A 72,089-nucleotide genomic window follows, 5' to 3' on the forward strand; every position below is an offset into this window, starting at 1 on the left:
CCTCAAGGATTGAGCACGCAACCCTGGGTTTAGCAAGCTAATGCTAAAACCACTGAGCTACCCTCCCCTACAAGCACTCTAAATGTGGGGAAGTCAGTGGATGTGATATACCTTGACTTCAGCAAGGCTTTTGATACGGTCTCCTACAACATTCTTGTCCATATGTTAAGGAAATATGGATTGGATCCTTTGGCTATAAGATGGATGGAAAGCTGGCTTGATGGTCAGGCCCAACAGGTAGTGGTCTTTGGCTTGATATCTGGATGGTGGTTTGTTTCAAGCAGGGTGCCGCAAGGCTCGGTTCTGAGGCCAGTGTTATTCAACATCTTTATAAATGACCTGGATGAGGGAGTGGATTGCACCCTCAGCAAGTTGGTGGATGACACAAAACTAGGGGGAGAGGTAGATTCATTGGAGGATAGAGAGAGAATCCAGAGGGACCTGGATAAATTGGAGGACTGGGCCAAAAGAAATCAGATGTGGTTCAGTAAGGAGAAGTGCAGAGTCCTGCACCTGAGGCAGAAGAATCCCAAGCATTGTTACAGGCTGGGAACCGACTAGCTCAGCAGCAGTACGATGGAAAGGGAGCTAGGGGTTATGGTGGATGAAAGGCTGGGTATGAGTAAACAGTGTGCCCTTGTAGCCAAGAAGGCTAACAGAATACTAGGATGCATTAGGAGGAGCATTTCTAGCTGATCTAGAGAAGTAGTTATTCCTCTTTATTCAGCACTGGTGAGGCCACATCTGGAATATTGTGTCCAGTTTTGGGGCCACCAGTATAAAAATGATGTGGATTTGCTGGAGCAGGTTCAGTGAAAGGCAACAAAAATGATTAAGGGTCTGGAGCACAAGACCAACGAGGATAGGCTGAGAGATTTGGGCTTGTTTAGTTTACAGAATTGAAGACTTAGAGGTGATTTAATAGCAGCCTTCAGCTTCCTAAAGGGGAGCTCTAAAAAGGAGGGTGAGAAACTGTTCTCAGCGGTGTCAGATGGTGGACCAAGGAGTAATGGTCTGAAGCTGAAGAGGGAGAGGTGTAGGTTAGATATTAGGAAAAGCTACTTCACCAGGTGGGTGGTGAAAAATTGGAATCCGTTGCCTAGTAGGGTGCTGGTTTCTCTATCTCCATCCTTGAGGTTTTTAAGTGGCGGCTGGACAAGGTCCTGGCTGGGGTGACTTAGTGGGGGTTGATCCTGCTTGAAGCAAGGGCCTGGACTAGATGACCTCCTGAGGTCCCTTCCAGCCTTGTGATTCTGTGATTCTGTCCTGATGGTCTCTCTCTTTGCAAGGTTAGTAGACAAGTAAGAATTTCCATTCCAATATTAAACTCATCAAGCATCCGTTAACTGAGTTGCCACAAGATGTCAGAACATGATGGCATTGGAGCTGAGTCAGTACAACATTTATCACATTTACTTTATTCTATACGGGACCCAGATGCTGTGGTGCTGTCAGCTAAATGCCAAGTTATCTGGAAAATAAACCATCCTGGAGTTTTTAGGTCCTAAGTGTGACGAGCTCCCCTGGGGTCAGCCTGGGACAGTGGGACTCCGATGCTCCCCGCACTTCTTTCCAGCCTGGAATGTCTTTCACAACTGGTGGGGGGAGGGAGATGACGGAAGTGTCAGGCCCCTGCACTAGGTGTGGGGAACTGGCTCCATACTCCCACATACTCCAGGGACCTCAGACAGAAGGGGTGGGGATGGGGGAAGCACCCCCCCATCCATAGCCCCAGTGATACTAGCAGGACTCTCCCACACTCTCAAGCAGCCCTCAGAGGAGCCAGGGCATTGCTGCACACTCCCAGACAACATTCAAGGACGTCTGCAGTGCCTCAGCTGGGGCTCCAGCAACTAGCGAAAGGGCCCAGGACTTCGCCCATTGCTGCCGCCACAGTAGCAGTGGTGGTTTCAGGATCCACAGGCTCATTCAAATCACTCGGCCCCAGGACATCTGCCTCTTCCATGCCTGCTGTCGGTGGGCCTGCGCACAGAGCTCTGCTAGTGTCAGTGGCAAACTCCTCCAGACACTGCTCTCACCCAGCACAACTACCAGATCTCCACAGCCAGCTAAATGGTGTGAATGCTTCTGGAGCCTCACAAGACTCGCACACAGAGAGACACCAGGCAAACCCTCGGCCCAGCTCGCAGCCTTGCATCCCAGGAAGGTATTGTCCTGCACTGCTCAAGATCTGCAATACACATGTATTGTCTCGCTACGTCCTCAGCGGAAAGTGAGTTACACCAGCAGCCTTTGATCCTGAGCTGTTTAGCAGACACTGCAGGTGAACTCCCTGCTCAAGATAAATATGCGACCAAATGTATGGACAAGAAAAGATATATGCAAAGTGGTTGTACATAATGGGTGAAAGGTCTGAGTTAGCTCCTGTGATAATATTGGATTTTAAAATAAAGAGGAGAACCATTGTTGTAACCGTCGTCCTGTCGGCCCCAAATCGTATTCCAAGTGGGCCAAGTGAGGTGTCCAAGGAAAGCTGGTAACTCACTGAATCTGTTTATGCTGCTTATCTGTCTGGAACATTTTGGTATACAAAGTTACAAGATTGGCTCTGTACTTGTATTAGAAATGTAAAGTCCCAGAAAGTCACAATAAGGGGCATGGCAACCTCCTAGCCAGGTGCAGACAGACTTAAGAGAGAAAGGCTCTCATCAGACTCCCATCCACCCCTCAGGAATTTACCTGGAGCTTGTCATCTGAGCTCATGGCCAATGGCAGAATGCCCCAAGAAAGGAACCTGGATAGGTAAGCTGATCATGTGATTCTCCACTGTAAGCATGCTCCAAGAGAGGTGTAACTGTGGATTTCCCTCCACCTGGCAAGAATGTAAAGAGGACCCTGAGAATCTCCACTTTTCCCTGTGCCACCTTACAGACTAACAGATATTTTTGGGCATATGCTCCAAAATATCTGTTAGTCTATAGGGTGCCACAGGACTTCTTGTTGTTTTTGAAGATACAGACTCACTCAGCTGTCCCTCTAACACGCGTGCCTGCAATCTCCATCTTGCTTGCAGTTTGCAGGAACATCTCTGCTATCAACTGAGCCGGAGTGAACTGCTGACCCATACTACCAAAGGATGTATTCCAGAGACTATTAAAACAGCAGCATATTCCATCTGCTCTATGCCAGCACCAAGGAATTTAGAACTGATGTATGTAATTTGATTGCTTTAACAATTTCACTTTCACCCTATTCCTTCTTTCTCTTATTGATAAACATTTAGCTTTTAGAGGCTAAAGGATGGGTACAGGGTGCTGTTATGGGAAAGATCTCACCCGAGAATGTGGCTGGGAAAACCTGTGTAGATTTGGTGTTTTCATAAGCTCTCATCTGTGTAAGGAGGGGACTGGTTGCATCACAAGGGAAGCTGGGGGTGTTGAGAGATTTGCTTGTGAGACTTCTGGCTGGCCAGGGAGGCACAGAGGTGCTGTGTGTGACTGGTTTGGTGCCTTATAGTGGAGGAAACCCCAGCCATGGGCTGTACATAGCCTGGTTTTAGCAATTTGCCCTGATTTGGTTCTCTCCACTGTGAAACCTCCCCATAGTACAGCTAAAAAATTAAATAAAATATAACGACACAAGCTGAACTCTCTTTGCCCATCAGACTGGCCAACATGTATTTCATACGTTGTTTTTCTCACCACACTGGTCATTGCAGTCCTTAATATACAGAGTGAATTCCTTCTCATCCAGTGTTCATTAGACCAGAACTCTCAAATAACTGGAACCAGCCCCTGTTGACTCTACCCTTGGGTTTTCTCGACTGGAACTGCCACCTCTCAACTCCTGGGCTGCCAGGTTCTCAGTCTGCACCCACCCCACACCTCCTGCTCTCTGATTTGCTCACCTTGATAATATTTTTCTGAATTGTCAGGCTTGATTACTATTTTTGGTTCTCTGTGCCTTAAATATTCAGTCTGTTCTGGTCTGGCTATGGGCTAAAGAAGTGGGTCTGTCCCACCAAAGTTCATCACCTAATAAAGTATTTTGTTAGTCTTTAAAGTGCAACTGGACTGCTTTCTTGTTTTGATAGTATATAGACTAGGACAGCTATCTCTCTGTTACTTGTCTTGTTAGTTGAGGAACGTGAGAATGTGCCCGTGATTCTTTGAATAACCTGGTTAGGTCCAGTGATGATATCTCCAGAATGGATACATGGACAAAGTTGGCAACGGGCCTTGTTCCAAGAAAAAGTTGCAGGATTGGTATTCCTGTGGTATAGACTGTGGCCATTGGTGAAAATTCTTGTAAGGTTGGGAGGTTCTCTGTAGAAGAGGAGAGGCCTGTCACCTAGGGTCTTCTGGAGTGTGGCATCCTAATTAAGGATAGGCTGCAGGTCTTTAATAATGTGTTGCAGTGGTTTGAGTTGGAGGCTGTAGGTATTAACCAGTGGTGGTCTTTTCTTGGCTTTTTTGGGCCTATCTGGGAGTAGCTGGTCTCTGGGTATTCGTCTGGCCTTGTCGATTTGTTTTTTTATTTCTCCTGGTGGGTAATTCAGGTTGATGAATATTTGGTCAAGATCTTGTAGTTTTTGGTCTCTGAGCAGGATCAGAGCAAACGCAATTGTACTTAAGGGCTTGACTGTAAACAATGGATCTAGTTGTGTGTGTAGGATGGAAGCTAGAAGAGTGTAAGTAAGTGGTCAGTGGGTTTCTGGTAGAGTGTGGTGCTGATCAGGCCACCCTTCGTTTGTATTTTCATGTCCAGGAAATTTATCTCTTGTGTGGAGTAGCTGAGACATAAGTTGATGTTGAAAGCAAAGGGCAGAAAGAGTTACAAAGGTAGTTCACAGAACTGGGGGACAGGCCAAGACAATGGCAGAAAAAAATTAATGTTGAAAACTACACAGTTATGCATCTGGGAAAATATAATCCCAACCATACGTACAAAATGATGGGCTCCAAGTTAGCTGTTCCCACTCAAGACGTCTCAGAGGGGAGGTCACATTAGTCTGTAGCTTCACCAAGAAGCAAACAAAAAAAAAACATGAAAAAAAACAAGCCATCCTGTAGCACCTTTAAGACTCACAAATTTCTTGATTATGTGATGAGCTCTTGTGGGTAAGGCCCACTTCTTCAGATTTGGAGCAAAAAATAAGGATTCGGAGTTTCTACAACGGGGGCGGGCAGAGCAGGGGGAGAAGAAGCAGAAGAAGAAGAAGAAGAAGAAGGGCACACCGGTAGATACCTGCCCCCCCCGGCTCCTCCAGAATTTCATGACCCAGCAGTGTCTGGGGGCATTGACAGAGCCCCATGCTAAAGCAGTACCCAGGGCTGCCTGGCAAAGGCTCATCTCATGATCCCACTTCTAACTGAGTAACAAACCTTTTATTTGTCACCTGTCATGAATAGGACCAGCGGAAGACATGTTCTTCCTTCCGCCATCTTTATTTTCTCTTCTTTGTTCTTCCTCCCCTCCCCCCTATATAAATCCTTGGTTCTTATTTTTGCACCAAATCCAATGAAGCGGGTCTTACCCACAACAACTCGCAAAAGAAATCTAGGAGTCAGTGTGGATAGTGCTAATTAAACATCCGGTCGAGGTACAATGAAAATCAAAAACCAAACAGGATGTCGGTGATCATTTTGATATGGGATAGATAATAAGACAAAAATATCACATTACCTCTATGGAAACCCATGGTTTGACAACATATTCATCACTGCGTGCAGATATGGATTCTCCATCCATTGGATTTGAAAATGGCACAGAGAGGGGGCAACAGAAAATGACTCGGGATATGGAACCTTTTCCATATGAAGAGAGATTAAAAAGACTGGGACATTTCAGCTTCATTATGGTTCCAGTAAGAAGCAGATTATGCCAGATAGCCCTCATCAATGGCTATTATCTGAGCTGGACACATCCTTGTTCTCCATGTACCTGGCCTCTGTTTGACAGAAGCTGGGACACAACAACAGGGGATGGATCACTTCCAATTTCCCAGTTCTGTACAGCCCCCTGAAGTACATGTTCTTGGGCACCATTGGAAGACCGAATATCAGATTGCAATGGACCGTTGATCTTAGCCCGTATGGACATTTAGCTATTGTTATGCAGGCTCCATATGTGCCTGTGTTCATCTGTAACCCAGAAAGACCTGTATCCCTCCCAGCGATGAGGGAGAAACTAGAAGGCCTGACTAGGTCTCTATCTCTTTAGACTTACTAAAAAAAGTAAGAATGTACTTTTAAATTTTAAATCTAACCAGTATTCTGAAGATAGCAGGGCATGTTTATATCAGAGATCAATGGTAGGGTGACCACATTGCCCTATGGCAAAGGCAGGTGGCCTGCAGGGCTGGGGGGTGCTGCTCCATGTCAGGGCTCCCCGGTGACGGAGGCTGCTGCTCCTCAGGGAGGCACCAGGGATGGGGGCTCTGCACTCTCCTGAGGGGGGAAGTGGTGGATGGGGTCTCCACAACCTCCCAGCAGGGGTAAAAAGGGAAGTAAGAGGCTGCTCCATGGCAGACTCAGCAGAAGTGGGGGCTGCCTCTGTGGGGTGCCAGGGAATGTTTCAGTCACCCAGCGGAGGAGCTCCCTGGCAGTGGGGGCTGCTGCCTCAAGATATTTGTTGCCAGGGAATAGGAGCCCCACACAATAAGGCAAAATTAGCCCATTTTTTTAAAAAAAGTCAGGACACCTGTGAGACATCTTAAATAGGGGCCTGTCCCAGGGAAAACGCGATGGACGGCCACCCTACTCAATGGATTTACCATTTTTATTTGCTTTCTGTAATGTAATATTAGATGCACTGCCGCTGTCAGTTAATTACTAAGTTCTCTGCCAAAATAAAAACAAAAACTAAAACCCCAGTCAACATCTAGACTATTCAAAGGCCTAAATAACCCCTACAATGAGTGTTAACTTGTCTCCCTTCAAGTCTGGTGAGGGGGAGGTGAAGGTGACTGGATATCTCCCATGACTGGAGCACTGAGATGGAAGGGTGTACACTGTTCAGGAAGGACATGCAGGGGAGAAAAGATGGGGGAGTTACACCCAGAGAGTGATAGCGAAATGACTGGATTAAAGGATAGGGGCAAGGTAATGGTGAAAAGAGGAAGAATAGAGCAGTGCCTTGGCAGAATAGGTGGACAAGAGGTGAGACCTTAATGGTCCAGCTACAAACAATTACATTGGTGTCAAATCTACCACTCATGCTGAAACAGCAGTGTAAGGTCAGGAAAGGATTTAATATCTCTTTGACAATCCCGTTGGTGATTCAGAAAAGAGGGCCCTATGTCATCAGCCACCTCCAAAAGGAGCTCAGCCAGAGAGCCAGAGCACGAGGAGAAAACATTAGGTCTCTTTGTGAGTAAAGAGGTGGAGCACCCTGTTCCGAATCTGTCTGGTCCTCAGCCCATAGATGATGGGGTTTAGCGTGGGAGCCACCAGGAGGTACACGTTGGCAAGGAGAACATGGAAATACAGGGCCACATTCTGGCCAAATCGGTATGTGAGTAAGGAAAACAGACCTGGGATATAAAAGGCCAAAATGGCACAAAAGTGGGAGCCACAGGTCCCAAAAGCCTTGAGCTGGGCATCCTTTGTGGGGAGGCTAAAGATGACCCTGAGGATCTGGGTATAGGACACTGCAATAAAAAACACATCCGGACCAGTCACAAAGCATAACGAAAAGAGGCCATAGTAATTACTGATGTGGGTGTCAGCACAGGCCAGCTTCACCACAGCCATGTGCTCACAGTACGTGTGGGGGATGATGTTGGTTTGGCAGTATGGCCACTGCCGTGCCAGAAGGATAGTAGGTGGTGTGAGTATAACACCACGCAGCACGACAGCCAGGCCAATCTTGGCCACCAAGGGGTTTGTGAGGATGGTGGAATGTCTCAGGGGATGGCAGATGGCCACATAGCGATCAAAAGCCATGGCCACTAGTATCCCAGATTCTATCTTTGAAAAGCTGTGAACAAAGTACATCTGGGTGAAGCAGGCAAGGAAATCAATCTCTCTGGAATTGAACCAGAAGATGCTCAGCATTTTGGGCAGGATGGATGTGCACAGGACTAGGTCGGTGACAGACAGCATGCAGAGGAAATAGTACATGGGTTCTTGGAGGCTTTCCTCCATCTTCACAATGAACAGGATGGTGAAGTTCCCCAGGACGGCTGTGGCATACATGATGCAGAAGGGGAGGGAGATCCAGAGATGGTCTTCCTCCAGGCCAGGAATGCCCAGCAAGATGAAGGTGGAGGGGTTGGTGAAGTCAGTTCTGTTGGAATCTGACATGGAGTAGGAGAGCTGGTGTCCAACTCTGAGGCCGAACAGCAAATACTGCATGTACCTTATATTTTCCTGAATATTCGTATATGTCCCAGGTTCAGTGAAGAGATCACAGTACCAAATCCTGTAAGGGGAGACAGTGTTAATATGAGGAACTACATGTAGCACTGGGATGAAGAATATTGGTCAATGTAACCAACCAGGCTTGGGTTCCCCAGAAATGAGGCTGCACCCAGAAGGTGAGTGCTATATTTGGTTTACTGAAAGCATGACACCCACGATGGGAGCCCTGGAAATGCCGCAGTCACCAATGGGGAAAAACCCTACGCTTCGGAGCTTCAGTCAGGAGAGAGGCTCTGTAACAGGCCTCCTAACACTAACTAATAAAGCTTAAACTCATTTACATAAGATTGCTTAAAATTGCCTATGCATTACTCTTACTATCTCGAGTGGCCTACTGCCAGAGTAGCCTTGAAGTTTTGGCAAGCGCACTTTGTTTTGCAGCTGCTCACCTTGGCAGGATTATGTGTTTTGCAGTTTTTCACCTTGCACAGACTGTCCTGTTTGGAATTCTCCTGAGGATTCACAGAGGGGTCGGACTGCACTCTCAACCATTACATTGTCTTCTCGCACCCTACAGTCAATCATCATTGAAAAAATGGCAATTTCATGATTTAAAGAAATTATCATGTACAACTGATCCTACCAGTTCCAACCGCATACCAATAATTCCTACGCATCTTTGTATAGAGAGCCTCAACATGCACCATCAGGCAATAAAAATGTGCACACTTACCATCCCTCATTGTTCCTTACAGTGGGGAAACCCAGACAAGAGCAGCTATATTGTACAAAAGCTCATCACTGAATAAATCATTTTGCTAGTCTTCAAAGTGCGACATTTGTGCGGTTGTGTTATATTGTACTGTGTTCATGATACAGCTGTTTTCTCAAAATTACAAAATCTGAGGGTGTAAAAAGAAGGCAAACCTTTTCCCAGACATGTGCCAGAAACCAACCAGACACCAGGTGGCAGAAAACTCCTGTTTGTTACCCTGCCTTTCAAAGGCCATAGCATCCATAAAAGGCAATTTCTGAGACAGGTAACAGGAATGTAAGGTGCTTCCATATGCGGACAACAGAAAAGTCTGGAACTCATTAGTTTAAGGTATGATCAGAGATGGGGACATGTGACTGAGAAGAAGAAAATAAAAGTTTGGAACTGATGATATTTTGATAGACAAAGGGAACAGGATTCGTAGACTATTCATATGTCTATACGCTTAGTAGTTCAAAAGAACCAGTTCCTCAAGCCTGAGAAAATTGTTTGGGAGAAAAACTTAGAGAGATGACAAGAGTTTCTTACACAACTAAAATGTTGTATTCGAAAGCTTCAGCGATGAGGAGTCAATGAGGAATGCACTGCATCAGTAGTGGAATCTCAGAATTACGAACACCAAAATTATGAACTGATTAATGAAGCACACCTCTGATTCAGAACAAGAATAATGATCAGAATGCAGGAGAGTGAAAAAGTAAATGTAGGAAAGTTCTGACTGAACTGTAAACTATTAGGTTATGTCTACATGTCACTCCGCCCAGCGCCGCTGCTGACAGATGTATGCAAAATGAGTTTTTTAGGAAGCATAAGGGACTGGCAGCAGAGGGGGGTTTAGCCAGCAGAGGCACATCCACACGGTTTCTGCAGGGCCAGCACCCCCTTCTGCTGACACTCTCGTGGGGCTCTGGTAGTGAGCTTTGGAAGTATGCAAATGGCACACCATTTTCAAACCCGAGAAGCTCATGTTGCATAGCTCTGCCAGCAGCAGCACTGGATGGAGCACCACGTAGACCAAGACTTATAGAATTAGGGGAATGGTGAAGACTTGACAAAGTTTGGAAACAATGGAAAATATCAAAACAATGGAAAGTTTGGAAACAATGGAAAACATAGCACCTTCCAGAGGGTGCTATGTTACCTTCTCGCGCTGAGGATACCTCGCCGGGGGGAGGAAACACCAGTTTTTAGGAAGAGGCAGGTGTTAGTAGTGGGGGATTCGATCATTAGAAATATAGATATTCGGGTTTGTGATGACCGGGAGAACCATATGGTGACTTGCCTGCCTGGTGCGAAGGTTGCGGATCTTTCGAGGCACCTAGATAGACTTATATGCAGTGCTGGGGAGGAGCTGGTGGTTGTGGTACATGTAGGTACCAATGACATAGGGAAGGGTAGGACAGATGTCTTGGAAGCCAAATTTAGGTTGCTAGGAAGGAGACTGAAATCCAGGACCTCTATGGTGGCAGTCTCAGAAATGCTTCCAATTCCACGTGCAGGGCCAGGTAGACAGGCAGAACTTCAGAGTTTCAATGCGTGGATGAGACGATGGTGTAGGGAGGAAGGGTTTAGATTTATTAGTAAGTGGGGACACTTTTGGGGTAAGGGGAGCATATACAGGAACGATGGGCTCCACCTAAAACAAGGTGGATCCAGACTGCTGGCATTAAACATTAAAAAGGTTGTAGAGCAGTTTTTAAACTAAGAGATGGGGGAAAGCCAATTGGTGCGGGGGAGCACATGGATCGGACAGAGACTTCTCTGAGACGAGACTCCATTGCTAGAGATTTCCCAGAACTCAGTCAGAAAGAGAAGATGGGAGATGGTAAAGTTTGGGCCAGACCAGATGAGAAACAGTCACATATAAAAAAAAAATGCAACGCATCAGTGAAGGGCAGACATATAGATAGTGGTAGTTTTTTTAAAGTGCTTTTACAGAAATGTTAGAAGTCTGTCGAATAAGATGGGTGAACTAGAGTACCTCATATCAAAGGAGGAGATTGACATAACAGGCATCACAGAAACCTGGTGGAATGAGGACAATCAGTGGGACACAATCATACCGGGATATAAAATATATCGGAAAGACAGAACGGGTCGTGCGGTTGGTGCAGTGGTACTATATGTGAAAGATAATATGGACTCAAATTAAATAAAAATCCTAAATGAATCAAATTGTTCCATAGGATCATTATGGATAGCAATTCCTTCCTCTAATAGGACTATGGCATTGGGAATATATTATCGACCACCTAACCAGGACAGTGATGGTGATGCTGATATGTTAAGGGAGATTAGAGAGGCTATCGAAATAAAAAACTCACTAATAAGGGGGGATTTCAATTATCCCCATATTGACTGAATACAGGTCACCTCAGGACGGGATTCAGAGATAAAATTTCTCGATGCCTTAAATGACTGCTTCTTGGAGCAGCTGGTACAGGAACCCACAAGGGTAGAGTCAATTCTCGATCTGGTACTGACTGGAACCCAGGATCTGGTCCAAGTTACTATTACAGGACCGCTTGAAAATAGTGACCATAATATAATAACGTTTACTATTCCTGTGTCGGGAAGAACACCGCAGCAGTCCGACACTCTAGCATTTAATTTCAAAAAGGGGAATTATACAAAAATGAGGAGGTTAGTTAAACAGAAATTAAAAGGTAGAGTAACTAATGTTAAATCCCTGCAGGCTGCATGGAAACTTTTCAAGGACACCATATTAGAGGCCCAATTTAAATGCATACCCCAAATTAAAAAACACAGTAAGAGACCTAAAAAAGAGCCACTGTGGCTTAACAACCATATAAAAGAGGCAGTGAGAGATAAAAAGGCATCCTTTAAAAAGTGGAAGTCAAATCCTAGTGAGGAAAATGGAAAGGAACATAAACTCTGCCAAATTAAGTGGAAAAATGTAATAAGAAAAGCCAAAAAAGAGTTTGAGGAACAGTTAGCCATAAATTCAAAAAACAATAGTAAAATGTTTTTTAAGTACATTAGAAGCAGGAAGCCAGCTAAAAAAGTAGTGGGACCCCTGGACGATAGAGATATAAAAGGAGCAATCAAGGAAGATAATGCCATTGCAGAAAAACTGAATGATTTCTTTGCTTCAGCCTTCACGGTTGAGGATATTACAGAGGTTCCCAAATCTGAGCCGTCCTTTCTAGGTGACAAATCTGAAGGACTGTCCCAGATTGAAGTGTCAGTAGAAGAGGTTTTGGAACTAATTGATACGCTAAACAGTCACAAGTCTCCAGGACCAGCTGGCATTCACCCAAGGGTTCTGAAAGAACTCAAATGTGAAATTGCAGAGCTATTAAAGGTGGTTTGTAACCTATTCTTTAAATCAGGTTCGGTACCCAATGACTGGAAGACAGTTAATATAACGCCAATATTTAAAAAGGGCTCTACAGGAGACCCTGGCAATTACAGACCAGTAAGTCTAATGTCAGTACCAGGCAAATTAGTAGAAACAATAATAAAGAATAAAATTGTCAGACACATACAAGAACATGATTTGTTGGGCAAAAGTCAGCATAGTTTCTGTCGAGGGAAGTCGTGTCTTACTAATCTATTAGAGTTCTTTGAAGGGGTTAACAAACATGCAGACAGGGGGGATCCAGTGGACATAAGATAGTTAGATTTCCAGAAAGCCTTTGACATGGTCCCTCACCAAAGGCTCTTATGTAAATTAGGTGGTCATGGGAGAGGAGGAAAGATCCTTTCATGGATTGGGAACTGGTTAAAAGACAGGAAACAAAGGGTTGGAATAAATGGTAAATTTTCAGAATGGAGGGGGGTAACTCGTGGTGTTCCCCAAGGGTCAGTCCTGGCACCAATCCTGTTCAACTTATTCATCAATGATCTAGAGAAAGGGGTAACCAGTGAGGTGGCAAAGTTTGCAGATGATACCAAGCTCTTCAGGACAGTCAAAACCAAACTAGATTGTGAAGAACTTCAAAAAGATCTCAGCAAACTGAGTGACTGGGCAGCAAAATGACAAATGAAATTTAATGTGGGTAAGTGTAAGGTAATGCACATTGGGAAAAAATAACCCCAATTATACATACAATGTGATGGGGGCAAATTTAGATACAACAGATCAGGAAAGGGATTTTGGAATTATACTGGATAGTTCTCTGAAAACATCCACGCAGTGTGCAGAGGCAGTCAGTAAAGCAAATAGGATGTTAGGAATTATTAAAACAGGGATAGAAAATAAGACGAAGAACATCATACTTCCCCTACATAAAACTATGGTACGCCCACATCTTGAGTACTGCGTGCAGATGTGGTCTCCTCACCTCAAAAAAGATATACTCGCATTAGAAAAAGTTAAGAAAAAGGCAATTAAAATGATTAAGGGTTTGGAACGGGTCCCATATGAGGAGAGGCTAGAGAGACTGGGACTTTTCAGTCTAGAGAAGAGGAGACTGAGGGGCGATATGATAGAGGTATAGAAAATCATGACTGGTGTGGAGAAAGTGAATATTGAAAAGTGATTTACTTGTTCCCATAATATAAGAACTAGAGGACACCAACTGAAATTAATGGGTAGTAGGTTCAAAACTGATAAAAGGAAGTTTTTCTTCACACAGCACACAGTCAACCTGTGGAACTCCTTGCCGGAGGAGGCTGTGAAGGCCAGCGCTCTAACACAGTTTAAAAAAGAGCTTGATAAATTTTTGCAGGTTAGGTCCATAAATGCCTATTAGCCAAGGGTAAAGTATGGTGCCCCTAGCCTTTAGTCAAAGGCTGGAGACAGATGGCAGGAGACAAATCGCTTGATCATTGTCTTTGGTTCACCTCCTCTGGGCACCTGGCACTGTCCACTGTCAGCAGACAGGATACTGGGCTGGATGGACCTTTGGTCTGACCCAGTATGGCCAATCTTATGTTCTTATGAAATGGGATTAGTTTAAAAAATCTAGGAGTTTAATTCATGCCAGTGAACAACAAATAATAAGGAATGTAGGTCTTGTCAAGTAAACCTGGTTTTGTTTTTTAATAAGGGTGCAAGCTTGGATAATTAGACAAACTACAAAAACGCCAGAGTGATTTCTCAGAGAGATCTGAGTTATTAGGAGAAAACTTTCAGGGAAAAAGTGAATATACTAAAATAAATGAACATCCTACAGTATTAGTGAGGCTTATATAAAATGAACTATAAACTGGTTAACTCAGATCTGACAAAGCAGTCGTCCATTGCTCATCTTCTGCAGATGGGGCTCCTCTTACTTGGTTCTGCAGGTCTGAGTTCTAGGGTTTACACTGAGGTGGTGAAAAGAGGCATACGGACTAATCTGTTTTCATACACATGTGTATTTGCGGGTGAAAGGGTTGATTTTATTCTTGAATGTATAAACATGGGAGTCATGACTTAGAAGAGGGGAATGATTTTACCTCTTTGCATGTCGTTAATGAAACAATACCACATACAGTCTTGAGTTTTGCATTTTGAAATGGATGTACAAAAGTTGTAAAGGTTGCAAAAAGGGCCACAAAATAACGTGAGGATTGATACAATGACTGACGGAGAAATTCTTACAGAATTTAATCTGCAATCAAAAAGATAGTCCAGTGATACACGCATGGGAAGAAAGCACTGGGTAACATCAGGCTCTTTCATTGAGCAGAGGGAGACAGAGCAGAGCCCAGTAGCTGGAAGTTGCAACCAGATCCTTTCCAGCTGGATATAAGGGCTGACATTTCTCACTGAGTGTGACTAACCATTGGGACACGGTCTGAAGGGAAGTGATGGGCTCTCCAATTCCCTATATCTACAGATCCAGACTTAAAGCTGTTCTACAAGATCTGCTTGAGGGCTGGTAAAGACGTTAAAAAGCTATAGCTGTGCTGTTGAAGTTTTTACTATTACTTACAACAGCAGCAGGGGTTCTGTCCTCACCCTAGGCCATTAATGTCCTTGAGAGGTGACAACTCAGTTTACAAAAGAATTATTCCATTGATCTCTTGTGCAGTTACTTTGCTGTGGGTATATGTTTCAGAGCTGTGGATTTCTTGCTATGCAGACAAATGCAGTTTTGGGTTTCATTAACAGAGGCATTGATGACAGACATGAGCAGTGAAAATTGGCTTTTGGTGAGGTTTGTGTCTAACTTGTGTCACTAATATACTGAAATGATGGAGAGGAGATGGAGAGGATCAGGAGGTGAGATACAAAAGATGATCCAAGTGACAGAATACTGTGGCAAACACTGAAGTGCTTGGATATGTTTAACTGAAAGAGAAGACATTGAGATTGGAATATGACAGCTGTCTTGAAACACCTGAAAGGCTGCCATAAAAAAACTGATTCTATCTTATCAGAGTGGGTTAGGCAAGAGGCAGTGTGTTGAAAAAGAGCATTCCACATTTAGAAGAAACATAAGGAAATAGATTCCTAGAAACAGCAGGAAAATAGAACAGATGACTTGGGTAGTCATGGAACCTCCTGAACTGGAGAATTTCCGAAGGAACCTGGAGAGTCAACTCTCCCCAAGCGTTTAAATGCAACAGAAGCCACATCTTAGGAGGTTAGATTCGATGTCCTTTTCAATGCCTACTCACCCCATTGATCTATGATTTTATGATTTATAATCCTATAAGACTATACCTCAGTGAAGCACACGTTATGGAGCTCAATGGAACAGAAATTAGGTGAAATTTAATGGGTTTTTCTTCTTCAGACCTTGAACCTCACTAATCTGTCATTAAGAAACTAGATCAGACATGTATATTTATGGTGTCTCACAACACACAAAGAACAGAACTCCTATTTTGCCTGTGGAACTCCTTCCGAAGATATTATTGGAGGAATGAGCTCAGCTGAACAAGACTCAGACAGAGACTGGCCATTCTCATTGGTGCTCGTGGTACCACCTTATCTTATGTTTGACCTTCAATTAGAAGACATTGTTTTCAGTTGCTTCTCTGTTTGCCAAACTCAAAGTGTCAGAATATCAACTTCTGGCAACATGTTTTTGGACTGTTTAGGACACAAAATCTATTTTTCATATGCTCAAGGTAAGTTAGAAAAGAAGACGTCTCCTTAAGATGAGGAATGTTTCTAATGTTTCTAGTGTGGAACCCTTACACCTGTATGCTTGAAAGTACATATAATCTGGGTAGCACACGCTGCCCACAGCCACCTGCCCCTTAAGAACCAGAACCCTGACATGCAGGAGAAGGAGGTGACTGCCTCTGTGCATTAACTCACAGCTGGCTCTGGACTTCGTGACTCAGATTTTACCCCAAGAGAAGTTTTGTCTTCATGCAGCCTGAGGACAGTTTGATGCACAGTCTCATAATCTGACATTGTGTCATTCATCTATTAATACCTCTCACCCAAAAGGTTCCTCTGTGACACTGAAATGCAGCCACATCTGGCATGGAAGCTGAGGGGGTTGCATTGAAAAGAGGGATATATTGGCCAGTGATGTGGGAGCAAAGGTATTACTTGCAGTAAGAGCCCTGAGACATTTAATAGCTGTGCAGAGCAGAAAGGGCCACAAACCTCCTCCCTTTCCCATTGCATTCTCTTCGCACTGGGTTTGTCAAGCAAAAAGTGCATACCTGTGAATTTGATAAATACATGTCTTCCCTGGTCATCCCTCTTTGGTACCCGCATGCCAGATCCCTCTCAGCTCAGCAAATGCTGAAAAACCCCATCCTGAGGGCTGTCGGCTATGTGCACTCCTTATAACAATGCCTATATGTCAGCACGCTGGGGAAAAAGCCTGTCCTTGCTGCTGTGCTCTTGATGCAGCTTTTGGAGTAAACTGTAATTAAGGGCCCTTCCCAAAGGGACATGAGAACTCTTGTTGTTTGCGCTATATCAGGGAGGAATTGGTGGTTCTGTGTGGGTTTGTGTATTAAACAATTGCCATTAATTAGAAAAAAAATAAACCATAGGCTATTGTGGAACTCTCCATAGGATCTGATAGCCTGACAATTCCCAGGATGGATGAGTAGATAGCACAGAGATAGATCAGGAGAAAGATGACACTGTGGAGAGGACCATTTTCTCTGCAGCCATGGGTTGTCACTAAGGGTTCAGAGATCAGTAAATCTCAAAGGTAAGCGCCAGCATACTGGACAGCACCATTCACTGAAGAATCTTCAAAACACCTAGGAAAAGAAAGTGACTTTGGACATATCTCCTTTATAGAGATAGGTAAATAGACAGAGAGTGATGTGACTTGGCCAAGATCATGATCACTGATTGAGCTTAAGTGTGAGAGAGAAAACTTGCAAGTCCTGACTTGTGAGATGTAACCACAGTCTCTCTGCTTCACCAGGAGGGAAATGGAGTCCCATACTGGCACTGCCTGTTTGTAACATGGGATGAAAGGGCAGGGCCATCCTCTCAAAGTGAGTCTGAGGTTTTCAGAATGAGCTGGAGTTTGTGAGATCCCTGCTCCTGAGAGATGTGAAAGATGGGACTGCACTCCCACTCCCACTCCCACTCCCACTCTGAAACCGGCACAGTGACCGGGTCACCTTGGAGAATGCTGCTCATAAAAAGCAACACCAATAGCTTATTGCTGTGGATAGAGTGCAGTTGGGACAAAGGCCTCTGATAGAATCACAGAGTTGTACAAGACATCAGGAGATCATCTAATCTAGCCCTCTGCTCAAAGCAGGATCAATCACTCTCAAATCATCCCAGTGGGGTCTTAAAAGCTGGGTCTTAAAAACCATCAAGCTGGGTCTTAAACACCTCTAGGGATGAAGATTCCACCTCCTCACTAGGTAGTACATTCCAGTGCTTCACCGCCCTCCTGAGCTGTGACTACACGTGCACGCTACTTCGAAGTAGCGTCACTAACTTCGAAATAGCGCCCGTCGCGGCTACACGCGACGGGCGCTATTTCGAAGTTAACTTCAACGTTAGGCGGCGAGACGTCGAAGTCGCTAACCTCATGAGGGGATCGGAATACCGCCCTACTTCGACGTTCAACGTCGAAGTAGGGACCGTGTAGACGATCCGCGTCCCGCAATGTCGAAATTGCTGGGTCCTCCATGGCGGCCATCAGCTGGGGGGTTGAGAGATGCTCTCTCTCTAGCCCCTGCGAGGCTCTATGGTCACCGTGGGCAGCAGCCCTTAGCCCAGGGCTTCTGGCTGCTTCTGCGGCAGCTGGGGATCCATGCTGCAGACACAGGGTCTGCAACCAGTTGTCAGCTCTGTGTATCTTGTGTTCTTTAGTGCAACTGTGTCTGGGAGGGGCCCTTTAAGGGAGCGGCTTGCTGTTGAGTCCTCCCTGTGACCCTGTCTGCAGCTGTGCCTGGCACCCTTATTTCGATGTGTGCTACTTTGGCGTGTAGACGTACCCTCGCAGCGCCTATTTCGATGTGGTGCCACGCAACGTCGAAGTTGAACATCGACGTTGCCAGCCCTGGAGGACGTGTAGACGTTATTCATCGAAATAGCCTATTTCGATGTTGCTACATCAAAATAAGCTATTTCGATGTTGGCTTCACGTGTAGACGTAGCCCTGGTGAAATAGTTCTTCCTAATATCCAACCTGCTCCTCTCCCACTGCACTTTGTAACCATTGCTCCTCTTTGTGTCAGCAGTCACCACTGGAAACAGCCTCTCTCCATCCTGTTTGCAAACCCCTTCAGGGAGCTGAAGGTTGCTATTAAATCCACCCTCACTCTTAAGAACATAAGAACATAAGAACGGCCGTACTAGGTCAGACCAAAGGTCCATCCAGCCCAGTATCCCGTCTGCTGACAGTGGCCAAGGCCAGGTGCCCCAGAGAAGCAGAACAGAAGACAATGATCAAGTGATTTATCTCCTGCCATCCATCTTCTGCCCTTGTACTGAAGGCTAGGGCACCATACTTTACCCCTGGCTAATAGCCATTTATGGACCTAACCTGCAAAAATTTATCGAGCTCTTTTTTAAACCCTAACAGAGTCCTGGCCTTCTCAGCCTCCTCGGGCAAGGAGTTCCACAGGTTGACTGTGCGCTGTGTGAAGAAAAATTTCCTTTTATTAGTTTTCAACCTACTACCCATCAATTTCATTTGGTGTCTCCTAGTTCTTGTATTATGGGAAAACGTAAATAATTTTTCTATATTCACTTTCTCCACACCATTCATGATTTTATACACCTCCATCATATCGCCCCTCAATCGCCTCTTTTCCAGACTGAAAAGTCCCAGTCTCTCTAGCCTCTCCCCATATGGGACCTGTTCCAAACCCCTAATCATCTTAGTAATCCTTTTCTGAACCTTTTCTAATGCCAATATATCTTTTTTGAGGTGAGGACACCACATCTGCACACAGTACTCGAGAAGTGGGCGTACCATAGTTTTATATAGGGGAAGTATGATATCTTTTGTCTTATTATCTATCCCTTTTTAATCATTCCTAACATCCTATTTGCTTTACTAACTGCCGCTGCACACTGCTTGGATGTCTTCTGAGAACTATCCACTATAACTCCAAGATCCCTTTCCTGATCTGGCGTAGCTAAATTTGACCCCATCATGTTGTGCGTGTAATTTGGGTTATTTTTTCCAATGTGCATTACCTTACACTTACCCACATAAAATTTCATTTGCCATTTTGCTGCCCAATCACTCAGTTTGCTGAGATCTTTTTGTAGTTCTTCACAATCCCTTTTGGTTTTGACTGTCCTGAACAACTTGGTGTCATCTGCAAACTTTGCCACCTCTCTGCTTACCTCATTTTCTAGATCATTGATGAACAAGTTGAACAGGATCAGTCCCAGGACTGACCCCTGGGGAACACCACTAGTTACCCCCCTCCATTGTGAAAATTTACCATTTATTCCAGCCCTTTGTTTTCTGTCTTTTAACCAATTCCCGATCCATGAAAGGATCTTTCCTCCTGTCCCATGACCGCCTAATTTACATAAAAGCCTTTGGTGTGGGACCGTGTCAAAGGTTTTCTGGAAATCTAGGTATATTATGTCCACTGGGTGTCCCTTGTCCGCATGTTTATTAACCCCTTCAAAGAATTCTAATAGATTAGTTAGACACGACTTCCCTCTACAGAAACCATGCTGACTTTTGCCCAACAATTCGTGCTCTTCTACGTGCCTTGCAATTTTATTCTTTACTAATGTTTCTACGAATTTGCCTGGTACTGATGTTAAACTTATCGGTCTGTAATTGCCAGGGTCTCCTCTAGAGCCTTTTTTAAATATTGGCGTTATATTAGCCGTCTTCCAGTCATTGGGTACCGAAGCGGATTTAAAGGAGAGGTTACAAACCATTGTTAATAACTCCGCAATTTCACATTTGAGTTCTTTCAGAACCCTTGGGTGAATACCATCTGGTCCTGGAGACTTATTACTATTCAGCTTATCAAATAACTCCAAAACCTCCTCTAATGTCACTTCAATCTGGGAGAGTGCTTCACATTCGTCACCTAAAAAGGCTGGCTCAGATTTAGGAACCTCTGTAACATCTTCAGCCGTTAAGACTGAAGCAAAGAAATCATTTAATCACATTTAATGTCTTCTTTTCTGTAGTCTAATAAGCCTGCATCCCTCAGCCTCCTGTCATAAGTCATATGCCCCTTAATCATTTGTGTTGCGCTCTATTTGCCTCTCTCCGCTGTGTCCACATCCTTTTCCTAATGGGGGGGGGGCACCTCCACCAGAATTAGGCATAACTTCTGAGTTGGCTTTCTTCTCCTGGAGTTTACATGCTTCCAGTTTTCTTCCTTGTTCTGCACTGCCCTCATTGGTTCATCAGCCTGCTGTGCCTGCAGTGTTAAATGCTGCCTTCTATCGAGGACGTCTCCATCTTCTGTAATAGATGAGAGGGTTGATATTTGGGTCTCAAGTCCTCTCTTCCTTGGGTGTCCAGTATGTTTGCCACTCACCACATGTGGCAAATAGGACACCGTGTTGTAGCAAATATGGCTCTCAAACAACATGAGGCTCTTGGAACCGTTAAATAGTCCTCCTCTTGAGTGCTGCCCACCCAGTCTGCACACATGGTCCACCACCTGGCGGGAGAAATGTGTGGTAGCAGCAGCAGCAGCAGCAGCAGCAGCAGCAGCAGCAGCCCTGGTGGTGGGAATGTGGCAACTATGGAAAGACAACACCCACTGCCATGGTGATCTTTGAATTTCTATTGGACACCGCTACTCTAACCCTTTCTTCCAAGAAGGCAACTGGCTTGATTTTGGTACAGGTGAAACCCCTTCTATCTTCTGGGAGGAAGACAAACAGGGCACATGCTGTGCAGGTCACAACATCAGACCTATGACATTCCACGTTTCCCTTTCTTCGGAGAGTTACCCCAGATATTTATATTGTCCTCCTTGAAAGGCAGAAGAGAAACAAACGACAAGAAATAGATGAGACAGCATGGGGCTCTCCATCCCCACCACCACGGGAACTCCCAGACCAACTCCCCCATTGGCTGAAGCTCTGTTTGCTGCTCAGATTGTTTGCTCTAGATGCCTTTTAATAAGGCTGTTGGGTAGGCATGGCTCAAAGCCTTTTCTCCAATCCAATCAGCACTCAAAGGCCCATCTGGTACAAAGCACAAAATTGGCCTCAGAATCAACCCTTGGAGAATTCTGCTTGATACTGGTCACCGAACAGACATTTAGCCATCAGTCACAGCCCATTGAACCTGGTGATCTATCCAGCTTTCTCTCCACCTAACAATCCATTTACTCAAGTCATACTTGTTTAACTTGAGGACAAGGGTACAGTGGGGAGCCAGACCAAAAGCCTTGTTAAAATAAAGGTATATCACAAACACCACCTTACCCATATCCACAGAGCCAGTCACTGCATTAGAGAAGACAATCAAGTTAGGCAGACCATCTTGTCCCTGCAAAGGTGTCTGGAACAAGTGCTCAGGGGAATATTCAGTGTGGAAGGTGCCTACTGGTGGAATCTCTCAGGTGGCAGGTGGGGGAGCTACAGGAGGTGGTGGCCAGGTTGAGGAGTATCCGAGTCCATGAGCAGTTCCTGGATAGTATTCAGGTGGAGACTGTGGAGGTAACTGTCCCAGTGCACAGGACGGCTGATAAACTACTGGAGGAGGTGGACCAGGGTGGACACTGGCAGCTGGTTACTTCTCACAGCAGGCAGTGTCCTACCCCTGCTCAGAGCCCTCCCACCGTGGTACTGGAAAACTGTTATGCTGTACTTGATACAGGAGACCAAGAATTACCCCGTACAGAAGAGGAGAAGTCTCGTACCCCCAAGGCTGGGAAGTCTACTGCCAGCCCTGCAAGAAGGAAACAAAGAGTAGTGGTGGTTGGAGACTCTCTTCTGAGAGGGATGGAGGCACCCATCTGTCGCCCTGACATTTCCTCCCGGGAGGTGTGCTGCCTGCCAGGGGCCCGTATCCGAGACATTACGCAGGCATTGTTGAGGATTGTCCGGCCCTCGGACTACTATCCCATGCTTCTCATCCACGTGGGCACTAATGATACTGTGAGGTGTGACGCTGAGTAGGTCAAGAGTGACTTCAGGGCTCTGGTGGCACAGGTCAGGGAGTTTGGGGCGCATGTGGTATTCTCTTCAATCTTGCCTGTCAGAGGTAGGGGCCCAGGAAGAGACAGGTGTATCCTAGAGGTGAATGCTTGGTTGCGTAGATGGTGTCGCTAGGAAGGCTTTGGTTTCTTTGACCACTGGATCCTTTTCTGGGAAGGACTGCTAGGCAGAGATGGCGCTCACCTTTCGAGGAGGGGGAAGACCGTATTCGGACACAGGCTGGCTAACCTAGTGAGGAGGGCTTTAAACTAGGTTCAAAGGGGGCAGGGGAACAAAGCCTGCAGGTAAGTGGAGAGCATGGATACCTGGGAGATTAACTTGAAATGGGAAGGAGTATGGGCTACACTGGGAGAGTAAAAAGAGGGCCAGGGCAAAACTGGGAGGCAAGACCAAATCAATGTCTGAGATGCCTATATACAAATGCAAGAAGTATGGGAAATAAACAAGAAGAATTGGAAGTACTAATAAATGAATACAACTATGATATCGTTGGCATCACAGAAACTTGGTGGGATAATGCTCATGATTGGAATATTGGTATTGAAGGGTACAGCCTGCTTAGGAAGGACAGACAGGGAAAGAAGGGAGGAGGTGTTGCCTTGTATATTAAAAATGCACACACTTGGACAGAGGTGGAGATGGACGTAGGAGATGGATGGGTTGAAAGTCTCTGGGTTAGACTCAGAGGAGTAAAAAACAAGGATGAGGTCCTACTAGGAGTCTACTACAGGCCCCCTAGCCAGGTGGAAGAGGTGGATAAGGCTTTCTTTAAACAGCTGACAAAATCATCCAGGGCCCAGAAATTGGTGGTGATGGGGACTTCAGCTATCTAGGTATATGTTGGGAAACTAATACAGCAGGGGACAGACTGTCCAATAAATTCTTGGATTGCATTGCAGACAACTTTTTATTCCAAAAGGTTGAAAAAGCTACCGGGAGGAAGCTGTTCTAGATTTAATTTTAACAAATCGGGAGGAAATTATTGAGAATTTGAAAGTGGAAGGATGCTTGGGTGAAAGTGATCATGAAATCATAGAGTTCACAATTTTAAGGAAGGGTAGAAGGGAAAATAGTACAATAGAGATAATGGAATTCAGGAAGGCAGACTTTGGTAAACTCAGACAGCTGGTAGGTAAGGTCCCATGGGAAGCTAAACTGAGGGGAAAAACGGCTGAGGAGAGTTGGCAGTTTTTCAAAGGGACATTATTAAGGGCCCAAAAGCAAGCTATCCCGCTGTGTAGGAAAGATAGAAAACATGGCAAAAGACTGCCTTGGCTTAACCAGGAGATCTCGCATGATCTCAAAATAAAAAAGGAATCGTATAAGAAATGGAAACTAGGACAAATTACAAAGGACGAATATACGCAAACAACACAAGCATGCAGGAGCAAGATTAGAAAGGCTAAGGCACAAAATGAGCTTAAACTAGCTACAAGCGTAAAGGGAAACAAGAAGGCTTTATACAAATACATTGGTAACAAGAGGAAGACCAAGGAGAGGGTAGAGCCATTGGTCAGTGAGGTGGGAGAAACAGTAACAAGGAATTTGGAATTGGCAGAGATGTTTAACGATTTCTTTGTTTCGGTCTTCACTGAGAAATCTGAAGGAATGCCTGACATAGAGAATGCTAGTGAAAAAAGGGGTAGGTTTAGAAGTTGAAATAAGAAAAGAACAAATTAAAATTTACTTAGAAAAATTAGACGTCTGCAAATCACCAGGGCCTGATTAAATGCATCCTAGAATCCTCAAGGAGCCGATAGAAGAGGTATCTAAGCCTTTAGCAATCATTTTTGGAAAATCATGGGAGACGGGAGAGATTCCAGAAGACTGGAAAAGGGCGAATATAGTACCCATTTATAAAAAGGGGAAGAAGAATAACCCGGAAAACTACACGCCAGTCAGCTTAACTTCTGTGCCAGGAAAGATAATGGAGCAGGTCATTAAAGAAATCATCTGCAAGCAATTGGAAGGTGGTAAGGTGCTAGGGAGCAGCCAGCACGGATTTGTTAAAAACAGATCATGTCAAACCAATCTCACAGCTTTCTTTGATAGAATAACGAGCCTTGTGGATAAGGGAGAAGCGGTGGATGTGATATACCTAGACTTCAGTGAAGCATTTGACACGGTCTCACATAATATACTTATCAATAAACTACTCAAATACAACTTAGATGGGGCTACTATAAGGTGAGTGAACAACTGGCTGGATAACCGTACCCAGAGAGTAGTTATTAATGGTTTTCAATCCTGCTGGAAAAGTATAACTAGTGGGGTTCCACAGGGTCTGTTTTAGGACTGGTTCTGTTCAATATCTTCATTAATGATTTAGATATTGACATAGAAAGTACACTTATTAAGTTTGTAGATGATACCAAGCTGGGAGGGGTTGCAACCTCTTTGGAGGATAGGGTCATAATTCAAAAGGATCTGGATAAACTGGAGAAATGGCCTGAGGTAAACAGGATGAAGTTTAATAAGGACAAATGCAAAGTGTTCCACTTAGGAATGAACAATCAGTGTCACACATACAGAATGGGAAAGGACTGCCTAGAAATGAGTACAGCAGAAAGGGATCTAGGGGTTATAGTGGACCACAAGCTAAATACGAGTCAACAGTGTGATGCTGTTGCAAAAAAAGCAAACATGATTCGAAGATGCATTCACAGGTGTGTTGTGAACAAGACACGAGAAGTCATTCTCCCACTCTACTCTGCGCTGGTTAGGCCTCAGCTGGAGTATTGTGTCCAGTTCTGGGCACCGCAGTTCAGGAAGGATGTGGAGAAATTGGAGAGGGTCCAGAGGAGAGCAACGAGAATGATCAAAGGTCTAGAGAACATGACCTATGAAGAAAGGCTGAAAGAACTGGGCTAGTTTAGTTTCGAAAAGAGAAGATTGAGGGGGGATATGATAGCAGTCTTCAGGTATCTAAAAGGGTGTCATAAGGCAGCGGGAGGGAACTTGTTCTTCCTTGCCTCTGAGGATAGAACAAGAGGCAACGGACTTAAATTGCAGCAGGGGAGGTTCAGTTTGGACATTAGGAAAAAGTTCCTAACTGTCAGGGTGATCAAACACTGGAACAAATTGCCAAGGGAGGTGATGGAATCTCCGTCACTGGAGATATTTAAGAAGAGGTTAGATAGATGGCTTTCAGGGATGGCCTATAAAGTGCTTGGTCCTGCCATGAGGGCAGGGGGCTGGACTCGATGGCCTCTCGAGGTCCCTTCTAGTCCTACTTTTCTATGATTCTAAGTGGAACCTTATATGCAGGTTAGAGAAAATTAGTGTTTGCTTTGTTTTTTTATTTACCCTTCCCTTTCATGATTAATTTCCTCCTACTTTCTCCAAGGTTGTATTGAAAGCTAGTATTCCAAGCTGAGTCAGAGTTTCCACAGGGGTCCTGGTAAAGAGGCACTTGGATTTCCACAGTGGAACTCTTTGCCTGCTCATTTGGCTAGTCAGGGGGATTTTGACTGTGCAGAGCACCTGGGTTTTTAATCACTGGAATGAGACTGAGCAAACTCTTTTGTCTGAACAAACCACAAACACTGAGACCACCAGTATTCAGGTTACTAATGCTCGGTAGCGTGGAAGAGTGAATAGAACTTTGTTTGGCCCTAAAGACACAGGGTTGGTGTCTGGGTGAGGCTAGGCCATGATTTGGCTGGACTTTTGTGTTCACCTTTATTTTTTACAGTTAGTCTGGGGAATACGAGGAGCAGGGAGCTAGAGAGGAGTGGAAGGATGTCACCCAAACCAACATACACACAATAATCAATGTTCATTATTGTCAAAGTGGTTCCTCAGGGCCTCCCTAAGATTAATGGCCACCTGGTGGGCCACCCTGAGAGCATGCGTGTCTGGCTGTTAAATGCACTGGCCACATGCTCTGTCTCTGCACTACAGCCACAGGCACATGCTTTCCCCTTCTCTCACGCAGATTGGGAGGGTAACAACATGAGGCCAGGACCATGGAGATATGGTCCTGAAGCAGGTGCAGCCTCCCAGGTGAGCAGTGGCATCTTGCCTTCAAGCATCCACCCGCACCCCCAAAATTATTTTGTGATGGGGAAAGAGAGTTCCTTCCTGCAGCTTTCCATACAGGCTGCTGCTTCTGAAAGTGCGCATGTCACGCTCTTTTCAAGACCTCCCCACGTGTGTGTCTGTAAAACAGCCACGGTGATGTACAATCACCTGGAGCAGCATTGAGAAGTTCCCCTTACGGCTGATGAACTGTAAGGTCCCCACATCCAAGACCTTCATGCTCATGGATTCAACTCTTCGCAAGTGGCTCGGGGGCAGGGAGCACCCACACCGCTTCCCAGGGGCCCCAGGAAGGAGCACTAGCAGCTGCCACAGCTTCTTCTGGGCTCCGGGCTGGGAGCACCGGCAGCCACTGCCCCTTCTCTGGGGCTCCAAGCCCTCCCACCATTCACGAAAATCAACATTCGCCAGGGTTCTGAACACCGACCCCTCGCAAACGTTGTGACCCTGCTGTCCTCGGAGCCCAGGAGGCAGTGGTGGGGGCGGTGTTGAGGACTGGAATATGAATCCCATCAACCACCCCTCCACAGTTAGGAGACCCCGTTGCTGCCAAGACATCACAATCTCATCCACATTCCTCAGAGTCACACTCCAGTGCAGCATAAGACAAACGACCTCCCAGAAAACTTGCAGCAGCTCTGTCCCAACAGTAGATGTCCCTCCTCCATACTGACTGGCAAGCGAGCAGCAGAGGTCAGGAGGCAACAGGCTCTCATTCCAGTGTCCCTTCATGGCAGTTCTGGTGATAGCTCAGCACAGAGCTCAAGGAAGGTGGCTTTTCACAGCCTAAAGTTCTGTAGCCAGTGGTCATCATCCCACGCCTGCAGGACAATGGGATCCCACAACTCCACGCTGGTCTCGCTGGCCCAGAAACAAGGTGCATGGTGCACAGGCCCTGTGATACAGCAGGAAGCATCTGCTGCTGTCTGGGACTCTGGGCCAGGAGGTGGCTGCGGATCTCCTCTGCCTCCTCTTCCTGATCCTCTGCTGGGTCTGACTGGGTGCTCTTGGACAGAAAGCTCAACATGAGGGCTGCTGCAATACATGTGGACACACAGCGCCTGTGTGCAGCATCGCAGATTGGTGATTGCTTTGCCCAGGAATCTTGCAAGGCAGGATCCAGGACTGCTGCCTGCAGATGCTGGCAACCTGGGCTGGCTCTGCCAGTTTAAAATGAGGCTCAGAGGACACAGAAGCTGTGGGGTGAATCCAAGAAGAGAAGGTGCTAAAGGGACAATATCCTCATTCCCAGGCAACCTTGCGCTTCCTGTTGACTTCCCAAAAAGCCTAGGGGTGGGAGGAGATGCCAGGCATGGTGGGATATGTGCCCCAAATGCATTGCTCTTTATTTCGAAAATGGGCCCTTTCGGTGTGAACGCTCTGTTTCAAAATGCTGCAGCTGTGTGAGCACAGCTTAGATGTCTTTGTAAGATAAAAGACGGAGGAATCTGTTGCGGATCTGTCTGGTCCTCACACCATAGATGATGGAGTTTAACATGGGGGGCACCAGGAAATACATGTTGGAAAGGAGAACATGGAAACTCATGTTCACATTCTGGCCAAACCGGTGCATGAGTAAGGAGAACACACACGGGATGTAAAAGGATAAGATGGAACAAAAGTGAGAAGTGCAGGTCCCAAAAGTTTTGAGCCGGGCATCCTTTGTGGGGAGGCTGAAGATGGCTCTGAGGATCTGGGTGTAGGACACTGCAATAAAAAACACATCCAAGCCAGTCACAAAGCACAACACAAAGATGCCGTAGTAACTACTGATGCGGATGTCAGCACAGGCCAGCTTCACCACAGCCATGTGCTCACAGTAGGTGTGGGGGATGATGTTGGTTTGGCAATACGGCCATTGTCTCGCCAGAAGGAGATTGGGCATGGTAAGCATGTTGCTGCGTAGTGCCACAGCCAAACCAATCTTGGACACCAAGGGGGTTGTCAGGATGGTGGAATGCCTCAAGGGATGGCAGATGGCCACATAGCGATCAAAAGCCATGGCCACAAAGATCCCAGATTCTGTCATTGAAAAGCTGTGAAGGAAAAACATCTGGGTGAGGCAGGCAATGAAGTGTGTCTCCCTGGAATTGAACCAGAAGATACTCAACATTTTGGGTAGGATGGACGTGGACAGGACAAGGTCAGTTACAGCTAACATGCAAAGGAAGTAATACATGGGCACATGGAGGCTTGGCTCTATCTTCACAATGAAGAGAATGGTGACGTTTCCTAAGATGGCTATGGCATACATGGCACAGAAGGGGATGGAGATCCAGACATGGGCCATCTCCAAGCCAGGAATGCCCAGCAGGATGAAGGTGGAAGGATTGCTGAAATCGGTTGTGTTGGAATCTGACATGGAGTAGGGGAGAATGTGTCCAACTCTGAAACAGAATGGTGTCTCCTACATGTATCTTATCTTCCCTTGACGTCATGTAGATGCCCAGGATCCAGGGGAGTGTTCACAGTGCAAAAGCCTGGAAGGAGAGAATGTTAATTGGAGACATTTAATGAATTACTGGAGGGTTTTGTTAAAAAAAGTGGGTGAAGCAAACTGGTCGATTTTCGCACTCTGAAAATTGGCAATTACATTATTCAGGGAACTGACTACATACTAATTACCCTACCAATGATAATTTCGTATTTGATGGTGCCCCATGCATCAGTAATTCCATGATATGGAAAACCTTGTTAGACACCTGCAGAGAAACATGAGTGTGGACGCTAACTATCCTCATTCTTCAATAATGCAGCGAATGCAGTGACGGGCCAGCAACAGAGTCTCTACTGTTCTGTGTTCTTCATGCACCCACTTTTTCACAATCTGAAAGCATTTTTTTTTTCCTTTTGATTGAAAAAAGCAAACATTTGTCCTGCTTGTCCTCCAGTCAATATAAAGGATATAGCAGATTGTGGCCAGATTCCTGTTGGCCGGGTAGCCTAGTGGACAAATCAGAGCAGTCAAGTGGGAACAGGGGCAGGTACTGGCCCACTGGGTTCCCAGCCCAGGAACTCTAGCCCACTCCCTAGCTACTCCTTAAGTTTGGGATGCTGCTCCGATAGTTCAGATTCCCCATGAGCTGGAGTCTCTCAGTGGGTTCCCATTGGAGGCTTACTTGCTTCTGTGGATATTGACCAGGAAGACTGTGGTCCCTGTCCTGAGGCTACTGAACCGCCTTCTATCTCTAAACTAGCTGGCCCGAAACTGAGCCATGCTCCTTTCCTTCCCCAGATATAAAGGGAATTTCTGAGAGAGGTTATGCTTGTAGCCCTATGTCAAAAATCACTTGTGCAATGTTATTTTAAGGTAAGTGATTTTAAACTCTGAGGTGTCCATTTTGCCCTGAAGTTCACAACAAGTGCATATTTGGTACTTCCTGCTACCCCTCTCATGGCTGTGTCAACACTAGCACCCCCCCCCCGCTTTCCAAAGGGGATGCTAATAAGACACTTTGGGATATGCTAATGAGGTGCTGCAATGAATATTCAGTGTCTCATTAGCATAATGGCTGTCACAGAACTTCGAAAGTGCCGCTTTTGATCACTCACCAATCGTCTACACAGGGTACTTTTCGAAAGGATGCCACACACTTCTAAATCCCCTTATTCCCACAACCAAGTAGGAATAAGGGGATCTTTAAGTCTGCGGGGTCCTTTCAAAAAGGACCCCATGTAAACGAACCATGAGAGATCGAAAGCGGCACTTCGAAGTGCCGTGGCCACCATTATGCTAATGAGGCACTGAATATTCATTGCAGCACATCACCGACATATCCCAAAGTGTCTCATTAGCATCCCCCTTTTGAAAGTGTGGGTGCTAGTCTAGACATACCCATGATGGTGGGTATCTGGAGTGAAATGCCGTGCTCAGAATAGCCCTGCTGTTTTCAGCCACAAGGGTGTCTATTTCGGGATACAAATGCATCTCAAAATAGAAACCCCAGTGTAACCACAGCCTACAAGGCTTGGGCAATCAGAGAACACATGGACATACACATATCTCATAGAGCTGGGAGGAACCTTGAGAGGTCATCAGGTGCAGGCCCTGCCTCTCAGCAAGGCTCATCACCATCAGTTACCAGTTCTGAAATTTCACATTTGAGGTCTTTCAGAACCCTTCGTGAATGCCACCTGGTCCCAGTGACTTTATTCCAACCCTCCTCCAATGACACCTCAGTCTGGGACAATTCTTCAGCTATGTTACCTAAAAAGGATGGCTTGGGTTTGGGAATACCCGTAACCTCCTCAGCAGTGAAGACTGATGTAAAGAATTTGTTCATTTTCTCCACAACGATATTATCATCTCAGAGTGTTCCCTGAGCATCTTGATTTTCCAATGTCCCCACTGTTTGATGTACTTCAAAACAAAACAAAATATTTTGTCATTTCTTTTAGACTTTTTCACAGCTATTCTTCAAACTCCTGTTTGGCTTTTCTTATTGAATTTTTACACAAGTTGACAGAGTGTATGCTCCTTTTTATTTTTCTCATTGAGTGCATGTACACTAGCCAGCTACTTTGAAGTAGCTGGCACAGTGTCGAAATTGCACGCATCACGTCTTCACGCACCGTGTGCTATTTCAACCTTGAAATCGACGTTAGGTGGCTAGGCATCGAAATCGCTCTTCCTATCTGAAGATGGGAATAGCTCCCTACTTCGACGTTCAACGTCAAAGTAGGGCATGTGTAGATGATCCACATCCCACTACTTCGAAAAGGCGGGGTCCTCCATGGCAGACATCAGCTGAGGGGTTGACAGATGCTCTGTCCAGCCCCCGTGGGACTCCATGGTCACCGTGCACAGCAGCCCTTAGCCCAGGGCTTCTGTCTGCTGCTGCTCCTGCAGCAGCTGGGGGTCCATGCTGCGTTCACAGGGTCTGCAACCGGTTGTAGGCTCTGTGGATCTCGTGATGTGCAGGCCGAGTGTGTCTGGGAGAGGACCTTTAAGGGAGCCTCTTGGGGCTTTGCTGTCCCCTTATTTCAACAGGAAGCACTTGTGTGTGTGGACACTCCACATGTCCTTCCAGGGTGGCTCCTTTCAATGTTCTCCATCGCTACTTCGATGTTGAACGTCGACGGCACCAGCCCTGGACGATGTGTAGACAATATGCGTCAAAGTAACCTATTTCGATGTTCTTACGTCAAAATAGGCTACTTTGATGTAGTTTGCTAGTGTAGACATAGCCATCATGATTTTGCTTCCACTTTTTAAATGATGCCTTTTTATTTCACAGTGTTTCTTTTGCTTAGTTGTTAAGACATGGTGGCACTTTTTTGGTACTTTTACTGATTTTTTAAAATTTGGGTTATGGATTTAAGTTGGGCCTCTATTATGGTATCTACAAAAAATTTCCAGGTAGCTTGCAGGAATTTTATTTATGGGACTATACTAAATAACCTCCTCAATTTTTTTTAGTTGCCATTTTCTGAAATCAGTGTTGCAGTGCTGGGCTGCTGACGCATTTTTCCAATGACAGGGATGTTAACCTTTAGTGTATTGTAGTCACTATTTCCAAGTGGTCCAGTTATATTTACCTTTTGGACCGCATCCTATGCTCTACTTAAGACTAAATCAAGAATTGCCTCTCCCCTTGTGGGTTCCAGAACCAGCTGCTCCAAGAAGCAGTCCTTTAAGGTGTCAAGAAATTTTATCTCTACATCCCGTCCTGAGATGACAGGTACCCAGTCAATTTGTGGATAGTTGAAATTCCCCATTACTGTTTTGTTTTTTTGTTTTTTAATTTTTATGGCCTCTGTAATCTCCTTATTATTTCATAATCACTATCACCATCCTGGTCAGGTGGTTGGTAACATATCCCTCCTGCTATGTTGTTATTGTTAGAGCACAGAATTACTATCCATACAGATTCATTTGAAGATACTGATTCATTTAAGATTTTTACTTCATTTCATTCTACATTTTCTTTCACACAGAGAGCAACCCCTCCCACATACCAGCATGACCTGTTGTTCTTCTGACATACTTTGTACACTGGTCGGACTGTGTCCCATTGATTTTCCTCATTCCACCAAGTGTCTGTGATGCCTGTTATATCAATATCCTCCTTTAATATGAGGTACTCAAGTTCATCTATCTTATTATTTAGCCTGGCAGCGTTTCTGGAAAAGCATTTTAAAGGTTGTCAGTCTTTATCTGTCTTCTTATAACTATTCCAGTGTGCAGCCCTTCCACCTCAGGTAACAGCCTCCCATTCCCTCCTGCCCCCATTGACATCCAGAACACTGAAATGCAAGAGGAGGCAGTGACAGTCTCTGGGCGTTCACACACAGCACGCTCCTGACCTCTTAACTCTGCTTTTACACCAAGCCAAGTTTTGTTTCAGTGGGGTCTGAGCAAAATACGGGTCCTGGCCTCAGAATCTGGCTTTGTGTCGTACATCCACTGGCACTGTTCATGGTGACAGATTCTCTGTGCCACTGAAATGCAGCCAGTTTGGAGTTGAGGGGGGACATTGAAAAGAGGGACTCTTTGGACAATAATTCTGGAGCAAAGTTATAGAATCATAGGATCATAGAACGCTAGAACTGGAAGGGACCTTGAGAGGTCATCGAGTTCAGTTGCCTGACCTCTCGGCAGGTAAACCACCCTGTACAGATGTCTGTCTAACTTGCTGTTAAATATCTCCCCGATAGATACACGATCACTTATTGCAAGAACCCTGAGAAGTTTAATTGAGGAGAAACATAGCAACACAAACTTACCACCTATCACATCGTGGCCACTTTTCAGTGGATTTGTTGAGCAAGAGGTACCTGTGAGGCTTAAGGCATAAGGGTCTTCTCTACGAATCTCACTTCAGCCATGAAGAAGCTCGCTGAGCTGAAGAATGACATGCTGTGGGCTGACAGCAGCGTAGTTCATAATATAGCTTTGTGTAATCCTGGTGGGATTCGCTCTACTTGTAAGGAAGAAGCAGCATCTACATGCCAGCAGGCTGGAGAAAAGCCTGTCTGTGCTACTGTGCTCTTTATACACCTTTGGGAGTAAATAGTAATTAGGGGACCTTCCCAGAGGGACATAAGCAATCTTGTGATTTGTGATGAATCAGGGAGTAATTGGCTGCTCTGTGTGTTTGTGTATTTAAAAATTATAGCATAGGAAAAGCTTTAGCTAATGTGGAGATTTCCATCAGATCTGATACCCTGCAAATGCCCGTGATGGATCATTAGATAGTAGACAGGCAGATCTGGAGATCTGTTGACAAATCTGACATGGACAACCAAAAGTTGAAAAACCAGAATCATCAGAGGGTCTTTGCACTCGCTCCCTCTAGCAACAGATCACATCTGTATTGGGACCACCATCACTGACAGTGTGAACAACGTACAGTGGTTTGTATCCCACCGTGCAGTGTTGTGGAAGGCACAGCTGATCCTTGGGCATCTTGGGATTTCTTGCAGGTTCTCCCACTGCCTCCTCAGCTGCTGGGAGCAGGACCATGAGTAGTTCTGTGAGCTCTTCATGCTGAGGATGTCAAAGCAGCAGAGCAGAAAAGAAGCACTCCAGTGAAATGTTGTTTGTTTGTTCCTGAAAAGTGAGCAGCCTTCTCCTTTGTCAGATATAAGCTTTGAAAGTGGAGGGGACTATGCTGGTTGGACAGCAGAGTTCAAAACACTGAGCAGAGCCATCAGGGTAGGGCATTGTAGGATACTGGTGGGAGACAATTCTGTCAACAAAAGAAACAGCAGAGTCTACCCCAGCTCCTTGTTGGCAATAAAAGGCGGTGAAAGAAAAAAACTACTCTCACAGGGCATGGAAAACTTTTTGTTTCTAAAACAGGTGTTTTTCCTCAACAAATTTGCATTGCAGTAGGTAAGCTGCCACGCTTGTGTCACCAGAAGACTTTTTTGTGGGGACAGAAACTTGGTTGTGAAAACAAGTCCTGAGTAGAGACACAATCAGTTTCTCCAGACATATGGGCTGTCACTAAGGGATCAGAGATCAATATTTCTCACAGTAACTACCATCATACCAGGGAGAACCATTCACTGAAGAATCATCAACACACCTATCAAAGGAAAGTGACTTTTTACATACCCATTACACAGATAGATAACTGAAGCAGGGGGATGACATGACTTGGCCAAGATCACCCAAACACTGAGTTCCAGGACAAGAAATCCTGACTTCTGTGATGTAACCTCAATCTCTCTGCAACGCCAGGAGGGAAATGGATGCCCACTCTCACAGGCGTATTTGTTGGGTGGGATACAGAGGAAAGGCTGGAGGACAAAACCTTTCCCATCACCATCCCCTCAAGATGAATCTGAGGTTTTCAGAATCAGCTAGAGTTTGTGAGTTCCCTGCTCCTGTGAGGTGTGAATGGTGTAATATCACTTCCGCTCCCTCTGAGAAACCTACACACACACAACACAAGGACTGGGTTCTCGTTGGGGAGATGAACTAAAGGTGACATGAATGTCCTTGTGGATAGAGTGCAGCCAGGACAGAGGTCTTGCCGTCCCTGCAAAGCTGCCCTGGAAGAAGCAGGGCCTTATAAGTGTGATACAGACTGAACTAACTTTGACACTGAATTTGTTCTCTTCCTCTCATTTTAGTTCCTCACAGTGTCTCCCAGGTAGAGCTGAAATCTCATGTCCCAGAAAACCTCACAACACTAGATAAAACTGTCTAAATGACTGGACTGAGCATTAAGAATGGAAAGACCAAACTAATGAGGATCAAGCAGTCCGGCAACACCACCATCACACTGCGAGTGGATGACCTGGAAGATGTGGAGTTGTTCACCTCCTTGGGGACTATTATGGGCATAGATGGTGGAACAGATAAGGTTATCAGTGCCAGGCTATAGAAAGCAACAGCTTCATTTAAGGCTCTTTGTTCCATATGGAGTTCACAAATAGTATCTGTAAAGATGAAATTGTGGATCTTCAACACAAATGTGAAGATGCGAGAACTGGTGTACCAAAAAGTCTTCAAAGCATAAGCTACAGACATTCATAAACATGCCTGAAGTATGTCCTTCACATCAAAGGTCAAGACTTCATCACAAATGAGGAGCTTTGGAACAGAGCAGGACAAGAACCAACTGACATTTCAATCAAGAGAAGAAATTAGGGATGGTTGGCCACTCTCAGAAAACCATCATTTAGCATTGTCCATCAAGTTCTCACATGGAACCCCCAAGGAAAACACAAAAGAGGAAGACCTCAGATAACGTGGAAATGTTCTCCTGAGATGGAAGGACAACAACTGGGGTACTCCTGGAGCCAGCTAGAAGTTTTGTCCCAAGACAAGACTAAAGTGGAAAAGGATTTGTAGATGATCTATGCTCAATTCAGAGTACAAGGGTTAAGTAGTAATAGTAGTCTAAGTCAGACTTCTGCCTTGTTCTAGCTCAAGATACATCTACAGTTATTGGGAGATATAAAATAATCTAATACATCAGGGAAGGGCAGACAAATATATGGTGGCAATTTTTTAAGGTGCTTCTAAACGAATGCTAGAAATCTAACTAATAAGATGGGTGAACTATAGTATCTTGTATTAAAGGAGGAGATTGTCATAACAGGCATCACAGAAACTTGTAGAATGAGGACAATCAGTGGGACACAATCTAACCAGGATATAAAATATATTGGAAGGACAAAATAGGTCATGTGGGTGGTGGAAAGGCAGTGTATGTGAAAGATAATGTAGAATCAAATGAACTAAAATTCTTAAATGAATCAAAATGTTCCATAGAATCACTATGGATGGTAATACCATTTTCTAATAAGAATATAGCATTAGGGATATTGACCACCTGACCAGGACAGTGATAGTCACTATGAAATGTTCGGGAAGCTTAGAGAAGCTATCAAAATAAAAAAAAAAATCAATAATAGTAGGGGATTTCAATTATCCCCATATTGACTGAGTGCATGTCACCTCCGGACGAGATGCAGAAATAAAGTTTCTCGATGCTTTACATGACTGCTTCTTGGAGCAGCTAATACAGGAACCTACCAGGGGAGAGGCAATTATCAATTAAGTACTGAGTGGAACAAAGAATCTGGTCTGGGGGTAATTATTACAGGACCGCTTGGGAACAGAGATCTTAATATAATAACATTTAACATTCCTGTGGGGGGAAGAACACCTCAGCAGTCCAGCACTCTGCCATTTAATTTTAAAAACAGGAATTACACAAAAATGAGGTTAGTTAAACAGAAATTAAAAGGTACAGTGACTAGAGTGAAATCCCTGCGAGCTGCACAGAAAATTTTCAAGGACACCGTAATAGAGGTCCAACTTAAATGTAGACCCCAAATTAAAAAACACAAGAAGAGAGCTAAAAAAGAGTCACCGTGGCTTAATAACCATGTAAAGAAGCAACGAAAAATAAAAAGTAATCTTTTAAAAAGTGTAAGTCCAGTCCTAGTGAGGTAAATAAAAAGAAACATAAACACTGCCAAATTAAGTGTAAAAATGTAATAAGGAAAGCCAAAAAAGGTTTTGATGAACAGCAATCCAAAAACTCAAAAAGCAATAGCAAAATGTTTGTAAGTACATTCGAAACAGGAAGCCTGCTAAAAACCAGTAGGGCCCCTAGATGTTTTAGATACAACAGTAGCAAATCAAGTACGATAAAGCCACTGTGGAGAGACTAAATGATTTCTTTGCTTCAGTCTTCATGGCTCAGGATGTTCAGGAGATTCTCAAACCTTCACTGTCCTTTGTGGGTGACGAATCTAAGGAACTGTCCCAGACTGAAGTGTCATTGGAGGAGGTTTTGAAACAAATAGAAAAACTTAACAGTTATAAATTACCTGGACCGAATGGCCATTCACCCAATGGGTTTGAAAGAACTCAAATATGAAATTGCAGAATTATTAACCGTGATTTGTAACCTATCCTTTAAATCGGTTTCTGTACCCAAGGAGTGGAAGACAGACAACATAACACCAATATTTAAAAGGGGCTCTAGGGGAGCCCTGGCAATTACAGACCAATAAGTCGAACTTCAGTACTGAGCAAATGAGTCGAAACAATAGTAAAGCATAAAATTGTCAGACACGTAGAAGAACATAATTTGTTGGGCAAAAGTCAACATGGTTTCTATAAAGGGAAATCACGTCTTACTAAGCGTACTAAGGGGGATCCAGTTGGTATAGTATGCTCAGATTTCCGGCCTTTGATCAAGTCCATCACAAAAGGCACTTATATAAATTGGGTTGTCATGGGATAAGAGGGACAATTATTTCATGGATTGAGAACTGGTTAAAAGACAGGAAACATAGTGTAGGAATAAATGGTGAATCTTATAAATGGAGAAGGGTAAGAAGTGGTGTTCCCTAAGGGTCAGTCCGAGGACCAATCCTATTCAACTTATTCATAAATGATCTAGAGAAAGGGGTAAGTTGTGAGGTGATAAATTTTGCAGATGATACTAAACTGTTCAAAATAATCAAGGTGAAAGCAGACTGTGAAGAACTTCAGAAAGACCTCACCAGACTGAGTGACTGGACACCAAAATGGCAAATGAAATTTAATGTGGATAAGTGTAAAGTAATGCACATTGGAAAAAAATAACCCCAAGTATACACACAATATGATGGGGGCTGATTTAGCTTCAACTAATCAGGAAAGAGATCTTGGGGTTATCATGGATAGTTCTCTGAAATCATCCATGCAGTGTGCAGTGGCAGTCAAAAAGGCAAACAGGATGTTAGGCATTATTAAAAAAGGGATAGAAAATAAGACAAAGAATATTTTACTGCCCCTTGATAAAACAATGGTACGCCCACATCTTGAGTGCTCTGTACAGATGTGGTCTCCTCACCTCAAAAAAGATATTTTGGCATTAGAAAAAGTTCAGAAAAGGGCAATTAAAATTCATAGGGGTTTGGAACGGGTCCCATATGAGAAGACATTAAAGAGTCTGGGACTTTTCAGTAGAGAAAAGAGGACACTGAGGGGGGATATGGTAGAGGTATATAAAATCATGAGCAGTGTGGAGAGGGTGAATAAAGAGAAGTTATTTGTTGTTCCCATAATATAAGTACTAGAGGACGCCAAATGAAATTAATGAGTAGCAGGTTTAAAACTAAGAAAATACAATTCTTTTTCACACAGCTCACAGTCAACCTGTGGAACTCCTTGCCAGAGGAGGCTGTGAAGGCCAAGACTATAAGAGAGTTCAAAGAAATACTAGATAAATTCATGGAGGTTAGGTCCATAAAAGGGTATCAGCCAGGGGGTAGGACTGGTGGCCCTGGCTTCTGTTCGTCAGAGGCTGGAGATGTATGGCAGGAGACAAGTTGCTTAATCATTGTCTTAGGTCCACACCCTCTGGGGCACTGGTACTGGCCACTGTCAGCAGACAGGACGCTGAGCTAGATGGACATTTGGTCTGACCCAGTAACGGCCATCCTTATGTTCTCATGTTCTTATCGGCCCAGTCAGGGTTCACATTCCAGAGTTGGTTTTCAATCACCTAGTGGGGATGCATGAAATTAAACTATCAGGGGTTGACAGTCGACCTCTGTACTCCTCATTCTTGCAAGAAGGAAGGGAAGGCCTGTTGATCTCTCTCAGTGAGCATAGCCAGATAGGTCATTTATGTTTATTCCAGCTACACAATTGCCATAGCTGGAATTGCAAATCTAGGATCCTCTTTAAGATCGAGTGTAGACCCATCCTCAGGCAGACCAAGCTCACATGCAGAATGGGACCCACCTGACTTTTTCACCACCTCATTGGCCTGCCTGTCTTGTCAATCAGTCTACCCAGTAGCACTGGCATCTCCCCACAGCTCCTGAGACCTGTCAGTCTCAGAGTCCTGGTGTTCATCTGAGCTTTCATGTTGGTACAGGGAGCTGGCCAATCAGAAATCCTCACTAAGTTTCAGTGATGGGCCATGGGTCTCCTTATACAGAGCTCAACCTGCAACTGTGGCAGTTCATAGAAGCCTTCAGTGATCAGGTTGGTGTGTTATTCTCATAAAAAGCACACAGAATATTTTGAGGGCATAAGGCCATGGTTATTAGAAATAGAATTGAGACATGGAAATCAGTATATGCTTTTATAGACACACATAGATGGATGCCAAAGGTTCTGCAGCCGGATTTTATAATGATGAGTCTTTGCTTTTGCTCTGTCAGTTTCAGTGGCCAGCTGAACTGTCACACAAAAAAGGAGGAGCTGGAACCTCTGCTGAATGTGTTTGAAATGCCAGTGCTGACGTAGAAAAAAGCCAAAGCCCCCAACATAGTACACCCTTCTTTAAAGTTTGTGGACGCTCTTGTGTCAAGCAGGGGTTGTTAATTACAAAGTGTTCAAAGTTGCTTCATATTAGGCTCTTTATTTGTAACTATTTTTCTTTTAGCAACAAAGGGTCCTGTGGCACCTTATAGACTAACAGAAAAGTTTTGAGCATGAGCTTTCGTGAGCACAGATTCACTTCATCAGATGCTGGTCTTGGAAATCTGCAGGGCCAGTTATAAATAAGCCAGAGCAAGGCTGGGGATAACAAGGTTAGCTCAGTCAGCAAGGATGAGGCTTACTACCAGCACTGGATCTGGAGGTGTGAACACCAAGGGAGGGAAAGCTGCTTTTGTATTTAGCCAGTCATTCACAGTCTTTGTTTAAGCCTGAGCTGAGGGCGTCGAATTTGCAGATGAATTGTAGCTCCGCAATTTCTCTTTGGAGTCTGGTCCTGAAATTTCTTTGCTGTAGGATAGCTACTTTTAAGTCTGCTACTTTGTGGCCTGGGAGATTGAAGTGCTCTCCTACGGGTTTTTGTATATTGCCATTTCTGATATCTGATTTGTGTGCGTTTATTCTTTTACGTAGAGACTGTCCAGTTTGTCCGGTGTATATAGCAGAGGGGCATTGCTGGCACATGATGGCATAAATTATATTGGTAGATGTGCAGCTGAATGAACCCATGATGGTGTGGCTGACCTGGTTAGGTCCTGTAATTGTGTCGCTGGTGTAGGTATGTGGGCAGAGCTGGCAACGAGGTTTGTTGCGTGGATGGGTCCCTGAGTTAGAGTGACTGTGGTGCGGTGTATAGTTGCTGGTTAGGATTTGCTTCAGGTTGGCAGGTTGTCTGTGGGCAAGGACTGGTCTGCCTCCCAAGGCCTGTGAAAGTGGGGGATCATTGTCAAGGATGGGTTGTAAATCCCTGATGATGCGCTGTAGAGGTTTTAGCTGAGGACTGTAGGTGATGGCTAGTGGTGTTCTGTTGGTTTCTCTCTTGGGCTTGTCCTGTAGTAAGAGGCTTTGTGGCCCACGTCTGGCTCTGTTGATCTGTTTTTTCACTTCCTCAGGTGGGTATTGCAGTTTCAAGAATGCTTGGTAGAGATCCTGTAGGTGTTTGTCTCTGTCGGAGGGGTTGGAGCAAATGCAGTTATATCTTAGTGCTTGGCGACACACCACACAATCCATTATCTACAGCCAAGCACTAAGATATAACTGCATTCGTTCCAACCCCTCTGACAGAGACAAACACCTACAGGATCCCTACCAAGCATTCTTGAAACTCCTCGTAGTGTGCTAGTGTAGACGTAGCCATATGGACATTGGAAAATGTTTAGAAAAAGGCAACACAAATTATTAGGGAGTTTGCATGGGTGCAGCATAAAAAAAGATGAAGAAATGGGACTTTTGCTTAGAAAAAAGAAGACGAAGGGACGATATGATAGAGGTCTATAAAATCATGACTGGTGTGGAAAAGGTGAAGGAGGAAAAGTTATTTACTTGTTCCCACAACATAAGAACTAGGGGTCACCAAATGAAATTAATGGGTAGCGGTTTTAAAACTAAGAAAAGGAAATTTTTCTTTGCGCAGCTCAAAGTAAGCCTGTGGAACTCCTTGCCAGAGGATGCTGTGAAGATCCAGGAACGTAATAAAGTTCTAAAAAAAACTAGCTAAATTCATGGAGGTTTGGTCCATTAATGCCTATTAGCCAGGATGGGTAGGAATGGTATCTCTAGCTCTGTTTTTCAGAGGCTGGAATGGAGTAACTGGAGAGGGATCACTCAATAACTATCTGCTCTGTTCACTTCCTCTGGGGCACTTAGTATTGTCCACTGTCACAAGACAGGACACTGGGTTAGATAGACCTTTGGTATGACCTGGTGTGGATGTTCTTCTATTCTTATGTCTGTTGCCCCGATGCTGAATTTCTTGGTGATCTTGGTTCATTCATGTAACCCAGGACTCAGTTTGCTTTTCTGTATTATGGGGATATGTTCATAGTGACTTTCCTTTGATTGGTGATTTGAAGACCTCTCAGGCAAAAGTGCTGCACAGGGTGATGATAGTGATGAGAATTATTAATTGTGTGTTACCTCAGTCATCTTTCTCCATTTTTTCAGTCAAGTATCTGTCCAGCCGTGTTGGGCAATTACAGGGTCTTAGGCTCTATGGAATTGTAGGCATTATCCCCAGCTTTTTTTGCTAATTAACTGACATGTTTACATATACATAAGCATGCACGGCAGCTAATTCCTCCCTGACTCTGCACAGAGCCCAAGAGTTCTTGTCTTCCTTTGGGAATTTCCCATAACTGCTTTTTTTAACTCCTAAAGCTTGAAAAAGAGGGCAGAAGTGCAAACAGGGCTGTCTCCAGCCTGTTTACATCCAGATCCCTCCTTCCCACTGGGATTTCACAGAGCTGTACTATAAACAGGGCACACTGGTGTGTCAGCTCTCGGATGGAGTGTGTCAGGATACGCTGGGTTCAGAGAAATGTGGGACAGGGTGATGTGAGGGATGGCACCAGTGTCTCTAATCTCACAGGAATCCATCTCCTCCTGAAAATCACTTGCTGAACAGAGCTGGTGCAAGGTGAGTGTGATGAGATAGGGAGTAAGTCTATGGTCCTGTTCACTCTGCACAGCCATTGAACATCCCAGGGCTTATGCCCCAGGGGCTGAGTTTGCTTCAGTATCACTTTTAAGTGTTCCCTCACCCGCTTCTGCAGGGTGATATTCTCCAGTGCCAAAGCGGCTGTAGTACAGTGGCACGGGGGAGATCCTCCAGGACAGAAGGTGTTCGTACACTGTACAAGACTACATGTTTTTTGTCCATGTCCTTACTTTGCTCAGGCCTCACGACAGCAAAACTTCTCTTTGAGGAAAAAGTGAATACAGATCTTGGGGGACAGCTGAGTGCTAATATGCAGAGGCAGTTGACTTGTCCTCTTGCATTGCAGGGCTCTGGCTATTTATGGTGTGGGAGGAAAAAGGAATACAGGGACAATCGTGTGACTTTTCTTTGGTGGAGACTATGGAGGACAAAGGACTTAGTCATGGAACAATTATAATAATGAAACAATTATTAGAATTTCTCTTCATGGGCCTCTCCTAGCTTAATTTGAGAAGTCAGATGAGCTGTTCTGCTGTAAACTTTTAAAACACAACACAGCAGGAACCGAAACCCCATATGGGAAATTTCAGTCCAAAAGCTTAGTCTGGTAAACTTATAAGCCATTGGAAACAAGGTTTTCTCATTGAAGTTGTCAGTCCATCTGTTAATCCATTTCAAGTCCTTTGCTGCAATAATGTCTGTAGCCAGAAGTTCCAGGGGACAGATGTGCATTGTGCAAACAATTTCTTTCTTCAGTGTTACCTGTTCAGATAAGCAATGTTGTTGAATGTTCTTGTGTTCACATGTCATGAGACAGAATAACTGTAAAAGTAGACATTTGATCCAGTTTCTTTACTGATAGACTCGTAAAATTCAAGGCCAAAAGGAACCATTCAGTCTTTCAACCTGAGCTGCTCTATAACACCAGGATTACCATATACGGAGTATGGAACAGGTTTTAGTAAGGGTGTTTGTTCGTAATTCATTTATCTGAAAAAAATATAATTGCCGTTTTTCAGTGTGTGAAGAGCAGCCACAGGCTACTTCCCTGATGAGAACCTGAGCATGCACAGGAAGTCAGGAGAACATAAGGTGCAAGCAGGACACACTGTTTTCCTTCAGAACTGGACACCTTCTTCCCTCTTCCATGTCAGATTTCAACACAACTGACCTCACCAACCCCTCCACCTTCATCCTGCTGGGCATTCCTGGCCTGGAGGCAGCTCATGGATGGATTTCCATCCCCTTCTGCATAATGTACTTCATAGACATCCTGGGGAACTTCGCTATCCTGTTCATTGTGAAGAGGGAGCCGAGTCTCCATGAACCCATGTACTATTTCCTCTGCATGCTGTCCACCAGCGACTTGATCCTGTCCACATCCACCATGCCAAAAACTCTGAGCATCTTCTGGTTCAATATCGGGGAGATCAATTTCAATGCCTGCCTCACCCAGATGTTCTTCATTCACTGCTTCTTAGCGATGGGGTCTGGGATCTTCGTAGCGATGGCTTTGGATCGCTACGTGGCCATATGTGATCCCCTGAGACATTCTATGGTCCTCACAAATCCAGTGGTAGCCAAGATCGGTCTGGCCGTGGCACTGCGCAGCAGCATTCTTGCATTGCCCACTCCCTTCCTGGCAAGATGGTGGCCATATTGCAGAGCCAACATTATCTCCCATACGCACTGCGAGCACATGGCTGTGGTGAAGCTGGCTTGCGCCGACACCCGCATCAGTAGTTACTACGGTCTCTCTGCAGCGTTCTTAGTGACTGGACTGGATGTAATTTTTATTGCTCTGTCCTATTCCCAGATCCTCAGGGCCGTCTTCAGCCTCCCCACAAAGGACAGCCAGATCAAGACTTTTGGGACATGTGGCTCCCACCTCTGTTCCATTTTAGCCTTTTACATCCCAGCTCTCTTCTCCTTCATTACTCACCGGTTTGGCCACAACGTGCCCTTGCTTTTCCACGTGCTCTTAGCCAACACGTACCTCCTGGTGCCACCCATGTTAAACCCCATCATCTATGGGGTGAGGACCAGACAGATCCGGCATAGGTTGCTCCATCTCTTTGCTCCTAAAGAGACATAAAGTTTTTTCCTGGTTGTCAGACAAAGCTCTGTGAAAGCCTGGGTGGTGACATTATGAAGGACCTTCTCCTCTAAGTCACTTACTGGACAGTGAAAGAGACATTAAATCCCTTCTGGCCAAACAATGGATATTTGAGCATGACAAATTATATAATCATTCTCTGTCCAGCTCATTATCTCATAGATTTGCTACGTCTCTAATTGCTGGCAAGTGGACTGTGAAGTTGTGCGCACAATCCCATCTCTTTAGCCAAGGCTCGACCCTTTCTTCATGCTCCATTCACATCTCCTGCATCATTGTTTTCCACAATGCATTTAATTGCCCCATGTTGGTGCCGGCAGATTGCATTTGCTCGTTAAACATGTCCTCTTGGTTATGTTTTCCCTTTCACCTTTAGATCTGTAAAATCCAAAGAGTAGGAAAAACAAGGAAAGCGGGCAACAGACTCACTGTTGCGCCAGCTGTAATAACAAATAATAATGACAGACTTTAGAGCAGATACATTTCAGAAAGAAGAAAAAGTGGAGGGCAGACTTTATAGATGATACATTGTAGAATGCGGAACTTAATCTCTTACCATAATAGACCCTCTGTCCCAAACAATAAGCATGTGGTAGGAACAAGGTCAAAGTATATTTTTAAGTGCCTATAGGCTAGGTATCAGGCGCAACACACAGCTCTGATGGGAGCAGCTGGACTCTGTGTGGTAAAGAACAGGTTGAGCCTTTTGCTATTTTGATTCCATTTTGAAAACGTGCAAGACACAGTGCCTTCAAATTGAATAATAACAGAGAGGGAGCCGCGCTAGTCTATATGCTACCAAAACAAAAATGCAGTCCAGTAGCACTTTAAAGACTAACAAAATAATTTATTGGGTGATGAACTTTGGTGGGAAAGACCCACTTCTTCAGCCCATAGCCAGACCAGAACAGACTCAATATTTAAGGCACAGAGAACCAAAAATAGTAATCAAGGTTGACAAATCAGAACAGAAATTATCAAGGTGAGCAAATCAGAGAGCAGAGGGGGAGGGACAATCAAGAATTAGATTAATCTAAGTATGCAAAAGAGCCCCTATATTGACCCAGGGTAATTTTTTTTTTCTGATTTGTCAGTCTTAATTACTATTTTTCATTCTCTGTGCCTTAAATATTGAGTCTGTTCTGGTCTGGCTCTGGTCTGAAGAAGTGGGTCTGTGTCAGGAAAGCTCGTCACCTAATAAATTCTTTTGTTAGTCTTTAAAGCGCTACTTGACTGCTCTTTTGTCCTCAAATTGCCGCTCCCATGGCTAGGCTGTTTACACTTGCAAATGGAGGGGAGGGAAATTGCAAGGACTGTGCCAGGGGAGGAAAGGGGCCAGTGGTTTTGGCAGTGCACAGGCTCAAGCAGTTACTGTGTATTTGCCACCCCCCAGTTTGCTGGGAGAAAGCAACTCTCCCTTCCCACAGGGGCCTGCTGGGGGTGGTGGCAGCAAACCAGTCTTTGTTGGAGATGAGCAAATGCAGACAGAAGATACCTGCACTCAAACTGGCCCTACTTTGAACTGATACCTACAGACTCTGGAAGGAGAGCCCAGGGCCTGCAAAAGAAGGGAGACTTGCCAGGAGATGGCCAAAAATATAACTGGCCCCAAACAAGAATGAGATAAATTCTGGAGGGCAAGACCTTTGGTGCCTCCTAGCTGAGATGGCTGGAGGTGTAACCCCATGCACCGAGTGCCTCTACGTATCTGACTGCCAGGAGATGGATCGCTCACTGGTTGTCTGTGCTGTCTCCTCCCTCTGCAGTGTCTGGCATTGCCCACCGCTTGAAGACAGGAACCTGGGTGAGAGGGACCCCTGGTCTGACCCAGGATGGTTGTTATCATGTGCTTATATATTCTCAAGGTGCAACCTGCAGCCTATAAGGAGATGTATGGGATTTATCGCTTGTAAGCCCGCATGAAGGTGATCTGTCTTTCCTTAATTTTGTTGGTTTATTCCACCTTGGCAGCCATGCAAGGGCCCCAAAAGGGTCGTACTCTATCAGAGGTTAAGCTTTAGCTTTTGTGTCTGTGCGTGTGTTACATTTAGGTAGGTGTTAATATGCAGCAATTTACAGACCCATATCTTAGTAAGTGTGCACATATCTGACTTTCCAGCTTGGCTGTTTTACCTGCAAAAGGATCAGTGTGCTGACCTAAAAGGCAGCATTTGCCTTGTGTGTTAGCATCAGGTGACAAAAATATATTGCCCTGGATAAAACCGTCATCCTCTTTACCACAAGGTTGACGCAAAGGTCACTAAAAGTCAGCTGGTGGTGTTTCTCGTTATTTTAACCTCAGGGGCCCATTTTTAGGAATTTGTTCACAAGCTCGCGAAGTGAGAGTTTAGGTGCATTTAAAGAGATGTCTTTGTGGAATCCCCAATCAGACTTGGAAGTCTGGTTTTGTTTTTTGGGGGTTGTGCCGGAGGACACAGAGAGGCCTATAACACCCCGCAATGGCCAGCGTAAGGTAGAATTTCACCAAGGGTTTCTAAAACTCTTCTGAGACCTCTCTAAAATGCTTTCCCCCTTCTGCCACTAGTCATCTTTCCTTAAATCTTTAACGTTTCCTCTATGATAGATCTCTTGCACCTCTCACCACCAGCAGAGCGGAGCAGGACCTTCAACTTCTTGGGTGCTCAGAAGGGAGCGGGACTACGGTGCATAGGCACAGATGTCACTGACTCCTCAAAGTCCATGTGTGTCTCTAACCAGGCCAATCTGGTCAGTAGGCGAAAAAGATCTCAGATGTTTGATTGTGTAACATTCCACTACTGACTGTAATAAAATCGTGCTGCTATGATATTGTTCTCAGTGGCTGTGTGATTACTGTAGGTCCCTGACCTACCTCCAGACAATGGCCTCTTTTAGCTCTTATTAGCTGTAATCCTGAGTGGAAGACGAAGCTAGAGATGTTTAGATCAGAATAGTGAGTCATTACCCGCATGAATATTCCTGTCTGTATTCCTAACTCCGGTCAACAGACTGAAATCCGAGATTTTGTAGCCATGTGGGAGAGTGTACCAACAAACTGATGAACACATGAAAAACAAGGCCAAAGCAGACAGAACCGCTGAAAGGCACGTTATTTACTTGTTCCCATAACATAAGAATTAGAGGACACCGAATGAAATTAATGGGTAGCAGGTTCAAAACTCATAACAGAAAGATTTTCTTCACACAGTGCACAGTCAACCTGTGGAACTCTTTACCAGAGGACGCTGTGAAGGCCAGGACTCTAACAGAGTTTAAAAAAGAGCTCGATAAATATTTGGAGGTTAGGTCCATAGATGGCTATGAGCAAGGGGTAAGGTTTGGTGACTAGCCTTTTGTCGAAGGCAGGAGATGGATGGCAGGAGACAAATTGCTTGATCATTGTCTTTGGTTCACCTCCTCTGGGACACCTGGCATTGGCTACTGTTGGCAGACAGGATACTGGGCTAGATGGACCTTTGGTCTGACCCAGTATGGCCGTTCTTATGTTCTTAAGGAGTGAGGGAGGGCTGAGGACCAGGCCAAACAGGACTCCCGCTCAGGAGATAAAACCTACTCCAGGGGGAAGAAGCTTGCCCAGAAGAGTCCAAGGGAAAGAGGGGAGAAGAGATGTCAGGTTCTAACTAACCTTGTCCAGAGCTGCCCTGTCAATTCAGTGAGAGCGAGCGTGGTCCCAGAAGAGCAGCCAGCACTGTAGTCATGGAGGGTGATCTGTGTGACACAGCTTGCTCATGCAGAGTTCACAACAGTGACTATTGGGTTCACTCCTCATGCACTAGTGCCTGGCAGGTCACTGCTGACTGGGCACAGAAAAGCCCCATGGGGGAGTGAGGGGAGAACTCAGAAGTTTATGGGACTTTCTGGGTTGGAGGAAACCTGGCCAGAGCATGTCCTAGTCAGCTCCAAGTGAAAGAACACCTGAAGGACAGGCATTAGGGCCCTGCCCCCTAGAATGGCAACATCAGAAAGGTGCCTGAGCACCAAGGGGGAGAACTTTGACCCCAGAGGGGGTCACTGGTGCACCATACCCTGAAACTGAGACAGGATTAATGGGGAGCTTTCCTTGCAGTCTTAGAGCCATAAAGTTATAAGGAAGCACAAGGGTTTGCTAGTTTCACCCTGTAGTTAACTGGGAGCTGCATCTGCAGGTTTGAGCCTGGGCCTATGATCAGAGCCAGAGACACCATTTTCAGAATGGTGGGGTGGGGGGGGTCTAGGCCTTCCCTTGCTTCATACCCGATGTCTGTTCAACACGCACGCCCTCGCTCCACACTCAGATCACAGCCACCAGGAAGCTCGAGTGAGGAATGAGTTGTGTGCTGCTCCTAACTTCCACCTTTGGAGCTGGGAGTTAGTCTGTGAACAGAGGCAATGGGATTCACACAGTGAAAGGCTTGTCATTAAGTTAGTTAACGGTTCTAGCAAAAATTTCAGAAGAAACAAAGCTACTCAGTAGAGTTAAGTGCAAAGCTAACTGGAAGAGCTACTACAGGATATGACAGGACTGAGTGAGTGGGCAACACAGGGGCAGAGGGAATTAATTCAGAGAAATGCACGTGGTAAAATATAATCATAGAATGGTAGGGCTGGAAGGGATCTCATAGAATCATAGAATCATAGAACACTAGGACTGGAAGGGGCCTCGAGAGGCCATCGAGTCCAGTCCACTGCCCCGACGGCAGGACCGACCACTATCTACACCATCCCTCATAGATGTCTATCTAATCCGTTCTTAAATATCTCCAGCAAGGGAGATTCCACAACCTCCCTTGGCAACTTATTCCAGTACTTGACCACCCTGACAGTTAGGAACTTTTTCCTAATGTCCAACCTAAACTTCCCTTGCTGCAGTTTAAGTCCATTGCCTCTTGTTCTCTCCTCAGAGGCCAAGAAGAACAAGTTTTCTCCCTCCTCCTTATGACACCTTTTAAGATATCTGAAAACTGCTATCATGTCCCCCCTCAATCTTCTTTTTTCCAAGCTAAACAAGCCCAATTCTTTCAGCCTTTCTTCATAAGTCATGTTCTCCAGACCTTTTATCATTCTAGTTGCTCTTCTCTGGACCTTCTCTAATTTCTCCACATCTTTCTTGAATTGGGGTGCCCAGAACTGGACACAATATTCCAGCTGAGGTCTAACCAGCGCAGAGTAGAGCGGTAGAGGTCATCAAGTCCAGAACCCTGCCTAAAGCGGGATCAACCCCAACTGAATCATCCCAGCCAGGGCTATATCAAGTCGGGACTTAAAAACCTCTAGGGATGGAGATTCCACCACCTCTCTAGGTAAATTGTTCCAGTGCTTCACCACCCGCCTGGTGAAATAGTTTTTCCTAATATCCAACTTACACCTCCCCCTCTGTAACTTCAGATTATTGCTCCTTGTCACTACAGAGAATAGCCGCTCTCCATCCTCTGTAGAGCCCCGCTTCAAGAAATTAAAGGCTGCTATCAAATCACCTCTTCATCTTCTCTTCTGCAAACTAAATAAGCCCAAATCCCTCAGCCTGTCCTCATAGGTCATGTGCTCCAGCCACTTCATCATTTTCATTGCCCTCCTCTAAACCTGCTCCAATGCATCCACATTCTTTCTGTACTGGAGGGCCCCAGAACTGGAGGCAATACTCCAGATGTGGCCTGACCAGTGCTGAGTAGAGGGGAATAATGACGTCTATAGATCTGCTGGAAATGCTACTCTTAATGCACCCTAATATGCCAGCTGCCCAGCGCTCACAAGGCAGGCGTTAAAGCAGGCCAGAAGAAGGCTGGTCAAAATTTTTCCAATCAGGTCACGGCTCACAGGGACAGAATCCACGAGCAGCTTGCTAGGGCAGCCCTGGCGTGAGCAGCTGCTGAGCAGAGCTGAGGGCAGTTGGGCCATGACCAGCGAGGAGGAAGTACTGGCTTCCAGGGAGAGGCACATTGGTGGAGCTGGAAATAAGCTCTTACCAGATCTCTAACAAGCTGAGGCTTAGACACAAGGGCGAAGAAAGTGCAAAGGCTATGGGAAAGTGTCCCAAGGAAAATGAGGGCATACAATGGTCATGAAGACAGGCAGGACAAAGCTGCTGCCAGAGGGTCCCTGAGCTGAGACCCAGAGTAGTGGGTGGGCATCCCACACTTCCCTTTGCACCACGCATTGTCACTAGGGACGTGGCCTTCACACACTGTGGCTGGGCCCAGCGTCAGAGGAGTGGACACTGCAGCTGCAGTTGACCACAGTCACAGGAGAGGGCAGAACAGAGGTGTGGCCACTGCCCGAGGATGCTGTCCTGAGGAGGCTGCCACAATCCGGGGGGTGGGGAGGGGCAAGGTGGGCCCAGAGCTAGAGGGTAGAGGCAGTGGAGCAATAACAAGCAAGACACTGACCATAATACTGCAAGCTCAACAGACAGTGCTAATTCCCAGTGTGACCTGGTGGGACGATCCTACTGCACGCAACTGTGTATAGAGAAGGATGGAGACTAAATTAATCTGGTACCATTCAAACCGAGATCCTGGAATCACTGTGGTTCTCCGACAGATGCATTCAATGAAAAGCTGAGAGAGTGTTGGGAATCAATAGGAAAAGGACACGTAATGAGAAAGAAATTATCTTATCCCCTTTACATAGATCTATGGTACCACAACACAATGAATATTATTTGGTAAAGCAATTGAAAAGAGGCTATATTGTCTTTGGGGAAAGGTACAGAGAAGGGCAACACTGGAAAAGCTTCTGTATCTGGAGAGATTAAAAAGACTTATGTGTTTCAGCTTGGAAAAGGGATGACTAAGCAGAGCACACGAGAGGTCCATAAAATCATGAATGGCACGGAAAACTCGAATAAGGAAACATTCTTCACTTCTTTGCATTGCATAAGAACTAGGGGTCACCCAGCACATTAAACGGGCAGAACATATAAAACAAACAAGCAAGCAATGACGTCCCTTCACAGTCTATCTGTCAGACTCTTGGGCAGGTGGTACAGAACGTCCAATGTGGGTTTCACTAAGAAGTCACTAGTGTGGTGTCCTGTGAGGGCTCTTGCCCTGTTCAATATTGATATCTGTTCGGTGGCCTGTGTGTGCTCCTCTGGATATTATGCTAACTCTACCAACACAGTGAGCACAGTAGAGTCCAAAAGAGCTCCCAGCAGCTAAATACTCAGACAAGGACTGCCGGCAGTGGGCCAGATGCATTGTAAACCAAGGTCAGTAACAGCAACTGGTAGACTCTACAAGGCCACTAGGAATGTGAGCCTGTGACACTGGACTCAGCTCAGTCACTGATGGGGATGCAGTGCTCGGCCCTAGGCTGGACAAAGACAACTCCTTGCGGTTACGTTGTTATACACAGGTACAGGCATGTTATCCATCACCCCGATGTACCACATTGCTGTTCTCTGACCTTATCCAGACACCACCTATTACCTTCTACATGGGGTTTTGATCACTATCAATCACGTTGTCAGTGTAGACCTTCTCCTGCACCTGGGTTGGTGTGTTCCGTTATTTGTGCCATGCATGTTCATGCCATGATGCTTCTCAAGGGGACATTACACCTATCTCATTGAGTCCAGTCCCCTGCACTCACAGCAGGAACTACCACCACCCCTGGCAGATTTTTAATATGAATCTATTTGCCCTAGATCCCTAAGCGGCTCCCTCAGGGACTGAGCTGGCAACCTGAGGTGTAACAGGCCAATGCTCAAACCACCAAACATTCCCTCCCCACCCCCTAAGGGCTAGACTCTGTTTCCATATCGCAGAAATGCCCTTATATCCTGTGCTCACTACCTGTTTGGTGTGAGTTTCTCTGCAATATCAGCTCTGTTCATGCAAGCATTGTGAGAAAGATGAATCATGGGCCCTGTGCATTTGGTTTTATCTCCTCAGTCCAGGTCCACTGAAACTACAAGTTCAGGCCTGTCTCCTGGACATTACTAAGTCCCCTGGAATGGCTGAGCAATTCCCTTGGTGTGGCCTCATGCAGGTGTGTCATTAATCTAAGACCAAGAGTGCCAGGAAAAATGCTTCAGTTCCTTTGTTAGTCAAGAGATGGAGCAGCCTCTCTCTGGTCTGTCTGCTCCTAACCCCGTAGATGATGGCTTTTAGCATGGGGGGCACCAGGAGGTACACATTGGCATGGAGAACACGGGAATACAGGGGCACATTCTGACCAAATCACTGTGTAAGTGGGGAGAACACATAGAGGGTGTAAAAGGCTAAGATGGCACAGAAGTGGGAGCTATAGGTCCCAAAAGTCTTAAGCCAGGTGTCCTTTCTAGGGATGCTGAAGATGGCCCTGAAAATCTGGGTATATGATAAAGCTATAAAACATACATCCAGACAGGTCACAAAGAATAACATAAAGAGGCCAGTATCAGAGAGGGAGCTGGGTTAGTCTGTAGCTTCGAGAACAACAAGAAGTCTTGTGACACCTGATAGACTAACATATTTTGGAGCATAAGCTTTCGTGGGCAAAGACCCGCTTCATCAGACGCATGAGCAGGGGGGTGGTTTCAGAGGGGTATTTAAAGAGTGGGGTCCCAGTAAGAGGGAGGGCCAGAGCTGACAAAGTCTATTCAGCAAGGTGGAAATGGCCCAGTATCAACAGCACTTATCAAAAGAGGAAAAAACAAGTCAGATCAGACTGGGGGATATGAGCCTTTGTCAGGGTCTACTGGGGAGATATTAGCACCCAGAGCAGAGAAACTGCCTTTGTAAGCTGCGAGCCACCCCCAGTCTCTGTTTAATCCATGGTTAATGGAATCAAATTTGCAAATAAATTGCAGCTCAGAGATTTCTCTCTCCATTTGATTTTTTAAATTTTTCTGTTTCAGAACTGTCACCCTTAAATCTGCCACTGAGTGTCCAGGGAGATTGAAGTGCTCCCCCACGGGCTTCTGTACATTACCCTTCCTGATGTCTGATTTATGTCCATTTATGCTTTTACGGAGAGACTGTCCAGTTTGGCCAATGTAAATTGCAGTGGCGCATTGCTGGCACATGATTGCGTATATTATATTAGTAGATGTGCAGGTAAAGGAGCCCCCGATGGTACAGTTGGTGTTAGGTCCTGTGATGATGTCACTGGTGTAGATATGTGAGCAGAGTTGGCAGCGAGGACTGTTGCATGGGGCTGGTTCCAGGCCTAGAGTCACTGGTTTGTGATTTGCAGTGGCTGGTGAGGATTTAAGGTTGGCAGGCTGTCTGTAGGCAAGGACAGGTTTGTCTCCCACGGTCTGTGACAGTGAAAGATCATTGCTCAGGATGGGTTGCAGATCACTGATGATGCGCTGGAGAGGCCTTAGGTGGGGGCTTTATGTGATGGTCAGTGGTGTTCTCTTGTTTTCCTCGCGAGGCCTGTCGTGTAGGGTACCCGAAACAGATTGCTAGAGCCAGTCAGTCTTTCCAGGACTGCCCCAGGATTGATGGCTGTAGCCAGACAAAGTCTCCCCCTTACAAACCAGCTTTCTCGTTGCCCCCCCCACTGAGGAGCACACAGGGCACGGAAACGGCTGCTGACAGCACAGTCTTTGATGCCCTCATTGAGGCCCAGATATGCTAGCTCATCGTGACCCTGAGAAGCAGAAAGTACAGATGGAAGGCTAACAGGCCAGACTGTCAACAAGAGGGGGGGGGACCCTCAGGAATCACCCCAGCTGGCATTGATCAATATGATGCACACACACACAATCACCCAGAAGGGGACGTGCCCCGCCTGCACAAAAGAATGTCCTGTACTCCTAAATTGCTTTTCTCTTGTCTTACAAGTGCAAACTAAGTAGAAATGCCCTTGTAACAAACTGGCATCACAAAGACAGACCAGTATGATCTGGCACCATAGATAAGAAAGAGAATACGTAACCCAAAAGGGGTATAAAAGATGGGTCCAGCAGAACTCTAACTTTGAGTGCATTCCACCAACTACCTGCTGGTCAGGTCAGGTGATTGCCTCCCGAGGTCCACTACTGGGGACGCCCAACCTCGTATTCTTCTTTCCGCGGAATTGAGTGACCGATCCGGCTTGGCTACGCTGGTATTGAGAGACGCAGAGAGGGTAAGATACACCCATGCTAGGTCTCTGACTTTTTTTTGTGCACAGCTAAAGGATTAGAGCTCTGTAACTAGTGTCAAGATATCATTGTGTTAGATGGTAACAGATATCTTTGTATTGGATTGTAACGTAACTTGTTAACACCTGTACTTTGCTAGCATATAAGAAGTAAACAATAGCCTTTTGTAACCGTACGCTTATAACTGTAGCTTAATAAACTTGTAATTAGTTAAGATCCAAGCCTAACTATTTTGTTAACCCTTTTGTTACTGCAACACAGCCGGCACAACAAAAGAACTTTAACCGTTTGGTTACTACAGCCTGGCCGTGGGTGAGAGTGCTAGGAGCTGCCTCCTCTAACAGTAAAAAAATGGGTTGCTTAGGACCCATGGGGAGTACCTCACCGCACATTACCTGGCCACCGGCTAACAGATTCTTGGGTTCCCGTCACTGAACTCTTCCAGCTCTTTCGGTTCATGGTGAGAATTCTACAAGGCAGAGCACCAGAAGGAGACTGAAGGAATCCTTGTGTCTAAACCACACAGAGCTGCTGAGTGCACCTGAATTCGAGTTACTGATATGCTGTAAGTGGCAAGAATGGTTTGACCTACATCTGTCACTAAAGGCGGAGTATGGGGAGGTGGGGAGGAGGTGGCTAGGCCTGATTTGGCTAGATTATTATCATCAGAATGTATCGCGGTTTCGAGAGAGCAGGCAACACCCACTTGTGTGCCTGGGTGTCTGATGGGTTTAATATTGAAGGAGACCCTGAGTGGTCATGTTGGCTAGTTGGGAATTCCCCTCCCACCCCTTTGCTGCAGTTCCTTATTTCTAAGGTATGAAGAATGGCAGTGCCTCTACCTGGCTGGCACTCGTATACTCGTATACACTTAAAGGTGTCTTGGGAGCCTCCAGGAATACTTATTTCAGTAAGAATATGGGTTTAACTCCCAAACACCAATTATAAATTACATGCATCTAATTGATCAAAGTAGAACTAACACACACCTTCTCTTAACTTAAGGAAACAGGGTTACAGACTAAACGTGTATAAAATCCATTTATAAAGTACACTGAAATAAATGCTACATATCTCTGTGTGTCAGTCCGAACAAGGCAAGAAGCTGAACAGTCCCCCTGGCTCTGGAGCTGGCCTCTGAACCACTTTGACAGGTACAGATCATTCCAGTCCCTTCTCTGATGGCCCTTTTCAGCCAGTCCTCAGCAGCAGGTTCTACCTTCCAGTAGCAGTTCCTGGACTGGAAAAGGCTCTACATCTGCTCTGCCCATCTGTCCATGTTCTCAGTGTGTTTGATCACAGGCTACAGCAGACCCCCAGCAGCAGCCCTAACATCTCAAAGCATGGAAACCACCATCTTCTCCCCCTGCCTAGAAGAAAAGCCACAGTTACCTTCCTTTTTTTCCAAAGCATCATGGGAGTTGTAGTTAGAAGCTCCTATATGTGGTGGTGGTGGTGGGTGTCTTAGCGGGACCCCTCTGATTTCTCCATTTGGTCTGGCTCCCTATTGCAGTTAATCTAAATAATGGGGCTGCCAATGTAGAGTAGCCTTTGATGTATATTCTGTAGTAGCCAGTGAATCCAAGAAACTGTAACACTTCCTTCCTGTTAGAAGGGACCCTCCAATCTCTCACGTGCTGAATCTTATCTGGATCTGTTGCAATGCCTTGGGAAGATACTATGTTCCCAAGGTAGTGTACCTCTTCTCACAGCACATGACACTTTCTTGGTGCCTCCAGGCACTGTAGATGCTCCGCAAATGTACAGGAAAACACTATGATATCATTGAAGTAAATCAATACTTCTGAGAAGTTTAGATCCCCCAAAACATGTGTCATCAACCTCTGGAAGGTAGCTGGTGCATTTTATAGCCCAAAGGGCATCTGATTACATACAAAGAGTCCCATGGGGGTGGTGAACGCAGTTTTGGGTTTATCTTCCTCTGCCACTTCTACCTGCCACTACCCTGAAGTAAGATCTAGTGTGGAGTAATATCTGGCCCCATCCCAGGGCATCCAGAGCTTCTTCCATAAGAGGCAAGGGAAATGCATTCTGAGTGGTTTTAGCATTTAACTGTCTGTAACCGATGCACACTCTCATAGAGCCAGCTTTCTTCCTGGCTACCACCATTGGTGAAGCATATGGGCTTTGACTTGGTCTGATTGCAACTGCCTCTTCCATCCCCTGCAAGTGCTTGCGGATGTCCTGGTGCTCTGCTGGATGTATCCTCCAATACAGTTGCCTCACAGGAGTAGTATCAATCAGAGGTATCCTCATGTTTGACTGTGGAAGTACACCCCAAGTCAAGGTCATTTTTGGAAAATATATCTGCATGCCGCTTCAACAGTTCTTCTCGCATCCTCAGTTGAGCTGGGTCCTGCACAGTTACCTGACTCAGGTCTACTTCTGGCACTGCAGCATAGGCCTCCGCCTCTTCACTCAGTTCTTGCACTGGAGAGTATTTTAAATTGCTGCTAATGATAGCCATGCTGCAGACCACTGAAGCGGTGGCCAGATGTTGCGTCCTTCTTACTATCGCTGTTGTTTGTCCTACATTCTGTAGATCAACACAAGCCTTCCCATGTTCAACATCCGCTATGCCTTCCTCCATCCTCAGATTCCTTGGGAGATGAATATTAGCATCAGGTTCTACCGGAACGGTGTAAGGTTCCCATCCTGTACCCGAAGGGGCCTTTACAGGTACAGTTTTTCCTTCTCCTGCTCTCAACACTACAGGCTGCTTGCCAATGTATCTTAGGGATTGTATCGCTTGGCCAGAGATCACTTGCTTATAGCCTGCATACCAGGCTGGTGACTTCTCTTTCAAGCAGTCTGGGAATTGGTTGCCCAGTTGGTTAGCTAAATCTTGCCAGCTGGAACAAATGACACTTGTGCCCAACAACACACGGACTCTCTGGCGGTACTTTGTTCCAGGCACCACAACGGCAGGGACTCCCTTGTAGGTTCGGCCAAGGAAAGATAAATCTAGTCTGATAGCTCCTTGATGAGAGACTTCTTGGTCACCACCCACCTCTATTAGGATATCTATGGGCATTGGACCCAACTTGCCCAGGATAGGGTAACGTCTCCAGAAATCCTCTATGATGGTTGTCACCTGTGACCCTGCGTCCATCAGAGCCTTGCACAGAATACCATTCACTTCCACAATTTCCTCGGACAAGGACCCCACCAGGCCAGGATAGTGGTCGGCAGCAGGTTGAAAATACTGGGAAGCTGTGTGCACTGATGGTACTGGGGGACTTCTCACCAGCTCTATGTCCTTCACTTGCCCCTCAGTGTCAGGCTTTAGCAGTTTAAAGAAGAAGGAGCCTCGCCTTGCCCTGCCCCAATGCAGTGAGGCTGAGGTTGCTGGCAGCAGCCCCGGGCAATGTGGCCTTCCCAGCCACAACAATAGCAAATTAAATGGCTTCTGGTACCATGGGCACTAACATTAGGGGTACTTCCACCACTTCCCCTTCCAGAGTTTTGGGGTGCTACGCTCCCTACTGTGCCTTGCCGCAGTACTTCTGCCTCCAGCTGTCCCATTCTACCATGGCTCTGTTTCTGGAACATTGTCAGTTCTTGGATCAGCCCGGCTAGGCCCTTCATTTAACAAGGAATGCATGAAAATCAAATGGAGAAATATAACCCTAACACCGATATGTGTCACCTCAGGAAAGGCTGCAGGCATCTCAAACAGCAAATAGTGAAAGATGGTGGAAAAATAGCCCAGAAATAGACCATTCTGTATGTAATGTAAGGTCAACAATAAAATTAAAATTATTATTTAATTGCATTCAGTTATCCTCATCAATGTACACATTTACAGCTGATTTTGTTACTTTTTCCTCTTCGTAGCTAAAAGACAAACATTTAATCCTCACTGTCTTCATCAGAAGAAGAATGTTTCTGGGGCTGGCCACACCTATCAATGTGGATCCATGCAAACATTTTGTTATGAGTTAGAGTCATTACATATTAACTCACCAGATCACCTATACACATGATAAAGGAGTTGAGCAGCGTGTTCATATTTTTTGTCTTTGAGAAAGAAGTCGAAGCTACAGATTCTGACAGTCAAACTGGTGAAGAGCCCTGTTCAGTCAGAGTGCAACAGAGAAAAAAAAAGGCCTTACACGAGAAAGGTGCAGTACTTCCTGGTGGCCTAGAAGACATGGAAGTGCTGAGTGACAGAGTGTAGGGAGGGTGCGGGTGGATAGGTGGCATTAAATGAGACAAGCGATGGTCAGCAGAAGGGAACGTAGATGTGCCTGGTGATGGAGTTGTTACTTGCAAAAATTTCTTTATCCCTTCCACACTTCAGGGACACACACACCTTTACATAATTGTTAGGGCTCAAGGACTAACCCTTTTAATTCAAGCACCAATTCTTGCATCATTTCTAGGGCTCAGGATGTAACTTACTGTTGGTCTCAGGATCTGTGCCACTGAAATATTGGTGCACAGTAATATTCTTATTCTCTGGCTATTGACAATTACCAAGTAGCAAACATGCTAAGCAGACACTTTCATGGTCACCAATCCTGATAAAGGCAGGCAGACATCCCCGCTTCACCAGACAAAGTTAGTCTCTGTGGATGCCAGTTGCTTCACCTCATTGTTACACAGAGGAATTCTAACAGCTCGAGGCTTAGGCTGTGCTTTGGAGGTGAATTCTTCTGCCAGAACTACTACTTCTTCTTCATCTTCTTCTTCTTCTTCCTTCCTTCCTTCCTTCCTTTCTGCTGTTTTCCTTCTTGGACCCCAATTTATGTACTGAAACTTGTTCTTCTTAGCTGTATCTTGACTAGTTATTTTAGTATAATTTAAAATAATTACCTAACCAATCATATCCCATGACCTGAGTTGACTTACAATCAGGAAAACTAATCACATAGCACACAGAATCAATTACAAACCAGAAAGAGATCATACAGAAAACCAATGGGGAAATGAGGACAATCATCATAGAATGAACATACTACAACCTCAACTGTTGATGAGTAGCTTCTTCCCAGACAAAATGATGCAAACTAAGTGTTGGGGTCTGAGGCAAGCGTGTGATGGCAGTAAAGGACCCGGTATACTTCTCAACTCCTAGAAGCGTTGGCCTGCTCCTCTTTCCATCCAGCAGCTTCTTCCACCCCAGTAGAGTCTCCAGTCATTCAATCTGCCCTTCTTTATCCCTTCTGCTTATGGCAGTGGCACCTCCTGAGTCACAGAGTCATCGAAGATTAGGGTTGGAAGTCCAATCCCCTGCTCAAAGCAAGACCAACCCCAATTAAATCATCCCATCCAGGGCTTTGTCAAGCCGGGGTTTTACGAAAAAGAAGATTAAGCATTGGGGCTGCACACAAGGCAACGTCCAGCCTTATCTCCATTGTTTACCAGGGACTACTTCCTGTCTAGAATGGTGTATGGAACACGGAGACACCTAGTGGCTGGATCATATATGACAAGTGGATAGTAAGCTAGTCTACAGAAACTAAGCCGCTCCGCACTCTACAGGGGAAGATGGAAGGAAACGGTGAGAGAGGCATCAGACCCCAACGGTGCTGAGCCCACGACTATTGATGGTGATGATAACAGAGAGGCAGGTGTATCAGTCTATATACTACCAAAACCAAAAAGCAGTGCAGGGAAGAAGTGGGTCTGCCCCATGAAAGCTCATCACCTAATACATTATTTTGTTAGTCTTTAAAGTGCTACTGGACCGTGTTTTTTTTGTTTGTCTATTTTATTTTATTTTTTTTTATTTTTTGTTTTGATATCACAAGTGGATGTGAGTACAGGAGATTCCAGGACCCCACCCAGGGCACAAAGCAGAGGCCCCCTTCCTGAACCAAGCCAGCGCTCCAGGATCCCCTGGGGCTCTGATATGGGAAGGCGATCCTCCGGGAAATGATGGGCCACTGCCAGAATGCCCCTACATTAATCTGGCTGGCCACCACCTTGGCCACCCAAGGTCACCTGCCTGCACCCGAGCTCAGGTCTGGTGTAAAGCAAGACAACTCTGGCAGGGGTACACAAAAGCCTGGGAGAGTGCCAGATGGTCACAGCAAGCTCCAGCCCCTTGCCCATGCTATTGGGAGCTGCGGGAGTTCCTTGCAGGCAAGGCCATCTCCCCACCCCACAGCACCCTGGATACTGCAGCCCCGGAGTCCCCTGCTGCACTGGAGTGGAAGCCAGGTCCAGGCAATGACCAACCCAGACCCACCAGCCAGGCCAGAGTGCCGGACCAGGAACCAGAGGTGCTGTCCAGGGACGAGTCATATGAGGTCTCCCCAGTGATAGAGGTGCCCTCAGCCTCCTCCACTGAACCATCTCAAGCTGGGCATCCCCGACCTCTTTGAGGTACACTCTGGTAAGTGTGCAGTGCATCGCACACCTAAGAGTGGGGGGCTCCCAACCCCGGGCACACAAGTGATGCCCAGCCCCAGTTTCCCCACCCTGACAAGCAGGCAAGCCTGCAGATGACACACAGTACCCACCCCTGTGGACGTGCCACCTGCACGGGGATGCCCCCATACTCAGACACCCCACCCCTTGCCCAATAGCCTGTTCCCCAGGCAGGGGGTCATGAGAGCCCTGCCACAGTCAGCACCATCCCCAAGGCATCTCGGAGGCCATGTAGAGCACAGGTCACTGTGAAGGGAAATCATACGACGTCATGGGTGGGAGGGGCCTGACAAGGGTGCCTTGATGAGGGTCACACTCGGCTGTGGCTGAAAGTCTCCCAGAGGGCTTCCTTGATGCAGAGCCCATCACAATGGAGCTGGCTGTCAGGGTCCATGGAGGGCTGCTTGGTTCCAGGGCTGACCTTGGCCATAAAGTTGCGGGCGAAGATCTCCACGCTGGCCTCAACCAGGTAGTAAAGGGCACAGCAGGCCCCCAAGACCTGGGGGACTTTCTCTACCCAGATGTGGCGTCTGAGGAGGTATCTAAATCTTGCCTTCAAGTGGCTGAAGGCGCACTCAGTGGGGTAACTTGCCCACGTGAGCCAGTCGTTGAAGACCTCCTGAGAAGGGATGGGGTGACTTGGGTTTGGATGCATAAGCCAGGGCTGCAGGGGTTATGCTGGGTCGTCCACTTTGCAGAGGGGCATGGTAACGTCCCTGACGGTGTACTTCCACTGGTGGATATATATCCCAGCCTCCGTCCTGTGGTACAGGGCAGAGCTCCTGAGGACGCAAGCTTCGTGCACCTTGCCTGGCCAGCGCACATAAGAAGTGGCCATGATTGACCACCAACCCCTGGAACATGATGGAAGGGTATCCTTTCCAACTCACACAGTGGCCAGCACTGTGATCCAGGGCCCTGATGGCTATATGCATCACCTCCATTGCCCTGAAGAACTGGGAAAGCTGAGCGTAGAAAACCCTGCAATGGCTGTATCCAAGTCCCTGACACGCACGAGCTTCTGGAATAGCACCTGCTTGATGGCTCTGATGACCAGCAGGGAACACAGAGCAGTCAGACTCATGGATGTGAACAAGGGTGGCCCTCCCCACTCCCCCTGCCCCTTTCCAGGTTCTGTCCTCCTGCCCCTTTTTGTCCAATAAGTGATTTAAATAAGTGGTCCCAGCTCAGTGTCACCAGCCAGGAACATATCTCGGTGTTTGACCCAGAACACCAGGAGACAAAAAGTTAGACCCCTTTATGAGAAGAGAGATGGAGCAGCCTATCTCGGATCTGACTGGTCCGCACCCCATAAATGATGGGGTTCAGCATGGGGGGCACCAGCATATACACATTGGCAATGAGAACTTCAAAATGTAGGGCCAATTTGTGGCCAAGCCGGTGGGTGAGGAAGGAGAAGATACCTGGGATGTAAAAGGCTAAGATGACACAGAGGTGGGAGCCACAGGTTCCAAAAGTCTTGATCTGGCTGTCCTTTGTGGGGAGGCTGAAGATGGCCCTCAGGATCTGGGTATAGGACAAGGTGATAAAAATTGCATCCAGACCAGTCACTAAGAATACCACAGTGAGTCCGTAGTAGTTACTGATGCGGGTGTCGGCGCAGGCCAGCTTCACCACAGCCATGTGCTCACAGTGCGTGTGCGTGATGATGTTGGTTCTGCAATATGGCCACTGCCTCGCCAGGAAGGGAGTGGGCAGTACGAGCAGGCCACTGCGCAGCACCACAGCCAGGCCGATCTTGGCCACCACAGGGTTTGTCAGGATAGAAGCATGTCTCAGGGGCTCACAGATGGCCACGTAGCGATCCAAAGCCATTGCACCAAGGATCCCAGATTCGATGGACAGGAAGGTGTGAATGAAATACATCTGGGTGAGGCAGGCACCAAATTCTATCTCCCTGGAATTGAACCAGAAGATGCTCAGTGTTTTGGGCACGATGGATGTAGACAGGATGAGGTCACTGGTGGACAGCATGCAGAGGAAATAGTACATGGGCACATGGAGGCTAGGCTCCCTCTTCACAATGAACAGAATAGTGAAGTTCCCCAAGACAGCTAAGGTGTACATGGCGCAGAAGGGGATGGAGACCCAGACGTAGGCTGACTCCCAGCCAGGAATGCCCAGCAGGATGAAGATGGAGGGGTTGGTGAAGTCAGTTGTGTTGGAATCTGACATGGAGCAGGGGAGAAGCTGTCCAACTCTGAGGCAGAACGGTGTCACCTGCATGTATTGTATGTTCCCCTGACTTCCTATATGTTCCCAGTCACTAGGTGATGGCCACAATACAAAAGCCTGGATGGAGACACAATGGTATTATGAAACACTACATGCACTGCTGGAGGCTGTTCTCGTGGGTGAAGCAGGTGTTTTAGTCTTCACACGTGGATAAATGGCATTGTTAGCATACAGAGAAATCAAACCTCAGTAAACTCCTGACTTGCACAAGAATTATGTTCCCGGGGAGCCAGGTGTAATTCAAATCTTGTGCAGTGTGAGGTGTGGTCAGGGCTGCTTGTTCCACCTCCAGGTAGCTGCTGGGGCTAGGGGAAACCCCAGCAGCAATGGGGCCGGAAGCTGACTGGGGCACAGCACTCTGCACCCCCCGCTCAGCCCCAGCCCAGCCCAGCGCGCTGGGCAAGTCCCCACTTCAGGGGGTGCAAAAGGAGGAGGCAGCCCTGGTGCCCCCCCATACCCGCCAGGTTCACATGCATGTGTGGCTGCCACCTCCTCTCCCCTGCTGGGAGTGACCCCCACGCTCTCACCATGCACAGCACTGGGGCTGCTTCTGTCCTGCAGACTGCTACAGGTCTGAGCCATTAAAGGCTCTGCGGGGAGGTGGGGGCCGGGCAGCTGTGGGACAGCAGGAGTGTTGTGGCCACTTGATGCTGAGAGCATGGTGGCTGAAGCAGGAGGTGGCCCCGCTTCTCCTGTAACCTGGTCCCACCTGCCCACTGGCAGGGGCAGCTGGAGCTGCCAGCTGGAGCAGGAGGACCATGAGCCCCCTCCAGCTTTTGGCCACATGCCCTGCCTCCTGTGCCTGCCCCTCCCTGCCCCTGGCACTGCAACCCTGGGTGGCTGCGAGGTGAGAGCTGCCTCCTGAGAAGCTCCCGAGCTGGCCGGCAGTGCACTTCTCGAGGGCAGGTCCCGTAGGGGTAAGCGGCAAGGCAGGGTGCAGGGAAGCAGGATCTCCCCTTGACTCAACCCATCTCACACTAATATAAACACTGCGTAAGTCGAATCCATGCAAGTCAGGGGTCTACTGAACCAAGAACTACCTTCGCCAATGCTGGTCCCATACTTTAAGGTGCTCCCAGTATGAGTAATTCCTATACAGCGGGGTGCAGAAAATGTAAATAGAGACCACAGGAAACATGAGTGAGGACACTGGTGATCCCTGATGATTTTTTAACACAATGAATCCCAGGCTAAAGGCAATGTGCTGTAGGGAGCTTCCCTTTCTCCCTCTTGCTCAGAATCTGAGAGCAAAATAATCTCAATCCTTTGTCAAGAGATGTGTCAGGGAAAAGTATCCCAAATGGAACAAACCTCAGGTGGGGGAAAGTCCTGTGTCAGTGACAGCAATGCCACAGAAATGACAGAGCATAGGCTGAAAAGTTAGGGGCTGTTTAGTGTTGAGAAGGGGCAAAGAACATGACGTATGAGACAGAAGAACAACATAAAATATTGGAACTTATTACACAACAATACACAACCAGAGGGCAGCTCCCAACCAGATACAGGAGTAGACACTTAGGCTACAGCTCACTGTAGCTGCAACTCAAAATAACTTATGCAATTTGCATTGTGCAAATTGCGTAATTTGTTTTGAGTTAACTTATATCAAATTTGGTGCCATCTGCATGGCACTGAAGGTCAGTGGCTATTTTGATGCTATTTTGATATGATGAGGGGTGCAGTTATTTCAAGTGTGGTATTTATCCATGGAGTTGCTATTTTGGAATAAATTTGTATATATCTGTATCCCAAAATTGCAACTATAGTGTAGCCATAGCTTTTGGCACTAATTCCTGGAAGCTGAGGCAAATTATCTGCACAACTAAGTTGGAAGAAAACTTTAGGCAAATTAAAAAGAATAAAAAATTAGAGATATTGGAGTAGACTCAATTACATGGCTAACAATCCTCAGTTCCACAATTAAAAAGTGCATAACTTTGGTGAAAAGCTTGGCTCAGTTGCAAATTAAAGGCAGCAATAATAGAGAGAGGGCAGAAAACAATATATAACAAATGAGAGAAAAGGAAAATGGCAAGCCATATATATTGGAAGTTATGTAATTTGACCAGGAATATTAAAAATATGTTTGACAGGTCTAAGAATCACAAAAGAGGGAGTTATTAAATATATTCAGAGAAAAAGAAATCCCAGAAAAGGTTCAGTCCCGTTCCTAGAGGGAGAAAATAAGCTCGTAAATGTTGCAGAACAAGTACATAAGAACATAAGAACATAAGAATGGCCATACTGGGTCAGACCAAAGGTCCATCAAGCCCAGCATCCCATCTGCCGACGGTGGCCAATGCCAGGTGCCCCAGAGAAGGAGAACAGAAGACAAGTGATTTATCTCCTGCCATCCATCTCCTGCCCTTGTTATGAAGGCTAGGGCACCATACTTTATCCCTGGCTAATAGCCATTTATGGACCTGACCTGCAAAAATTTATCAAGCTCTTTTTTAAACCCTAATAGAGTCCTGGCCTTCACAGCCTCCTCGGGCAAGGAGTTCCACAGGTTGACTGTGCGCTGTGTGAAGAAAAATTTCCTTTTATTAGTTTTGAACCTACTACCCATCAATTTCATTTGGTGTCCCCTAGTTCTTGTATTATGGGAAAAGGTAAATAATTTTTCTATATTCACTTTCTCCACACCATTCATGATTTTATATACCTCTATCATATCGCCCCTCAATCGCCTCTTTTCCAAACTGAAAAGTCCCAGTCTCTCTAGCCTCTCCCCATATGGGACCCTTTCCAAGCCCCTAATCATCTTAGTCGCCCTTTTCTGAACCTTTTCTAATGCCAATATATCTTTTTTGAGGTGAGGAGACCACATCTGCACGCAGTACTCGAGATGTGGGCGTACCATAGTTTTATATAGGGGAAGTATGATATCTTTTGTCTTATTATCGATCCCTTTTTTAATAATTCCTAACATCCTATTTGCCTTACTAACTGCCGCTGCACACTGCGTGGATGTCTTCAGAGAACTATCCACTATAACTCCAAGATCCCTTTCCTGATCTGTCGTAGCTAAATTTGACCCCATCATGTAGTACGTGTAATTTGGGTTATTTTTTCCAACATGCATTACCTTACACTTACCCACATTAAATTTCATTTGCCATTTTGCTGCCCAATCACTCAGTTTGCTGAGATCTTTTTGTAGTTCTTCACAATCTGTTTTGGTTTTGACTGTCCTGAACAATTTGGTGTCATCTGCAAACTTTGCCACCTCACTGCTTACCTCATTTTCTAGATCATTGATGAACAAGTTGAACAGGATCGGTCCCAGGACTGACCCCTGGGGAACACCACTAGTTACCCCCCTCCATTGTGAAAATTTACCATTTATTCCCACCCTTTGTTTTCTGTCTTTTAACCAATTCCCGATCCATGAAAGGACCTTTCCTCCTATCCCATGACCACCTAATTTACATAAAAGCCTTTGGTGTGGGACCGTGTCAAAGGCTTTCTGGAAATCTAGGTATATTATGTCCACTGGGTGCCCCTTGTCCGCATGTTTATTAACCCCTTCAAAGAATTCTAATAGATTAGACAGACACGACTTCCCTCTGCAGAAACCATGCTGACTTTTGCCCAACAATTCGTGCTCTTCTATGTGCCTTGCAATTTTACTCTTTACTAGTGTTTCTACTAATTTACCTGGTACTGATGTTAAACTTATCGGTCTATAATTGCCAGGATCTCCTCTAGAGCCTTTTTTAAATATTGGTGTTATATTGGCCGTCTTCCAGTCATTTGGTACCAAAGTGGATTTAAAGGATAGGTTACAAACCACTGTTAATAACTCCGCAATTTCACATTTGAGTTCTTTCAGAACCCTTGGGTGAATGCCATCTGGTCCTGGAGACTTGTTACTATTCAGCTTATCAATTAATTCCAAAACCTCCTCTAATGTCACTTCAATCTGAGTGAGTTCCTCAGATTTGTCGCCTAAAAAGGCTGGCTCAGATTTAGGAACCTCTGTAACATCTTCAGCCGTGAAGACTGAAGCAAAGAAATCATTTAATCGCTCCGCAATGGCACTGTCTTCCTTGATCGCTCCTTTTATATCTTTATCATCCAAGGGCCCCACTGCTTTTTTAGCAGGCTTCCTGCTTCTAATGTATTTAAAAAACATTTTACTATTGTTTTTTGAATTTTTGGCTAGCTGTTCCTCAAACTCTTTTTTGGCTTTTCTTACTACATTATGACAGTTAATTTGGGAGTGTTTATGTTCCTTTCTATTTTCCTCACTAGGATTTGACTTCCACTTTTTAAAAGCTGCCCTTTTCTCTCTCACTGCCTTTTTAACATGGCTGTTTAGCCATGGTGGTTCTTTGTTAGGTCTCTTACTGTGTTTTTTTATTTGGGGTATACATTTAAGTTGGGCCTCTAGTATGGTGTCTTTAAACAGTTTCCATGCAGCTTCCAGGGATTTTAGTTTAATTACTCTACCTTTTAGTTTCTGTTTAACTAGCTTCCTCATTTTAGTGTAATTCCCCTTTTTGAAATTAAATGCCAGAGTGTTTGACCGCTGCGGTGTTCTTCCCAACACAGGAATATTAAAAGTTATTATATTGTGGTCACTATTTCCAAGCGGTCCAGTAACAGTTACCTCTTGGACCAGATCCTGCGTTCCAGTTAAGACTAGATCGAGAACCGACTCTCCCCTTGTGGGTTCCTGTACTAGCTGCTCCAAGAAGCAGTCATTTAAGGCATCAAGAAATTTAAACTCTGAATCCCGTCCTGAGGTGACATGCACCCAATCAATATGGGGATAATTGAAATCTCCTATTATTACTGTGTTTTTTATTTTGATAGCCTCTCTAATCTCCCTTAACATTTCAGCATCACTATCACTGTCCTGGTTAGGTGGTCGGTAATATATTCCTAATGCCATATTCATATTAGAGAAATGAATTGTTATCCATAATGATTCTATGGAACATTTTGATTCCTTTAGGATTTTTACTTCATTTGATTCTATATTATCCTTCACATATAGTACCACTCCGCCACCCGCACGACCTGTTCTGTCTTTCCGATATAATTTATATCCCGGTATGATAGTGTCCCACTGATTGTCCTCATTCCACCATGTTTCTGAGATGCCTATTATGTCAACTTCCTCCTTTGATATGAGGTACTCCAGTTCACCCATCTTATTAGACAGACTCCTAGCATTAGTGTAAAAGCATGTTAGAAAACTACCACTATTTATATGTCCGCCTTTCACAGACACGGTGGATTTTTTTATGCATGATTGTTTTACATCTGATCTTGCCCATATATTATTTCCCACGTTCCCTATCTGACTAACTTCTAGGGAATCCCTGTCTATGGAGCCTCGTGTAAGAGAAGTCTCCGTCCGATCCAGGTGCTCCCCCGCACCAATCGGCTTTCCCCCACCTCTTAGTTTAAAAACTGCTCTATGTCCTTTTTAATGTTTAATGCCAGCAGTCTGGATCCACCTTGATTTAGGTGGAGCCCATCCTTCCTGTATAGGCTCCCCCTACCCCAAAAGTGTCCCCAGTTCCTAATAAATCTAAACCCCTCTTCCCTACACCATCGTCTCATCCACGCATTGAGACTCTGAAGTTCTGCCTGTCTATCTGGCCCTGCGCGTGGAACTGGAAGCATTTCAGAGAATGCCACCAAAGATGTTCTGGATTTCAGTCTCTTTCCTAGTAACCTAAATTTGGCCTCCAGAACATCTCTTCTACCCTTCCCTATGTCATTGGTACCAACATGTACCACGACGACCGGCTCCTCCCCAGCACTGCCCATAAGTCTGTCTAGATGCCTCGAGAGATCCGCAACCTTCGCACCAGGCAGGCAAGTCACCATACGGTTCTCCCGGTCATCACAAACCCAACTATCTATATTTCTAATGATCGAATCCCCCACTACTAAAACCTGCTTCTTCCTAACAGCTGGCGCTCCCTCCCCCGGAGAAGTATCCTCGGCACGAGAGGATACAACATCACCCTCTGGAAGGAGGGTCCCAACTACGGGATGGTTTCCCTCTGCTCCCCTTGACTGCTCTCCTTCCCTGAGCCTTTCATCCTCCGTAACAGCCTCAGGACTGTCAGATTGGAGGTGGGACAGCCCTACTATGTCCCGGAAAGTCTCATCCACAAACACCTCTGCCTTCCTTAGCTCCTCCAGTTCAGCCACCCTGGCCTCCAAAGCACGCACTCGGTCTCTGAGGGCCAGGAGCTCCTTGCATCGAGCGCACACATACGCCACCCGCCCACAGGGTAGGTAGTCATACATACTGCACTCGACACAATAAACAGGATAGCCCCCACTCTGCTGCTGGGCTTCTGCCTCCATTTCCTACTCTAGTTATATATGAGGGTTAATTAAATGTTTCAGATAGAGGTTGTTATAAAGGATTTAGTTTAAGGGCAACAGAAGTCACTGGCTCCCTCCAAGCTCCCCCTCTAAACTCCCTCCTGTTAGCACGCACCCTGTTTGCCAGCACCCGGTCGCAAAGCTCCCTGGTCGCTTACTAGCAGGGTTTAAGTGCTCGGCCTCCCTGATAGCTCCTCCCTCTGCCTACAGCTCAGCCAATCAGCACACGGTGTTTCAATTCAAACCTAATCAGCTTCCAACTGCCTGCCTGCCTGCCTGCGCACACGGCCTTTCAAACAAACAAACACACACACTCAGCTCAGCACTCCAAACAAACAAACTCCAAACTCCAAACAAACACACAAGCCCAAAACCTCCAAATATAAGCAGCCACTTACCCCAAGGTGCTTTAGTTTGCTCCTTCCTTCTCCTCCTCCAGGAGAGCCTCTCCAAACTCCCTCCTGTTAGCACACACCCTGTTTGCCAGCACCCGGTCGCAAAGCTCCCTGGTCGCTTACTAGCAGGGTTTAAGTGCTCGGCCTCCCTGATAGCTCCTCCCTCTGCCTACAGCTCAGCCAATCAGCACACGGTGTTTCAATTCAAACCTAATCAGCTTCCAACTGCCTGCCTGCCTGCCTGAGCACACGGCCTTTCAAACAAACAAACACACACACTCAGCTCAGCACTCCAAACAAACAAACTCCAAACTCCAAACAAACACACAAGCCCAAAACCTCCAAATATAAGCAGCCACTTACCCCAAGGTGCTTTAGTTTGCTCCTTCCTTCTCCTCCTCCAGGAGAGCCTCTCCAAACTCCCTCCTGTTAGCACACACCCTGTTTGCCAGCACCCGGTCGCAAAGCAGTATGCAATCGGAGAGGAGCAGAACAGGACAGAGCTACAAGAGGTAAAGACAGGACTGTCTTGTGTTAGCTCTAAAATATAAAACATTGAAGGAACACTAAAAAGAGATTCAATGGAGCTAGGAAATGATGGAAAAACTGGTATGGGATTAGTTAAGATTTCTAGGAACATAATTAATGTAAACCTGGCAGGGAGTTAGATTAGATAATCTTTTCTGTGGCTTTACACCCTGTGGCTCTGTGATTTTATAATGTAAAATCCTAGCATATGCCGGACCTTAGACCTGTATAAATTGCCTTTTTGTCATTCTCAAAAGTAAATTATGTTCAAGTGACTGAACAGATGCCAATTCCAGATTTCTTGGTGGTCCTGCCATAAGAATTCATACACCTTGTGGTATGGGAAACCTTCACAGACACCTGCAGGTAACATGAGTGTGGCTACTCTTGATCCCTCATTCTTTTTTCAGTGCAATGGAACACAAGCTAGAATGTCTATGTCAGTCACCCACTTGCTCATGATCTGAGAGTGGAAAAATTCCAGACCATTGGTAAGGTATGTGTCATGGTGAAACCTCAGAACTAGAAGAGAGCTCAGGGAAAAACCCAGCACATCCTTGAAATCAACTCCATGGAAACACCTGCTCATTCACAGCAGTCACCAAAATGAAGACAATGATCAGAGAACAAATGAGAGGGGTGGAAAATATCTTGTTCTGGAGAAGTGCTCAGTTATGTTTACCCAGACTCTATTATGGATATACACGGCAGAAAGAGGGTTCTGAGACAGGCCATGAGAAGAGTGGAAGCTCCTTTATGTGAACAGACTGAACTCATAGACCGTTTAGCCAAGAGGGACAAAAGGTGGCATATGACAGAGGAGAATGAAGTAACAGATTGTAATTGACAAATAGAGAACAGTTTCCAATCAGTAAGAGTTGTCAAATGAGTGTGAATTTCCCAAATTTGAGGCAAATTATCAGCACAACTGTGTAGAAGGAAAAAGTTGAACGGGGAAATAAGAATAAAAATGAGGAGTTCTTAATTTTAAGAAGAGTTTATTAGGTGGCTAAAAATCCTAAATTCTACAACCAAAAAATGTACAACTTTGGTTAAAAACCGAGCTTTGTGGCCAGGTAAGGACAAAAATAGCAGAGTGTTGGGGGAGAAATATTTAACTAATGGGATAAAAACCATACAAACAAATTGAAAAAATGTTGCTAAAACCATCAGGGGAAAAGCCATACTTTGCAAGCTAAGGATCACCAAAAAAAAAAAAAATTCTTTAGGGTATTAAGGGAGAAAAGAATAATTCCTAAATCCTAGAAAACGTTTAGCCATTTCCCCACAGGGATAAAGGAAATATGTTATTATTGCAGAATGAGGCACTCATAGCACAATCAAGAAAGATGCAGATGAGAAGAAAACTGAGGGTAGTAACATGCTCTTTAGTCTAGCAGAGAAAGGCATAAAGCATCCAGTCTGGATGTGGCAACATGGGGACTTGGAGAATCCATTTCTCCTCTTTGTACACTGTACCAAGGATTAACCACCT

At 45.7% G+C, this 72,089-nt stretch overlaps 3 protein-coding genes and 1 pseudogene across 3 annotated transcripts; 1 reads left to right on the forward strand and 3 right to left on the reverse strand.

The window, feature by feature from the left end:
* Positions 1 to 7,319: 7,319 nt before the first annotated feature.
* On the reverse strand, positions 7,320 to 8,267 carry LOC142002357 (olfactory receptor 52J3-like). The gene has a single exon (XM_074978414.1). It carries the CDS (start codon positions 8,265 to 8,267, stop codon positions 7,320 to 7,322), a length of 948 nt encoding a protein of 315 aa, XP_074834515.1.
* A 19,791-nt stretch (positions 8,268 to 28,058) lies between these two features.
* Positions 28,059 to 29,129, reverse strand: LOC142002360 (olfactory receptor 52K2-like; annotated as a pseudogene).
* A 14,507-nt stretch (positions 29,130 to 43,636) lies between these two features.
* On the forward strand, positions 43,637 to 44,584 carry LOC142002366 (olfactory receptor 52E8-like). The gene has a single exon (XM_074978434.1). It carries the CDS (start codon positions 43,637 to 43,639, stop codon positions 44,582 to 44,584), a length of 948 nt encoding a protein of 315 aa, XP_074834535.1.
* A 17,722-nt stretch (positions 44,585 to 62,306) lies between these two features.
* Positions 62,307 to 63,305, reverse strand: LOC142002373 (olfactory receptor 52D1-like). The gene has a single exon (XM_074978448.1). The coding sequence runs from the start codon at positions 63,303 to 63,305 to the stop codon at positions 62,307 to 62,309; it is 999 nt and encodes a 332-aa protein (XP_074834549.1).
* Positions 63,306 to 72,089: the final 8,784 nt, after the last annotated feature.

Source organism: Carettochelys insculpta, chromosome 1 (assembly GCF_033958435.1).
Source record: "Carettochelys insculpta isolate YL-2023 chromosome 1, ASM3395843v1, whole genome shotgun sequence".
In the NCBI taxonomy this organism is placed as follows: domain Eukaryota; kingdom Metazoa; phylum Chordata; order Testudines; family Carettochelyidae; genus Carettochelys; species Carettochelys insculpta.

Excerpts from the sequence above, each read along its gene's own strand:
- LOC142002357 (XM_074978414.1), bottom strand. The coding sequence starts at position 8,267 with ATGTCAGATTCCAACAGAACTGACTTCACCAACCCCTCCACCTTCATC.
- LOC142002366 (XM_074978434.1), top strand. The coding sequence starts at position 43,637 with ATGTCAGATTTCAACACAACTGACCTCACCAACCCCTCCACCTTCATC.
- LOC142002373 (XM_074978448.1), bottom strand. The coding sequence starts at position 63,305 with ATGCAGGTGACACCGTTCTGCCTCAGAGTTGGACAGCTTCTCCCCTGC.